The sequence below is a fragment of the Mangifera indica genome, chromosome 13 (assembly GCF_011075055.1).
Source record: "Mangifera indica cultivar Alphonso chromosome 13, CATAS_Mindica_2.1, whole genome shotgun sequence".
Lineage (NCBI taxonomy): Eukaryota > Viridiplantae > Streptophyta > Magnoliopsida > Sapindales > Anacardiaceae > Mangifera > Mangifera indica.
Window position 1 is genome coordinate 3,630,869 of NC_058149.1, and position 72,089 is coordinate 3,702,957.

At 31.2% G+C, this 72,089-nt stretch overlaps 2 protein-coding genes and 1 pseudogene across 3 annotated transcripts; 2 read left to right on the forward strand and 1 right to left on the reverse strand.

Moving 5' to 3' along the window:
• Window positions 1–1,224: 1,224 nt before the first annotated feature.
• Window positions 1,225–2,509, forward strand: LOC123194455 (probable xyloglucan endotransglucosylase/hydrolase protein 23). Its single transcript, XM_044607651.1, has 3 exons — window positions 1,225–1,644; window positions 1,723–1,916; window positions 2,028–2,509. The coding sequence occupies exons 1-3, from the start codon at window positions 1,378–1,380 to the stop codon at window positions 2,434–2,436; spliced, it is 870 nt and encodes a 289-aa protein (XP_044463586.1). The 5' UTR covers window positions 1,225–1,377; the 3' UTR covers window positions 2,437–2,509.
• A 12,391-nt stretch (window positions 2,510–14,900) lies between these two features.
• Window positions 14,901–47,986, reverse strand: LOC123194964 (annotated as a pseudogene).
• Window positions 47,532–52,393, forward strand: LOC123195154 (cysteine-rich receptor-like protein kinase 19). Of its 2 annotated transcripts, XM_044608782.1 has the most exons (8): window positions 47,532–49,079; window positions 49,152–49,845; window positions 50,233–50,388; window positions 50,493–50,671; window positions 51,152–51,362; window positions 51,452–51,689; window positions 51,770–51,920; window positions 52,009–52,393. In XM_044608782.1, exons 1-8 carry the CDS (start codon window positions 48,747–48,749, stop codon window positions 52,321–52,323), a joined length of 2,277 nt encoding a protein of 758 aa, XP_044464717.1. In that variant the 5' UTR covers window positions 47,532–48,746; the 3' UTR covers window positions 52,324–52,393. The 2 variants fall into 2 exon arrangements, with proteins under 2 accessions (XP_044464717.1, XP_044464716.1); XM_044608781.1 differs by having other exon boundaries at window positions 47,533–49,845.
• The last annotated feature ends 19,696 nt before the right edge of the window (window positions 52,394–72,089 follow it).

Genomic DNA, 72,089 nt, shown 5'->3' on the forward strand with positions numbered 1-72,089 from the left:
AAAATGGACAATTAATTTAATTTCCCAAAAAAATTGTTATTAACTAATAATATTTTAATAATAAGGAAAAAAAAATTAATTAGGGGTATTTAGACTTTCAAAACAATGATTCAAACTGGAGTTAATTCTTAATTGGACTAATTATTTTCTATTAAAAAAAAAAGCTTATCTAAAGTTTTAAGGAATTTTGAAAATTATTTTAGTTATTTGGTTGGATCTCAAAAATGTTTATATAATTTATAAGGGCTTTTTTACAACGTGTAAGAGAAGTTCAGGATATAAGATTTTTTCCTTAAAGTTTTGCAGCTTAATCAAGGTATCGAAATTCCAAAAAATATCCTCCTAGTGCTTCATAAATTTTATTAAATTATACGTCAACTCTATTTGCATAATTTCTACTAAAAGAAATTTGTACCGGAGGAACCATTATAAGGATCTAAATGTTAAATTCAAATTCTAGGGTATCGTGCATTTTCGTCAAACTTCAGTCACCAAAATTAACAACTCTTAAAATAACAACACCATCTATAACCAATTTGTAATATTTAATTAATAAAATTACCTATATATATACTTTAAATTACACAAATAGATGTAAAGATGCGGGGTTATAGTTTTAATTTAATGATAAAATAATACTCAATCATATAATAATATATAATTTGTGTATTAAAAAATCTATATACATAATATTACGTATATTTAATTTGATATCTAAATAATATATTATCATATGAGTAGATATAACATATTTGAATATCCAATTTAATACTCCAAACCGGTTAGAAGTTTTGTTGCTCTTAAAAGTACTAACCCATAGCGAAAAACCCATGCACTTTCATGAATAATATGGAGTGCCCAATATTTTTAGCTTCTAGAACATTGATTTTGAGTTTTCGGTCCCAAGTAAGCTGTGAACAATCTGTAAAGAGAGCCACACAACGATTGCTGTAGGTGGGAACGAACCAGAATCTCAATCTGTATGACATGAGCAGTCAGTCTAAACAAAACAATTGTTCTCCTTAAGTTTTGTCAGTCGTTTGGAAAATATATATGGCATTGACAAATGTGGCGGCAGGTCGCTCCTGCTTTCGTTTCCCTTGGTCAATTTATTACCGTGTTTGGTGAACTAAGATCATCATTAAATGGCCCATTTATTTTATTTGCAATTAATCAATTAATTTTTGTATTTTATGATGATCTCAATTCATAGCGACAGCCAGCTATTCACAGCTCATAATTTTTCTCTCCATCGACTTCAAGAGTCAAGACGGCCACCAGGATCCTTTCATACACGAACTTAATTAACTTTCCTGCCATATAAACCTTCTGAATTGCTCATCAATTCCAACAAAATACAAAGCTTCAGCTCAATCGATGGCTTCTTCTTCTAGCAAAATGCTAATTATTCTTATGGTTGTCGGCTCTTTCGTGCTTGCTTCTGCTAATTTCTACCAGAATTTCGATATAACATGGGGAGATGGTCGTGCCCAAATTCTCAACAATGGTGAACTTCTCACTCTCTCCCTGGACAAAGGCTCAGGTTCAGGTTTTCAATCCAAGAACGAGTATCTGTTCGGAAAAATCGATATGCAACTCAAGCTTGTCCCTGGAAATTCCGCAGGCACTGTTACTGCCTACTACGTAAGTTGCTTCTGTAAAAATATATTAAAGTGTTAATAATATCATCAAATCCTGACGCTAGACATTTTTGTGATGCAGTTAAAATCGGCAGGCTCAGCTTGGGATGAAATAGACTTTGAATTCCTTGGAAATTTAAGTGGTGATCCTTACACTCTTCACACAAACGTATTTAGCCAAGGCAAAGGTAACAGAGAGCAACAATTCCACCTCTGGTTTGATCCGATTGCTGATTTTCACACCTATTCAATTCTCTGGAATCCTCAAAATATAATGTAAGATTCAAGTCATTCATTTAATCTTGATTACTTTTCTTTTTTGGCAATGAAAATTTTCCTGGAAAATCTTATTGACATGGTCTCAACTTTGTTAATTTTCTTTTCCAGCTTCTATGTTGACGGCACGCCCATTAGAGAGTTCAAGAACACCGAGTCCCTTGGTGTTGCCTATCTCAAAAGCCAGCCGATGAGAATTTACTCGAGTCTTTGGAACGCTGATGACTGGGCGACGAGAGGCGGACTGATCAAGACGGACTGGTCACAGGCGCCATTCACAGCTTCTTACAGAAATTACAACGCCGTTGATGTTTGCGTCTGGTCTTCAAGTTCAGGGTCTTCCTCTTGCAACTCAAATTCGGATAATAGCGACTCTTGGCTCTCAGAGCAACTCGATAACACAAGCCAACAGAAACTTAATTGGGTCCAGAAGAATTACATGATTTATGATTATTGCAAGGACTCAAAACGATTCCCCCAAGGCTTTCCTCCTGAATGTGCAGTCAATAACGCATCCTAGATTGATGCGGAAAAACAATAATGACTGTAATTTGATATTGTTAATTGTTTATAACTTAGCGATTCAATTTTTCTTATGTTGCAGTCCTTTCATTTTGTGAAATTTTGGTGTAATATGTGAAACATTCTTTTCTGTAATAAATTAAATGCATGCTACATATGATAGCTCACAATAAGATCAAGGTTAGCTCGATCTTATTATTAATAAAATTAATTTATAGTTTTATGCTAATTAATATTATTCTAAATAGGGATTGGGAATCCTTGAACAACACTAGGTATGGCTAAATTACTCCTGCTATTACACATAAAGATTAAATTGCCCTTCAATATAAAATTACCAAACCACCCTTTATGACTATTGGGTTTGGGACCACCCATAACAGGTTGACCCAATCAAGTTACAAGGAAAACTGCCATAAGGTAGTTGGAGTCAGTTGGATGATAGTTGGATTGTTATTTAAATGTACAAAAATTGTCATCTCGAGAAGAAAACAAAATAATGAAATAGAAGTATTTTTTATGTTTTTCTCTTCTCCTTTCCCAAATAAAAAAGAAAAAAACCAATACATAGAGACCATATCTCCCAAGGATTGCAGTACTCAGGCAAATGAGATCGTGGAAATGACTCACGTCAGACCCTCAGAGCGTAGTCGAATCAACCACGAGTATAGAAAATGTAACTAAGTACACTTTTCAGTTTACAAAATTTTACAGAATATGATTTATGGCATGTTTGAAATTTCCAACATTGGTATTAAAGCATAGATTGTGCATATGCCATGTATTATGGGAAAATTAAATTTTGAATTATGTGATTTTTAACTGAAAATTGGTTCAAATTTGTTTTTTTGGGCACAAATTAAATTTAGCCAAATTGAATGAAATTGAGGCTTGAAAACATGATAATACGATTGGTTGATGTCCTTTACATGCTTTGAATTGAAAATCGCATAATAGTCCTAAATCAACAAATTCAAAACCAAAATTTGAGACCCATACAGTGTCGTTAAAGTCACCGTTCAGTTTACAAAATTTTACAGAATATGATTTATGTCATGTTTAAAATTTCCAACATTGGTATTAAAGTATAGGTTGTGCATATGTCATGTATTATGCGAAAATTAAATTTTGAATTATGTGATTTTTAACTGAAAATTGGTTCAATTTTTTTTTAGGCACAAATTAAATTTAGTCAAATTGAATGAAATTAAGGCTTGGAAACATGATAATACGATTGGTTGATGTCCCTTACATGCTTCAAATTGAAAATCACATCAAAAATAGCCCTGAATCAACAGATTTAGAACCAAAATTTGAGACCTATGCAATGCTGTTAAAATCACTATTTCATTGGATTCTAATGATGTTAGCACCAAAAGTTGATACAAAGAGAATTGTCGTCGAAGGAGCTTAAAGCTAATTGAACTAGCCAAGAATTAGGGTTCATAGCATGAATTCGGGTTACAATCAGATTGGAAAAACTCAATTGTCTGACTTGTTTGGTTAACAAGTTGTCTAAACCTGCTGGTTAATGAGTCAACTCATGGTCAGTTGGGTTAAACTCGAATCGATCAACACCCACCCTAGTCAATTAACCTATCAATGGTCAACAACTATCCACCAATGCATGAGAGAGTATAGAGGTGCGTGAAAGACCTCTCCTGGCACATGGCAGCACGTGTGGCTCATTTATGATGCGTGAATGTGCATGCATGTATTGTTTTGGCACATGGATGTGCATGTGATGTCGTCTTAATGTGTGGAGGTGTGTGAGACATCATCTCAATACTGAAGGCGTGTAAGGCCGTGTTTTGGCATGTGACAACTCATGAGATACTGTTTCCAATGGATTTGGTGTGTGAAACCCATTTTTCGGCGTGTGATAGTTGTTTGATGCTCGAATCTATGTGTGGAATATGTTATATGGGTCTTATAGCACGGAAAGACATGTAATGCCTTATTTTGGCTCCTAAAAACACATATCAATGTTTCAAAACACATGTTTTTGATCCATGCAAGGTTGTTGGCTCGGGACCATCATATTAAGTATAAGATGTGATCATCTGATAATCTAATGGTGTATGTTCAAACTATGTATATATAATTAGTTGTACTCTCTTAATTGGAAAATAGATGGTATATAATTTAATCATATTCATTCCTGACCATTAGCCCCTTATAATAAATGATCTTATTCGGGATAAGAATACAAAATTTTGTAGGACTATGTGGATACATTACAGCTTGCCAAAAAGCGACATATAGTAATGTATATAAGAAAATCCACCGCTTTGACGTTATTTCCAAAACTAACAAAATATGAGGTATTTGACTTATTACAAATTTCATAGAGACTTTATCATGGATAAAGTTACTCTAAAAATTGTACAGGTTGATGAAATGATCCTAGTCATAATAAGTGATGCATTTGTTGTATCACATATTATATATGTTAAAAATTGTACAGGTTGATGAAATGATCCTAGTCATAATAAGTGATGCATTTGTTGTATCACATATTATATATGTTAAATGTGAAAATTCAAAGATTGGTAGAATTTAGTAAAATTCTCGTTTAGAATTAATATTGACACAATTAGATTAAATTTTAAAACGTCAAGCAATTAAGTCATGGAAGATAATTAGGAACATAGTAAACTTTTGATTCTGTGCATTATATGAGACATTTTAAATTTTAATACGTAATTGATATGTATTTGGTTACATTTATTAAGTTATATATGATATGTCTCTATAATTTAATTAACCATAACATCCTAGAACATGATGATTGATTTGAATGAAGATGAAATTGAATAGGGATAATTATAATATATGACATTTAAAAATGCACAATATCCTAAATAACCAAAAGGCTTTGGAGGTTGTGAATCGGGTTATGATAGAGTTGCAGTTGACTAAGGGATAGAAACTTGAATGGTGCTTTACACAAACGTGAAGTAGACCCATATCACACATGTAAGAAGCAAGACTCACACCGTGTGATATCTTAACTAGTTCTATGAATAATGATATGGTATACGAGTACTAGTAATATTAAATTGTATAACCATAAGTATGGTTTTGATAAGAAAAGCTTGGAGGAATTATAGTCCCTAAATGAAGATAGCTGATCATTAAATTTGATATAATGTCAAATATAATCATAGAATTAAAGCCAATCAAGCACAACCTGACAAATAAACAATAAGTTTATGTAGCAAAATGATCTCTTCTTAATAGTAGGGGTGTACTCATGCATACGTTATAGAATCAAGTTCTAAAAGTTATTTATGGCTTCAAAAGTAAATGGCCTAAGTCCATGTAAAGGAAGAAAATCGTATAATGTTCAAAGAATAAGAACAAGGAATTAAAACGAAAGAGTGGCAAATGTACTGGAATAAGAGACAAAAAACAAGATGAATTATTGCAATAGAAACAACGAGAGTTATTTCACCTATGAATGAACAGAGTTGAAAATGATATTATCTCATTCTACATAAAGTGATGAAACTTTAGTTTTCAATGCAGTGATATTAACTGAGTATTATCTTATGTGGATTATAAACTAAAAAACCACCAATCAAATAACTCATAATAAAAAAGCTTTAGTGGATTTCTATCAATAAGACGAGTTGGATTTATGTAGACAACAACATAAGGGTTGAAGCAAAAAGGATAGACACGAACAAATAAGTTTTATAAAGTGGTCGAATCCTACACTTATATGAAATCCAATATGTTATAAATATTTGACAAATCTCTGTCAAAGTACTTGTTCTTCTTAAAATAAGATATAATTTAAATTTCTCTGATTACTCTATTACAATAATAAAAATGATTTATATGGATTTGGTTTGTTGTTGAATGGTTATATAGTGTTTGTCACCCTTTATCATGATAATGTTAGTTTTATCATTATTTGTATATATGAATGTGAATACAAATATATGAGCTTTCCTCAACTGGAAAACCATTTAACAAAACTATAAGAGTTTAACTTCTTTTGTAATTTATATACTTATGCGAATGTGTTTATATGAATGTAAAGTTTGAGTAGGTGTTTCATATTTCATTACTTTTGTTGATGACTATGCTCGATTTGGTCTTGTTTACTTGATCTCCATGAGTTAGAAGCAATAAATTGTTTTAGATACTATGTATAATTGAGGTTGAGAATAAATTGGATAAAATGGATAAGATTTTTAAGAACTAACTAAAGTCTTGAGTATTTTTTTGAAAAGTTTAAGGAATTGAAAAATGAAAAAGGAATAGTATGACAACTAATTATTTCAAGAACTACGTAATAAAATGGTGTAATAGAGAAGAGAAATTAAACTTTATTATAAATGATTAGGTTAATGATAGTGGATGCAAATATTGGACATCCCTTTTGTGACGATGTAACATTAACTATTGCCTATGTACTTAACTGAGTGTCTACTAAATTAGTTACTTCCACTCTCTATAAGTTATGGACATGTAGAATACTTGAGTTAATTAATTACAACCCTAGTGGTTGGCAGTGTTTATCTCTAACTTTCCCATGAGTTTGAAAAACTAGGACTTAGAAGAAAAGAATATATCTTTATAAAATACGTTGAACACTTCAAATGGTATCTGTTCATTAAGAAGAATTCCACTGGAAGATTAACTGAAATTATATCAAGAGATGCTACATTCATAGAGGATATTTTTTCTATAGAGATGATATTGAAAAAGGTTTTATCTATATGAGATAGGAGAAGAAAGAGAATAGGAACATCTTAACGGTTATTAGTTAAGTCTTAAGAGATAATACTTATACTTATTCCAGATAATGGGAGTAAATGCAAGTAAGTTCCAACCTATTTTAGATAGTGGGAGCAATGATTCTCAATCGTTTGCTTCATCTATCTCAACCTAGTGGGAGCATTGAGATTAAACTTCAATCTATTTTGGATAATGAGAGCAATGATCTTCAATTGCATAGGAGTAGACATCTAAAAGTACTTTAATGACTTTTTGAATTAAAAACAAGGTTTCATAACCATTCCTTAAGATGATGAAGAACCTAAAATCATAAAAGAAGTTGTCTCATCCCTTGATAAGTAAAAATGGTAAGATGCATTAGAAGAAGAGATGAAATACATAGAAACAAACCAAGTCTAGAGTTTGGTTGACTCACAACTAGGTCAGAAACCAATTGGGAACAAATAAGTTCCCCTAATCAATCATAAAGTGAATGACTCAATAAATAGATACAATTTCACCTTATGGCAAATAACTATACTCAATAAGAAGGTATAAAATGTGAAGAGAAATTTTCGTCAATTATAAAATTTACGTCATTCTATTGGATTATAGCTATAGTAACACATTTGAATTTAGAATTGCATCAGATGAATGTCAAGACAACTTTCCTTAGAAGAGAACTTGATAAAGAAATCTATGTGAAATGATGTATGGATTTCATAGTTATAGGTAAAAAACACAAAGTGTACAAGCTTCAAGAACATTACATGACCTAAAACTATCATCCAAACGGTGATACTTGAAATTTCATAAAACTATAATGTCTTATGACTTTAAGATGATTAATCAAGACCACTATATCTATGTGACAAAGTTTGATAACAAATTTGCAATTCTATCTCTATATATGTTGATGTGTAAATAGTTGGAAATGATTTGAAGCATGTGATGATCATCAAAGAATGGTTGTCCATGCTTGTGATGTAAAAGATATGGGTAAGTAGATTACATATTGGAAATTAAAATCTAAAGGGATTATTCAAAGAAACGTTTGACTGTGTTACAAGAGCATAATATTCAAAAAAAATAAAGAATGATTCAATATGGTAAGCTACACACCCATTGATACTCCTGTATCGAATGACAAATTATTAAGCCAAGAAATATATCTCAAAACTCAAGATGAAAATAAAGAAATATCAATGGTTACATATTCAAATATCATCAGATGTATTATGAATGTTATGGTACGTACATGTCCAAACATTTGTTTTTGTTGTTGAGTTGGTTAGCTTACATGAGTTAAATACTAAAAAGGCTATCAAAAGGATATTGACATATCTAAAAGGTGTTGTGGATTATTGTTTATGTGATTAAGGATCGAATTTCTATTTGATTGGCTATTGAGATGCTAACTGAGAATGTGATTTAGACCAATGCAAGTTAATTTTTGGGTATGTTTTCTTATTCTAAAAGAGCCCATATCTATGCATATCTTACTCTAAATGAGGAGGTGACTTAGACCAATACAAATCATTTCTAAAAGGAAAATGAGTGTATAATATAATTCTATGCATTGTATAGTCATTGATCCTCTGACTGAACTTGCTTCAAGAGACGCATATTTTGCACATGTTAAATCTCTTGATTGCGTAGACTATGATTGATAAGTTATTGAACTTATATATTGTACTAAAGACACAACATAGAAAACAATGAATTCAAGTTTATTTTGTTTTGAACTTGTATCTCGAAATTCTTGGGTTTTTACTGTATACACATTATTTTTTGCTCAACAAGATTACAATGTCACACAAGTTAGAGATTGACTCACTCACAAGAGTAATTGCCTTTGAATCTGAGAAAATGAGCAAAGATGAGACTTTATTCCTAAAAAGAATAACACCGAGAGAATGTGCCAATGGGAGACAAATTTTTCGAGAAAAGATTTATTGAAGTTAAAATGTCGCTTTGATAATCAATCAAGATGAGGTCGTAGATAGATACATTTGAAAATGACTGATTTGGTTTGCCCATGTCCAAATAACATATGAATGTCATATGTGAGTTCTTAATATGAATAAATACTTGTGAGTGTGAAGATGATTAAAAACTCAAGTTAGACATTGAATGTAGTTATTGAACTAAGATCTGTACAATATTTAAGTAATGAAATTTGTGAAAGTTACACACTGTAGCATATGATTCTACCATGTGCGCATAAGTAAGACGACCAATTGAAGTAGTGAGAGGATAAATCCTTACTCCCTCACATTGTGAGACTTTACAAGATTTAAATCATATTAGTACCCTTTGACTCTTTATTATTATTTAATATTTACTCTTAGTATTGTTATCTTAGCTTGACATTTATAGTTACACACAATTTGGTCTATAAAACGTGACTAGAAAAACAACTAAATTTAAATTGAAAATTTTGGTAGGAGAGGAAGACTTATATATATTACGTGTGTCCATTAGCCAGTTGATCATGTTACTCATATGGGAGAATAGACTTAATCATGGATATACAAGAAAATAACACAATGATAAATGAGGGATTAAAGGGAGCTAGTTTTATTGAGTAAGTTTAGGGTACTATGAGCCTAACATTTTATTATATTTTATTTGGGTTGAAACAATTATATTATTCCTAATAAATGCATAGTATTTAACTTCTAAGTGCAAGTTGTTTGTGAGGTCATACGACACATTTGCAAATATGAAACATATTGTTATATGAGATTTTTGTGTGCCTAAGTATTTGGTTTAAGTCTTCCGTCATGTGTGAGTTGGAGACATTGGGTCTAAGTCCACCCATAACGGATCGACCCAATCCGGTTACATGGAAAACTGTCATAAGGCAGTTCGGTGATAGTTGGACTGTTGTTTAAATGTCCAAAAACTGCCATCCCAAGGAGAAGAACACAAAACAATGAAACATAAGTATTTTTTATGTTTTTCTCTTCTCCTCTTCCAAAAAAAAAAATACTAATACATAGAGACTATATCTTCTAGGGATTGCAGTACTTGGGCAAATAGGATTGTGGAAATGACTTATGTTAGACTCTCAAAGCATAATCGAATCAACCACGTGAATTGAAAACATAACCGGGTATGCTTTTCAGTTACAAAATTTTACAGAATATGATTTATGGCATGTTTACATTTTCCAACAATGACAGTTTGCGACACACATTCTGGGGTGTCTTCTGGCTGATATGTTGGTTATGCGAGTTGGAGTTTGTTGCAATGTTTGTTTTTTTCTGGCTGAGTTACTGGTTTTTAGTTTTAAAATTTGGATTTGAATATTCTTATTATCTGATATGTTTTGGTTGATTTCCTGGGTGAGAGAGTAGAAGTATATTGTAGTATATAATATGTTCTGGCTTATTTGCGGAAGTAAATACTTGGTTGTTAATGAGTACTGTACAACAAGTCACAAGGTGCTCTGACATTCTGACATAGGAAGGTTACGTGAAGACAAAGAATGACAGAGAGTTTGTTTTACGTCGAGATATTAGATTAAAAAAAAAAAATTGATTAAAGTGGGAATATTAGAATGATATGAGTAATTTTTGTAAAGAAAGAGACGCAGGTCGGTGGCATATAATTTGTCTTGGTTGATTTTGTAAAGAAAAAAAAAGGTAGAAGATTGAATTGTGATTTACATGGTTAGTCGTGTCGGAAACCATTACAATTACTGCTACGGTTAACGTTTTCCATTGAGTCTCTTTCTTATGAAAAGAAACATATATTTTCATTTGGAATACGATGAAATAAAAAGTCTCTTGGATCCTCTTCTCCAAACCCTAAATCTAGTATCTCTCTCCTTTGGCTTACAATTTTCCTTCAATTTCCTTTGATTGATTTGTTCTTTCCTTCAATTTCCTTTGATTGATTTGTTCTTACTTCAATCCTTTCGTGGGTTGATCAATGATTTTATTTTTTTAAAAAATATTTTTAAATTTCTCTCTCTCTCTCTCTCTCTCTCTCTCTCTCTCTCTCTCTCTCTCTCTCTCTCTATATATATATATATATATATATATTGAGTATGGTGATTTCAATGATGATTTATAACCAGTCCAAATATATTTCCTAAACACTTTAATTATCAACTTAAAAATAAATAATTATTTTCTTAAGTTACAACAAGGCAAAACTAGGCGTATCCAGTCTAATTCAGCAACTCACCAAGACTTAGGCTAGAATTGAATGGAAGATAATATACGGTAAGGGAACTAAAATAGGGATATTGAAATTTTTATTATTTTTAAATCTCGACTATATAAATCTACATATATTTTATTAACTAAATATTTATATTACAAAATTTAATATAATAAAGTATTTTTGTTTTCAACTTAAAGAATATAAGACTTAGTTAGCTTTTGAATACTAAATATCAAATATTTTACGAAATTTTTTACTCATAAAAAGTATAATTATTTCATCAATAATATCTAAGAAAACAATAAATAATTTTCTGTTTGGGAAATAATTTATTATAAAAAATAAAAGATTATCTCAAAAATGATTGTTTATATTAGCTATAAATTATTACTTTTTATGATAAAAATTGATATGTATAAATAATTATTGTATTTAGTTAAAAAAATAAAAGAACACTAATATATTATTTTAGTATAATTATTCTAAAATATTTTCATATTATTTGTTATATTAATGTAAAGTAATAGTATTTTTTTTTTAAAATAAATATTAAGTAAGAATAAAATTATAATAAAATGAATATTATTTTGATAATTTTTTATTCCTAACATAGATGTGAGAATCAAATTACACTTATATCACTTATTATATTACTATTGTTATAAAATAATATCAATAATAAAAGATAAATTATTATTATAATCTTTTATAATTTTAACCAATATCTCTATGAATATTTAAATTAGTATTCATTAGTACAAATAACATTACTCTATTTTTGACAAACTGAAGGATAAACTTTAATTAATATATTTTTTTATCGTATCACAATCTTCATTCAACAAACTTTTCGATTAGTCATGTTAATTTCAATTGTTTTTATTCAAAATTTAAAACCCTAAAATTGGAATTTATTTATTTCTTAAACTATTAACATCTTTTATTTTTTTATTATTTCCTATCAAATGCTAATCATTTAAAAAAATCTTTATAAAAATTTTTAAATATATCATAGAAAAATAAGACACTTTAAAAATGATGTCTTCCAAGATTAATGTGATTTAAATTCTCTCCTTTGTCTTTTCATAGTTTAGACAGATTCCTCGCCTATGGTAAGTTTATAGGTTGGATTTGGGTAACTATTTCTCCTCTAGTTCATCATCTTAAATCCATCCATCCATGATGTTAGAAATTTCAAATATATTATTTCTTATGTTAGAATATATCCTAATTATATGATTTCCTAGACCAGTAGATATTCTAAATATATATTTTTTCTTTTTGCATTATTGTATATTAATTATATTTATTTGTATTTTTTTATATAAGATTTATGATAGGTATAAATTCATGTATTATTCAAAACAGTTTAATATACCAAAAATATAAGTTATTCATATTTTGATATGGTATCAAAATAAAACATCTTGCTGACATTTTAGTTAGGCTCACTCATGAAAGATAAAATAGATGAAAATGAAGATGTAAGCAAGCATCATACATGGTGAAAAAGAATGAATCAAGACATGCACGCTCAAAAGGGGAAAGATGGAAAAGTTACCTACTCCTTTGCCTCCCATGGTAAATAGGATGATGGAAAAGCTCCTCAAGTGCAAAAGTCTCCAAAGCAAGCCCACCATAAGCCTTCTTTCACCCTTGGCCAAGAGACAAGAGAAAGAAGAGTGAGCGTTTTCTTTTAAGTGAGAGAAAGTATTTTTGTAAAATGAATTAAGGTTTGTTCAAATGAACTAAAATCAACCCTTTTATAATGGTGGGCTAAAATGCAATTTGTTAATTCTCTTTTTGCCCAACAAATTCTCAATTTGTGGACTTGCCATGCATGTATATCAATTATATATTTTAGGCATCCTAGTTTTATCTCACCAACATTTTAACGTTTAAAATGTTATCTTTGGCCCTTATATAACATTTATATGAATATTATTATCCTTTGAAAGATGTTAGCCAACCCTAAATAATCAATCCTCACTCTTGAAAACTTGGTTTATTGGTGTGACTTTTTAGATTTATTGTGGCGTAGCCTTGACTCTCCTTTCGATGATCCAAAAGGCATCCGAAAACTCAATAACTATGGTGAACATCTAACAATATGCTATAACCCCTAAACCATGATGAAGAAATACTTCATCGAGTCTAATATCCCCAATTGTACATTCCATGTAGATAATATCCTTCCATTGTCAAATCTAAATTGATTTCAAACTCATGAATCATCAAAACCCTAATTTCAATTCTATACAAATCATCGATCCAAATATTTGGAACTCGTCATTATGAACATCCTTCATATGACTTACATTATACTTTGGACAAGATTTGATTTTCAATATTTATCAACGTTTGCTTTGAAACTTAGATTCGGATTGAATCAGTTGATATTCAAAACCCAAGACTTTCTAAGTCAATGGATTTCATCTTGAGCATCATTCTTCTCCATATACAAATAACGCATGAATAATATGGTTTGTCCTACAAGATATGATTAACCTCATATATATACATCATATGAATTACATGTATTTGTATCAGATTTGATCATGATTTCTCAGGTTAAATGATTACTTTTATACATTAGTACAATCTTACGATAAGTTATTGACAATGATTTGATAACTATGTGACTTATTGTTATTTGATCATGTTCGAAAAACGGTTCTCTAACTGTTAATCCATACTAATACCGTAATGACATAACCATTATCGTCACCCATACTAATGTCATCTCATGGCATTCAATGGAGGTGTTCGATATGTCTATTATGTGATATAATTACTGAAGTTATGTTACATTTATAAGGAACAATTCGATGACTCAGTTTTTATATTAAGTCATCTGAACAATTCACATGCATACTTTATATCATTGCAGATAAAGGAAACAACTTATTCATATGAACAAAAAAAGCTTTTTCTTTTATTAATAATTACATAAATGTACATATAAGATTAAAATGCCCCCAGAACCGATAACACGAATGGTTCCTAAGGCATACACTAACAACTCATGTCTTTGCCTTTATGTGTGTGGAAAATGGAAAGAAGAGTTTATCATACCCGCTCACGCCTTTAACTATGTATAAAGTGGAAATATGAGTTTATCAGTCTACTAAAACCTTCACCTATGTCAAAAGTAGAAAGATGAGTATATTAAACCCACTCGCGCTTTCACCTATATGGCAAGTGGAAAGATGAGTTTGCAAACTCAATTAAACAAATTATTGCTTGCTTTAATTCCCTATATTAGGAAATATTTTAAATATATGTTTTCCTTTTTTTTTTTTTTAATAAATGATAAATTCTCTATAAACTCGTTTACATAGAAATCTTAAAACTTTGAGTGTATACAAGAAAACAATTGTCAGATGTTTGTCACTATTGACCTGAATCCTTAAATCCTCAAAATTCAATCCCCCATGGGCAACCAATCTTCTTTTAAAATGTCTAAGAACATTGCTTCTATACTAGCATACTAATAAAAGGAAAATGAATCCAATAATAGACAACCTTGGCCAATTGCCCAGCAGAATTAGAGATTCAAAGTTTCCTAGAAGCTCTAAGATTGTATTCAAACTTCATAAAATTTGCCTTTAACAACATTGCCTTAGTATCCTAATCAAATGCATTGCCAATTTACAAAATCTGCTAGAAAGTTGCATTTCTTTGATTTGCATGTCTTGTGTATATAATCTTTTTGTTTGAATCAAATGTGAGCTTGTATTTGGATATCAGTAATCAAGGTTTCAAGTTCTTTCTCTAGCCTTGAAACACCTGTTTTGAAAGCGTTTGCCATCATTTACAAATCAATAGACACAAATGGTTGTGTATTCTGGATAAAAGCCTTAGTATGAGTAGAAATCATTAATAAGCTCCCTAACTTGAGGATCCAACTAAAAAAAAGTTAGAAGCTCACATTGTCTATAACTTTCCTCTTAAGCTTAGACCAATCAAAACTTGCAAGAGCACAAAGTCCCCTATATGTCATAACATCTTAAGAAGAAATCACCTTGTTGTAGCTATTTCCTAAATCAAGACCAACTTTTAAAAACTTATGAGTCGTAAACTTGTACTTCTTAGCCTCTAAGTGAGACAATCTTGTAGCATAATGTAGTTTTTCTATAGTAACAAGTTCAAAAGCCTTTGGTGTTTACTTTGCTTTGTTAACATAGTTTGTTACATGAGTAAATTGAGCCATCTCAATGCTTACCAAGATAGCACTCATACACAAATGAATAATATGCTTCGATTCAGTGCAATAATCATAAGTACAAACATAACTTTTAAAAGCATCACCAAGTGCACCATAAGCATAGTAAAAATCTCAAAAATCATTGTATCCTATTCTTATGCTCTCTTTGATTAAATTTGTCTTATAAGCATTAAGTTCATTCTCAAGCTTCTTTTTTCACTGTTCAGCTCTATAGTCCACTGAATCACACTAGGCCATATAACCAAATGGAAAGTCAATGCAACCCAATCTCTAAGGCAATACATAATTCTAAAAGGCCAAAAGTTTATTTCTCACCTAAAGTTTAATGCAAAGACAAATACAAATATATGAAATTTCAAAAACTCAAACACTCATCCACCACATAATTTTTGTTAAAACTTGTTGTTAACTATAAAGGTAAAATTATCATTTAACTAATAATATTAAAAAACTAAAAATCTATATTATTCTCCCTTTATAGTTAAAAAACTAACAATTCCCCTTACCAAAAAGTTTGAAAAGTTACATTTTTCCCTTAGGGTTTCATTTCTTCCTTTTCTTCTCTGGCAATGTTCTCTGATCAATCTCCTATTTGTCGACTCTTTCTTTCGCATCCCAGGTAATGACATGACCATCATTCTCCAACCACGAAGGTGATGAATCATCCAGATCTATCGGTCAACAAATATGTTTCTTCCTACCATCTTTGTTACATTCATGGAAAAATGATGTAAATTTTTAATATTTAGTGATAAAATGACAATTTTATCCTTGCATCTAACAAAAAAAATTCTAACATAAGTTAACCTATGAGTAGTTGTTTGGGTTTTTGAAACCTCATGAGTGAGTATTTGTCTTTGCATTGAATCTTGGGTGGGAAACAATTTTTTGGCCTTTTAAAAATAGAAGTAACAAAGGCTCATAATGGTGCTTCATTATATACTAGTGTTTGTTATCCTTTGTTTTTTGAGGACAAGCCTAGAATGTTTTGTTGTCGGGTTTGTGTTTTTGGGTGTTATGTATATATTTGCTTGCCAAAAAAAGAAAAATGGCTATTGTAATTAGTCAGTACTAGCTAAACTTTTAATGGTTTCATCTATCGGGCAATTCCACCAAGATTTTGATATCACGTGGGGATACAACAAAGTTGTTAAATAAAATATTTATTTTATTATTTTATGTGTATATTAATTTTATTTATTTACTAGTATTATGAATCCTTATATAATTCATTTTCTTATTCATATTTAGACTGTCTTGTAATATTATAAATTATACTTCATTTTATCAATAATATTTATTTAGTTTTACAACCCCAATTTGAAATTTTTCATGGTATCAAAGTAGTAAAAATCCTCCTGTATTTTTTCAACTCTAAAATTTATTTATTTTATTTTATTATTATTTTTTTTTTTAGCCTTGGAAAGTTGTAATCCCCCTTGTGCACTTTTCTAGGGTTTTGTTATTGCACTTTGGAAAATTCTCTTTACCCGTCTATATTTTTCTTACTTTCAATCACCACCCTTAGCTTTTGCAATCTTCTTCATAGTTGTTGCCCCCTTTTTGGTTACCTATCTATCAAAGCCAAGTCGTCATTAGCCTAGCATCTATCTCTAACAAAGTTTGCTCCTATCTGGTATGAATGCAATGTCTTTTTTCTCCTTGCCTTGAGTTACCATCGAGTGTGCCTTCTCTCAATTTTGTCAATTTCTTCACCGAGATCAAGCAAGTGTTGTGTGCCTTCATTTTTTGGTGCTGTGACAACATTTTTTGTCATCGTTGTTTGCTTGTTCTGGTCATTTTCTTCATGCATGATTCACTTTTGTTGCACATTTTTCCTCTGCTACCAAGCTTTATCCACTGATGTCTTCTCTATGGCTCACTCTAAGACAACTCTAGTCACCATCCCTCCCAACACTCTAACCCCCTCACCTAGGTTTCCTTACTGGTAGCCTCTTTTCCTACCATGTATCATGGTTTACCAATCACTACTGTTTCTTCATCTTTGTTCCTACTAACTTCTCTATCGATTGCTACTATTTTTGCTAATTTGACATTTACTTTCTTAATGTCCTTACTACCTACAACGATAAACATTAGGAGTTATCTTTCTTCTGTTATGGTTTTCAATACTTATCGCACATGAAAGTCAATATTTCTTGATGTGTTTGCTATTTATGATTTACAACATTTGATTGTTGTTAATGCATGACCTCTACCACCACTTTTTGATGGCATTTCTAATCCAACTTATTCTTACTGGTTATGCATTGATAAATTGGTTTGGACCTAGATTAAATCCACGATATTGCCCGCACTTGTTCAATCTTTATTGCTACCTTATTTTACTACTTTTAAAGTATGGTCCTTGCTTGATCTTCATCTGAATTCAATTTTTGGGATCCACCTTTGGTTTATTCGTGACAAGCTACACACTCTTAAAAAGAACTTTAGATCAGTCAATGGTAAATTATCTTATTAATGCCAAGTCCATCTTTGATTCTCTTACTACAATTGATTTTCCTATTCCAAATGTTGATTTTGTAGAGTACGTTATTGATGCTTTAGGTCTCAAGTACTAATCTTTCATTACTTCCTTGCATTTTTGCCTATCCACTACATTTGATAAACTCTATCATATTCTCGTTTGTGAAAAGAGTTTTTAGAAGAAACTCCTTAATATGTCTCTTCCAACTGTTGTTATAGTTGTTACTCGATCCTCCCCTTAGTCTTTGAATTTATCCAAGTTTTCTAGCAAACATAACTTTCGTAGTCATAATAAACGTGGTCACGGTAATCGTGGACAATATATTTCTCACCAACAATCTTTACCCTCATATCAACCTTCTTTGCTTCTTATTCCTACAGGTGTTCTTCCTCAATGTACTAATCATATTTGCAATAAACATAGGCACTCTGTTTGTGTTTGCCTATAATAGGAAAATTTTACCTATATAGTCGATTTCGTGACTACTCCTCTTGCAACTATGTTTGTGTGTGATCCTTCTAATTCAAATTAGGTTCTAGACTCTGGTGCTACACATCATATGACACCTAATGCTTCAATCCTTTCTTCTCCTTACCATCTCACAGGTATATCTTCTATGATTGTTGGAAATGTTCATTTATTGTCAATGTTTGTTTGTCTAAACCTTCTCACTCTCCAGTTATTCTATATGATGTTTTGTGTGTTCTATCATTACAAAAACATTTGTTGTCAATTCATAAGTTTACCTCTGACACTAATTTTTTTTGTCTTTTTGATTCATTTAATTTTGTGATTAAAGACATAGACAGGTCAAATCTTTCTTTTTAGTAACAACAATAATAGTTTATATCAATTGACTCCTCTTATCATTATCGTCCATTCATTTGTTTTGTGTCTCATCTGATGTGTAGCATTGTCATCTTAGTAATCCATTTTCCATAATGCTCATTATTTTTGCCTCTATGTCTGATCGAGTTCATCCTTTGTAGGATCTCCCATCTGTTTGTCCAGTTTATCCTCTTCATAAAAGTCATCACCTTCTTTTTACCAAATGTACTTACATTGTTTGCAGTCCTTTCAAGCTTCTTCACCTTGATGTCTGTGGTCCTGCTCCTGTCCCATCATTGTCATCATTTTGTTATTGTTTATCTATTATTGATGATTTTAGTTTGTATACATAACTATATCTTGTGTTTAGAAAATCTGATGTTATTGTTGTTTTTTACTAAATTTAAATTAATAGTGGAGATACTTCTTTCTTATTCTATTCAAATTATTTGTTTGGATGGTGGTGATGAATTTAATAACAAATTATTTTGTTCCTTCCTTGAGTCATGTGGTATTATGCATCAACTGTCTTATCCTTATACTTCTGCCTAAAATGGTATGTTAAAAGAAACATCAAGACATAATGGAAAAAGGATGTTGTCTTTTATTACAGGCTAACCTATCCTTGCTATTCGAGTGAAGGCTTTCTTTACTGTTATGTTTTTTATTAATAAGTTGCCCACACAATTGCTCAAGAATAAAAATCCCTTTGATGTTTTGCTTTGACATCCTCGAAACTATGGATCTTTACATACCTTTGGTTATGCTTGTTATCCTTTGCTTACCTCGACTGTCTAAATAAATTGGTGTCCCAGTACACTCTATGTTTATTTTTGGGATATGATGTTGCATATTATAGGTATCATTTTTTTCATTTTCCTATTAGTTGTGTCTAGATCTCTTGTCATGTACTATTTCATGAAACCATCTTTTATTTTTATGGTGTTGCTTCTCCCTCTTCAGAGCCTCCTTTAGGGTTTCGCTCATTATCAATTCTATCGATGACTATGTAACTCTCAGATGTGATCGACCTATCTCTCTCTAGTGCTCTTATAATGCCATCTGATTCTGTGCAGCCTGATAATAGCTCTCTGCCACTCTCTGTCTCTATTAGTTATCTTGTTTCACCTTCAATTACTTTAGTCACTATAGAGACCTCTTTATCTAATCGATCTGAGACATCACCAATTTGACCCAAGTTTTGGAGCATTAATGAGATTGTGGTCTCTTCCCTTTATGTGCTTTCTTGAGCTCTTGTTACTAAAGCTATTGATCTGACATTTCATGAGTTAACTACCTTCAAACAAGAAGTGTTCATAAAGTAACCTCCTGGGTTCATAGATCCAAGTTGGCCATCTCAAGTTTGTTGTCTTATTATGTTTTTCTTGGATGCAACCTTGTTTGTTGGATTGCTAAGAAACAAACTGTTATGTCTCGCTTTAGTACTGAGTCTGAGTACCATGCCTTTGCACATGTGATTGCTGATGTTTAATGGTTTTGTTATCTTTTAGGAGAGCTAGTTATTCCATGAAATTCATCTCCATTTTTGTTGTGTGGCAATCAATCCGCTGTGCACATGGTTACCAATCCAATATTTCATGCTTGCACTCAGCATATTGACATTGATTTACATTTCATTCGTAAGGTTGTTGCTTGTAGAGCTATTCGACATCCGACATGTTCCTACCACATCTCAACTTACTGATATATTTACGAATGGGCTGTCTCGTGAACGCTTTATCTCCTTGTGTCATCAATTGTAGCTCCATGAGCTACCACTATAATTGCAGGGAGTGTTAAATAAAATATTTATTTTATTATTTTATGTGTATGTTAGTTTTACTTATTCAATAGGATTAGGAATCTTCATACAATTCAGATTCTTGTTCATATTACTATTTAGATTCTTATTTATATTTAAACTGTCTTATAATATTATAAATTGTTCTTCATTTGAGCAATAATATTCATTTAGTTTTACAACCCCAATTTGAAATTCTTTAAAAGCTAAGTTCTTGAACTATAGCCATGTTCTTTCTCTGAATGTTCACAAAAAGTCTAGCTCAGGCTACCAATCCAAGAATAAATATCTTTTTGGAAAGATTGATATGCAGATCAAGTTTGTCTATGGAAATTATGCAGGCACAGTCACTACTTATTACATATATCTCCTGCGTGTTATCTTAATATATTCCTCTATTTCATCATTTCCACTGAAACGTATTTTCTAAAAGTACAAAAAAAAAAAAGTGAGAAATTGTATAAATATGAAAAATATTGTAAATACCATTTTTTTTTTAAACTACAGCAACATGTATTTCTTTTAAAAATATGTATTTAGCAACAATAGGGTGTGCACTTAAACAATTCGGTTTATCAACCGAAAATAAAACAAAATAGTGTATATTAAATCCTACGAGGCCAATTTTTCTAGTGTTTGTTGACAGTTAGAAAAGTTGGGGAGGAGAGAAACTTTGGATGCTAAAGAAGAGAGGGGACAAAATTAGAGTTAAGGTTCGAAATTGTGAAAAAAAGTGAAACATTAAATCAATTTTTAATCAATTAAAAAATAAGGAAAAGAAAAATGTTTCTATTCTTGAAACATGATTTGAATTTTTTTATATTTTCAAAATTCCCCTGAAATGTTTCATATAAGTTTTAGAGCATTTTGGAAATGCAAAATTGCATCATGGGGTCCGTTTTTGTGCTTCCTAGCTTACAATTCTTGGCCCGAGCTTCATCCGAACAAAAAATAATATCTCATGATCTAAGCTTTACTGAACAAATTACAAAATTGTGATTTCTTGTGTTTTAGTTTCTATGCAGAAGGAATTCCCATAAGAGAATTTGAGAACTTGGAGCCTTATGGCATTTCGTCCCACAAGCACAAGCCAATGAGAATTTACTTAACCATTTGGAAAGCCAATCACTACTAAAAAAAAAAAAAGAAAAGAGCTATAATAAGAGGAAAATTAGTCATTAAAAATCTATTTCCTGTTATCGCTCATTATTATAGCCTCCGTTGTTAAAAATATCAATGATAGGAAGTAAAGTCTCATGTTAATATAAATAAAAAAAGGTATAAGTCTTATTGTCAAAAATAGTAATTTCAATGATGTTAATCCCTGTCGTTATAACAATATTTATCTATCACAATACATAATATTAACAATGAATAATTTTATCGTTATAATAATAGTTATTCGTCACTAAACATAATATTAACGATAAATATCCCTTCGTTTTAATAATATTTACTGGTCACTAAACATAATAGCAATGAAAAAATTCTCATCATTATATCAATATTAATTATAAAATTTTGATTATCAAAATATTATTATTGACATTGATTATGTTTTAATCATAATTATCTCAAAGTCTTTATATGATCCACAATTATTAAAAATAAAAACTCCAACTTAAATGTTTCGTGTTCACTGAAACAATATTTGAAAATCATGACTCTTAAATCTTATAAAAGACATACTTTGAGTTCTTCAAGTGTTCAATCAGTAGAGAGAAATGAAATTCCTTGTATGATTGAAGTTCCTTTCTCCTTCTCGGAAATCAAATTGGGAGCATGCTACCATGTCCTCTTTGAATCTCAAGTGTAAGGCAAGATACCTAGATGGACTTCTTGCAATGTCCTTATGTTTGGCAGTCGTGGTGGGCATGAAGTTTTCCTGGATATCCTCAATCTCTGTTGAAAATCAAGAATTTATCAAGAAGTCATGAAGCCAAGAGCAAACTTCCCAGATACCCTATTAGCGTAGAGCTCCTACAGAGCAAATATTAGCCCTGTAGAGAAATTGGAACAAGAAATGAAATTAACCTGAAGATTGGAAGGCAATAGGTCAAAAGCCTAGTTGATTTCCGAATCAATAGGCTTAGCCTCCTTCACAACATCTGCATTAGTGATCTGATAAAATCAATACAAAAAGTTTAGAACAATGTTCATAAGATTGCTTATGAGAAACAATCACTTGCCAAAGCTTTAACAATAAAAAATCTCAATGACTAAATTATTCACGAGAAACAGAAGAAACCCTTTTTTGGTTGGTTTCACTGAAACGAAGGTTAAATAAGCAGCTTAGATACTTATAGCAACTCGTTGACTGAGACTGCCATTTGCACACACTATAATATAGCCATTACTTTCCTCAGGCTCCCTGTCTCAAGAACATAAATTGAAGGAATTAACCTGTTAAATTGTCTACATTCAAATTCGGTAATCAGCTAACATTAATGTTTCTCAATTACCCAATTTTGGAGTTCTTCTGTCAGCACAGGGTTTTCTAGAGCAACTACATTGAAAGAAAACCTAGAACAGGGCTTAAGCCTGTAAGCATCACCTTAATGATCAAATTTTAAATGTAGAACAAAGCATTAAGGGGGGTGGGTAGAGTTACGGTATGCAATGCAACCTAATCTAAAGAGAAAGAGGTACCTGATCAATCACATGCTCAATTTTTTCTTTTCATATTAATGGCTCTTGAATATTAAATGCTGCCATATGGTAAGAGCACATAATAGATCAATTACTTTTCTCATAAAAAACCTCAAATTACATGTGGTTTTAGCCACCAGAAGTCTTCATAATATATCAAGCGCAGAAAAAACAATTGTTACAAAAAGACTTAAAGAAGGCCTTAAACCTGTCTAATGTCAGTTTTGATATTGTCAGCCCATAGAAGCACCACTAGCGCTATTAGTATAGCGAGTGTGCACAAGGATATCACTTGTACAACAATATCCTTACAACCCCAGTCCTCATAGAATAAGTTCAGGTGACCAATAGAGCTAACTCTATTAGCAAAAATGCTAAAATGACCAATGGAGCTTCATAGTTATACTGATTGTTCTAGAATAATGATAAGAATAATAGAAGTCCATATGTTAAAGCTCAAAGCAAGACCAATTAAGACTCATGTGACAAGCTTATGTAAGTTTTCCCTGAAGTCTAATTTCAACTGATATAAGTGTACACCTGAAAGCACAAGCCTATATGATATGATTAACTGACTCAAATTTCTAAATATATGTGTTATGCTTCTTGACGCTAAACCTAAAAACAGATGACAATCAGCATTTTGGCACAATGTGCTTTAAATTTTATCATGTAACTAACATACCTTTCTCCCAAAAAGAAACTCCTCAAATATGTAAAGTTTAACATTATTGCTGAAATTTCTTTTCATTTTCAAGATCTGTAATATATTTTTAAACAATTTATTGTTTTTTTTTTCTTTTAAGAAATGTACACTAGTGATGTTAAAAAATAAAACATAAACTATGAATAATGAGGTTCTTGCTGCCCCTCCTCCAGTCTCAGTTAAACCATATCCCTAAGAGAAAAGAATAAAAAATCTACACTCAACAACCAGCAGCTATTGACAGTACCTTTGAAATATTTATTCCTTAAAACAGCTAGCTAATTGTAACTACAAAATCAAATTGGAAAGAGTATGCATCATAAGTTATTCTGCAGAACATTACAAAGCAAGTTTCTCATCAATGTTGTTCCAAGGGAGGATTCTTTCCAAGTGGGTGCAATAAATATTGCATGATTCTCTTTAAGATAGCTAAGTGCAATGAACTGAACATTTTTTTGTTCTTATGAGACACCTAATATCAACAAAGTCACAAATCACTTATGGCCTTCATGCTTAATATTGACAGAGCGCATATAAAAATAGAAAACTAAGCCAAAAAAGAAAAACAGAGGAGGCAAGGCAACTTAAGAAAACAAATAACACACTGAAAAGCAGTTATCGACACTGAAAAGCTCCAGCTGAGAGAAGCCAGCCCAACAGCCACAAACCATTCCCTTCCAAACAAAAACACACAGAGGAACTACCACAGGAGAAACAACAACACTCCAGAAAAAAAAAAAAAAAAACTTTGGTTTGTTAATGAGTTACAAAATCAAATAATTGATAGAATTTCAAAAACAAATACTAATGTATCATTATATGATAGAATGTTATATTGTTACTATAATGACAAGTCAATATTTATACTTATTGTTAGTACATATAATATTATATATTATACCATGTGGAGTTTGTGTGCAATAAAATGTTTGTATCATAAAAAAGTTTAGAGATTATGATATTAATAGGCACTGAATGGATATAGTTTGTTAATCTTAAGTGCAAATATTGTTTCCAAACTCATCTACGTTCAAAATGCCTCAATGTTGACTTATTCCTCCTTTTTTTTTTTTTTGTGATATTGGAAAAGAAAAGCTAGTGAGGAATTTTGTGAAACTAGTTGTAACCCTTGAAATGAAATTTTGATTTCAAAATATTTATAGATTTTCCGAAGCCTTTTGCAGTCAATTGTGATCGTTGAAGATTTGAAACAACAAACACAATTGGTTACGTTTTTGTTTGATCTTTGCATGAAGATCTCAAACTACTTAGCCTCTTCAAAGACCCTAAGATTTTGAGAGAAGATTGATGAAATTAGAATGAGTTTGATAATGTAGAGTAAGAATGTAATATAAGAATGGAGATGAGAATGTTTTGTGAAAAATGAAAGCAGTTGGGGGTATTTATGATTGTGAGTGTGAGGGGAAAGTGTAATATTTTTTGGCACTTTCCCCAACCAACAGTCAGTTTAACTGCAAGACAACAGTCACTCGATCATTAGAATAAAAAGTGTATAATTAAAAAAGCCAGAGATGATGATATTAATAGGCAACAAATGGATGAATAGTTTGTTAATCTTAAGTCTAAATAGTGTTTTCGAACTCATCTAAATGCAAAATGCCTTGATCTTGATTTATCTGTTTTTTGTGATATTGGAAAAGAAAAGCTAATGAGGATTTTCTCAAAGCTAGTTGTAACCCTTGAAATCACACTTTGATTTTAAATTATTTTTAGATCTTCTGAGATCTTTTGAAGTCAATTATAATTCTTGAAGACTTGAAACAATTATCGCAAACTATTACACTTTTGTTTGACCTTTGCCTGAAGATCTCAAATTACTTAACCTATACAAAGTCATTATTTTGAGAGAAGATAGATGAAATTAGAACAAGTTTGATAGTTGATGGTAGGAATGTAGTGTAAGAAAGGAAATGATATTTTTTTTGTAAAGAATGAGAGGAGATTGTGGTTTTTATAATTGTAAAGTATGGGGGGAAAGTGTAAATTGACCCTTGGGGAATAAATATATATTTAACATTCTGATTTAAATTTGTTTTAAATTCAAAGGGTTGCACATTACGTGCTTGTTTGTGTATAAAAAGCAATTGATCTTGATTGTAATTATATCGCTATTTTGTTTAAACAATCTAAACCCATATGGCTTTAATGTGAATCTTCATAAAGAATAAAATAAACATAAATCAAAAAGCAATGCTATGTATAAATATTTTTAAATACATAAATGAGTGTTTATATTATATGTCATTATATAATTGAGTATTATTTTTAAAATCATCTAATTACTTAATGATATATATCAAATATGTATCTATTTATATACTTAAAATAGGTACAAATAATTTAATTGTAAATCAAAACACTAAAAATATGAATATATACTAATAAAATAAACATACATATAACATTCTCCAATTCAGAGGTTCTGGGTCCAAACACTATCCATAACTCCACAATAGCATAACGCTACTGGCAGCACCATGTTCCAATATGCACCAACAATTTACCTATCTTGCACAGCTTTCAACCAAGAAAACTTGTCCTAAGTTGACCCATCGATGTTTGGATTCTTAGTTTAGAAACTAACAGGTGCACTTGACAATCAACCCATAGATCTCAAAACTCTTTGTAACTCCCATGATAGTAGGTACTAGAATATTGTTTGTAGAGGACAGTGCTCTTGTGGGATCTTATAATACCTTACAATCACAACCAAAGATGTCAATGGGCCGAGCTGGCTTCGACTTGACCCATCGGGGCTAATGGGTCGGGCCAGGCCCTAGGCCCATACAGTAATTGGCCTTCGAACTGGGCTAGCCAATGACGTGTGAAGGCCTAGCCCTATATATATAGGGTCGGGTTGGGCCGAGCCGAGCCTTAATCGGGTTGGCCCGACCCATTTAAACTATATTTTTAAAAAAATTGAATTAAAATTTTTAAACACAAATTATTTTTCAATTATTAAAACCGAGAATAGTATCCCGAATATTTTATATATAATACTTCACTTATGGCGGAAGAATATTATAGTAATATGATGAAAAATAGTATAAGTTTATAACATAGTATAAATAAATTAATTTACATACTGTATAAATTACAAAACATAAATAAAATATATATACTATATCATTTATCTACTCATTTTTATAAAATAAAAACAAAATTATAAACATAAAAATTATTATTTGCAAATTCAAATAGTTTTAGAAATAGAGTTGATGAGAGAAAATGAGATTGAGAATATAATGAAAAAAATTGAGACTGAGAGATTTGCAAATAAAATTGAAAATGAAAAAAAGTTGAATAGGGTTATATAAGAAAAATAAATAAATTTAAAAATTTAAAAAAAATTAAACAAATTGAAACAAGTTGAAGATGGGTTTCTACCAAGGCAGAAGCTTCTGCCAAAGCATCAGTTGCTTCTGCTACAAGCAACTAAATATTTCTTTAAAATTTTTTATAAAGTGTTGGGTCGTGCCAACCCATTGGCTTAATATTAAAATCCTAAGCTCGGCCTGACAAGCCCATCGGCCTAGCTAGACACGCTACAATGTCGTGTCAAGCCTCAGTTTCATTTTTTGGTCGAGCCTCCATTTGACCCGGTCCAATTGACGTATCTAATCACAACACCTAACTTGTCTTTAGTTGTAAATAAGTCAAGTCAATTTTTGAAGGTTCCCACACAATTGCAATGAGAAGTTTGTAAAAGAGTTCTAAGGTATATTAGGGGAACCTTGCAGTTTGGAATAATGTTTAAAGCAACTTTAATTTTTCAGTTCAAAGCTTATGTTGATGTTAATTGGGCTAATACTATATGAGATTAAAGATCCACTGGTGGCTGTTGTGTATTTGTTAGATAGAATTTGATTCAATGGACTTCAAGAAAGCATAAAGTAGTTGTTTTATTATTTACTAGATTTGAATACAGGGCATTGAGTCGGGTTTCTACTAAAATATCTTGGTTGAACAATCTATTTTCTGAAATACAACATCATTGTCTCAAACATACTATTAGTTGGTGTGATAACGAGGGAGATGCTTCCTTAGCGTCAAATTCTATTTTTCATGGTAAACATAACAGAAATTGATGTGCATTTCATAAAGGAACAAGTTAACATAAAACAATACTTTCTACGCAATATGCGCCTTTCAAATTTCAAGTTGCAGGTGTGCTCACTAAACCATTTTCACTTGCAAGATTTGAGATGTTAAGATCCAAATTAAATGTGATGTCTACTGTTCCTTTGAAAGTTAGTGAAAAAGAAGTTAACAAGGAATCAAATTAGTTTCAAGCTACTTATGTTGTATAGTTTGTGTTTGATGATGATCTGTTGCTGAGCAAGTTGTTCTTGACTTGCTCTGTGTAAATTGGTGATGATGTTTGAAAAGAAACTTGGAGGATTATTGATTTTCATAGATTGTGTGAGGATGATTTTATGACAGTGCAAATTGTTCTTGACTTGTTTTTTGCGAACTAGTGATGATGCTTGAAAAGAAGTTGTTCTTGACCTATTCTTTGCATACGAGTGACGATTCTTGAAAAGAAGCCAAGAGGACTAATGAGTTCATAATTTTTGAGTTTTCTATTTTTTGTTCTTCGTCGAGGCAAACTGGCGTATTAATCTTCTGGTGAATGATTCCTGAGAGTGTTGATGTATTAAATCTTTCTGGATACGCTGATGATTTTGGTTTTTGCCATATAGGAGTTGAACTAGCGATTTTGTTTTGTTTCTAATGTTATGCGTTGCTATGGTAATACTTCTAGTGATTAACTTTTGGAAGTGTTGCCTTGATTTTATGGTTCCAAGCAGGAGGATACTTTTGTTAATGTATTTTTACAGGTTTGTGTTTAATCATTCTTCTTTCAAGTTGAAAGAAATAGATTGAATTTATTTTTTTTTTCTTGAGGGAGGATAAGAAGAATGGAGACTGTTATGTGGACGCAAAACTCACAAAAGGTTGCACATGAAGTAGACCCTGTTAAAGGAGAAGATATATGTGAAGTTTTGGTGGAAGCAAGAAACGGTGCATTTGAGACTATGGCGTATTAAGGAAGAATCATCTGACGGTGGATATTAGCAGCCGATGTGTTTCCTTGTGAATAATCGAATGGTTATTTTTGTTCTCCCTTCGGTTGCCAACCTGGCTTTCTACTAGATATAAAAACTCTAATTTTTCTCACTGTTAAGTTGAATCGATTTTATTGAATTGAAATTAAAAAAAAAATTTCTCGTTTTTTCTTTTTTGATTGAATGTTAGGAAGTTATATCGATTTTATTGAATTGAAATAAAAAACAAATTTCTCGTTTTTTATTTCTTGATTAAATGTTAGGGTTACAATTTTGGGTAAAATTTGTCAATATTTACTCAGTAAATCCATAAACCTAAAAGACCAACATTAAAGTTGCATGAACCAAGATAAACAATCAAAAAGCTTGGGCATATTAATTAAAATAGGCAAAAAAATTGTCATCTAAACATTTTTATGCCGTTACTTTTATAAACAAATTTATTTTGTATTCCAATAATATTTTTTTCCTTTAGTATATCTTCCCTTTAGCCATGTTCTTTCTCAACTCAACCAACGATGGTACACTCTAGCACAACATCATCATATTGAATATAAAATAGTTTGATAACTTATATCACAATAAATCGAAACTTTCATTAAAAACTTGTTGTGGAAACTTTGATGAATAAAAGTTTAAAACTTTAAATGCTAATTTCTGAAGTTTGAATATTGATATTTGAGAAAGGTTTGATTTTGTTTACTTATGTAGTTACTTATTACATTAGTTGTATAGATAGTGAATATCTATTATATTAGTGAAAGTAAAACAAGGTTTGATGTCAGATCACAACAGAAAGCAAAAACGAGATTTTCTGGAAATCGAGTATGCCATGCATGCACTCGCACTCACACTCGCATTTCGCGCTTGTTTTCTAGAAAATCATGTTTATGCTTTCTATTCTAATCTGACATAAGAACTTGTTCTATGTTGACTAATAAAACAGATATTTACTGTCTACACAACTAATGCAATTGACAACTAAACAAATAAACAAAATCAAACCTCTCCCAGAAATCAATATTCAAAGTTTTAAACTTTTATATGTGGAAGTTTTCACAATAAGTTTTCAACGAAAGTTTTGACTTATTATGATATAAGTTATCAAACTATCTTATATTCAATATGATAATGTACTGTTGGAGTATAACATTGTCGACTAGGTCGAGAAAGAACAAGGTTGATGGGAAGGTATACTAAAGGAAAGGGTATTATTAGAATAAATGATGAATTTGCTTAGAAAAATAACTACATCAAAAGTTTGCCTATAAACGTTTAAGCAGAAATATTTTTTGCTTATTTAATTAATAGCCCAAAAGTTTGAAATGCTACAAATATTAATTTCTTTAAAGCTAACCAATCCCAGTCAAAGCAAGTTCTTCTAATTTATTGTTGTTAGTTGCAACACGAACTTTGTAAAAGGTTATCTGAATTTAAGAAGAAGAAATTTGAAAAATAAATTTCAAGAAGAGTAGTGGTGGTAGCAAAGGATTAGGTTAGGTAGGGTTTGCAAAGGCCAAAAGACTTACTCCCACCCAAGGTTTAGTGCAAACCCAAACTCATACCTAATAATTTTCAAAAACTTAAATGTCCATCTGTTTGTTAAAATTTGTTGTTACTATCAGGGGTAAAATTGTTAGTTAGCAAAATATTTTTAAAAAATCTAAAATTTATCACTTCCTCCTCCTAAGGTTTAAAAATCTAACAATTTCTACCCAACCCAAAATTTGAAAAATTAACATTTTCCTTTAGGGTTTTTCCAACCACCATTGTAGGCGACGTTTTCCTCTCTCTTGACTTCTCTCTCAATCTTGTTCCATTCTTGGACGAAGACGTGTTCTCCAAACAAAACTGCTCTATTTTCGATGTTCTTCAGATGAAGACATGATTTATCTTCAGCTCTCAAATGAATACGACTCATCATCCTTGTCTGAGATGAAGACGTTTCATGTCTTCGTCTAGAGAACACAAGGAATGAAGCAGTCTTCGTCTAGAGAATACGTGTTCATCCGAGAATGGGGGGGGGGGATTGAGAGTGAAACCGAGAGGGAGGGAGAACGTCGTCTTTGTCTCTGACCACCGACAATGGTGGCTAAAAAAACCCTAGGGGAAAATGTTAACTTTTCAAACTTTAGATTAGAGGGAATTTATTAGATTTTTAAACCTAAAAGGAGGGGAGAATGTGATAAATTTTAGGTTTTTTTAAATGTTTTTATTAACTAACAATTTTACCCTTGAAGTAACAGCAAATTTAATAGACAGATGAGTATTTAAGTTTTCAAAAGTTAACAAATATGAGTTTGGGTTACACTAAACTTTGGTTGGGAATATGTGTTTTGGTCTTTTGCAAATAATAGCTTTATTATAATGCATGTAAAGACCGTTTGTACCACTAAGTAGCTAAAATAAAAAGCTTGGACTGAGATACAAAATAATATATTCTTCATCTTATAATCTTCTTATGTTTTTTATTCATAATAAAAAATTCTCCATTAAGGGGCATTTGGTTGAGGGTATTGAAATATTAATCTAATAATCTATATTTTATTACTGACATTATTTTATTTGATTTGTAAGTAATAAACAATTTTAATAATCTTTTATTACTAATGTAATATGACAAATAATATAAGAGGTAATTTGACTATTACCTCCACCTTAAGTATTAAAATATTACCAAACTAATGCTAATTTTGTTACAACTCTATCCTTAATTATTAATATGACAAAAATATCTTTATTTTTAATTAATATGACAAATAACAGGAAGAATATTTTAGAATAATTATATTAAAAAACATTTAAGTAAAATAATCTTTTAATATTATTTTATTACATCCAATCAAATATAATAATTATTTATGTCTACCAAATTTGTCAAACATAGTAATAATAATACCTATTAATTAGGTAATTTATCTTTATAATAATCTTTCATATTTAGTCATAAAAGATTATTAGAACCATACGTACCCTAAGTATAAGGTTTTATGGCCTTAGGATAGTGGAATCGTTGATTAAAATTTTTAAAGATAACCAAACAAAACCATAAAACCCCATTTGAATCTCTTTCATAGGACATTGAATACACAAACATGATTTAATACATATATAGGGTGTTTAGATCATTATACTTTTGTTGAAGACTCATTCATTTTTCATAGTAATCGGAAAGATATCAAAGTCATTCTCAACCAAGAAAAAGACTACACTTTGATATCCTCACAAAGCATGAACCACAAGGGGATTAGAAGAATTTAAAGATGTCTAGAAGAGCAAGATGAAAGAGCAGGGTATTTTGGTGTATGAGCATGACTATGTGCATAAACAATGAAAACGCAAAAAAGTTGAAATCATGTAAAATCGTGCTTGTATATATAAGCATCATGTATGGTCATACATCTATGATATGCAGGCATACATCCCCTTGATCCTTATTCCTTCTAATTTGTGATTTATCCTATTCTTAGGCACAGATAAGAATAACAAATTATCCTTATCTAGCTAGCATGCACAAGCGTACATTAGACATATATGGTCATACATGGTCAAGAATAGTCAAATTTAGGTTTATGCTTATCCCATTGGATAAACACTCCAAAATTATTGCATTTTAGTCCTTACCTGCAATAAAACACACTTTGAGTCCAAAGGCCTTTCTAAGACTCAAAATCTTCTATTTTAGTTCTAGACTAGATTCAGTTTGGATAAGCCTATACCTTTAAAATTCAATCAATTCCTTTTATTTGTGATCTATGGACTTTTTGCTAGGTTAATAGTTAGATTCATATCGAGCTCTTGACTTGATATTTGTCTGGACATAGATCAAGATTAGCTTCTTACAAAACATCATGGCCACCCAATTAGTGATACGATTACACATACAATTCAATCTTTTCATCATATAATATTTTTTTTGAGGTTGAGGTATAGATTAAGTGTCTACCTCAAAAACCCTTTGATACACATGGACTAACTTATGTTAACGACTGGATGATAACATAGCGAGCACCAACTCAATTCCATTGTGGTCACATATCTAATTGGCCATTGTTATTCTTCAATAGGCTCATATGAGATATCATCTCCAGTGCTTGAGAGTGATAAATCTTTTGTTGATCAACTATAGTCTTTTGTATATATTTTGATATGGTCAATCACAAACTTTCCGATATTCCTCAAATCAGACTACCTTAGGCTAGGGTTAAACCATACCGATCTTTGTATAAGATGGTCTAATGACCTCAAGTATGAGAATACCACATATACCTCCTTCCACTAAAATAATATATTTCATAAATACTAGAACAAATATCCATATGAAATCCTCTCAGTGAGTATGTATGATGAATATGTCTATAACGTGCACCTATATGTTGCACCAAATTATCAATAAATAGCTTTAACACGTGAGAATTGTCACTATATTTTGATTGAATTGTTCAACATTATAATAATTCATCACAATTACTTGTGTCATTAGTTATAGTAATATCAGAATTATAGACATTTTAAGAATGACCGTCTAATGTGCATATAGAATTATTATGATCAGTTATCATGTAATAAATCTCTAATTATAATTTAACTATTCTTAGGACAATTATTTAAATTGTAAATATAATATGAGATAATAAAATATCATTTTATTAATTAAAACAGTAGTTATTACACGAAATCACAACTGTGAGGATTTACTCTAGGACATTATCCTAACATTAAGTGCATGTAGTTTTTTCTATTGGAATTTTCGCGCAAATACTTATGTTTTTGTATTGACTACTTGTTCATTTTTGCAGCTAGTTTTTCTTTGGGTTTCCTAAACATTTCTCTTACGGAAGAAAGTTTAGATTTCTTTGTTAATGCATTAAAATGGTCTAAATATTTACTTAGGATAGAAGTTTTGTAACCCGTAATTTTCTACATATAAAATGAAAATTATTGCAGCAAGCATAAAGTTGAGAGCCTTTCATAGTGACACTTGATTTTTCTAGGTTCACAAGTTTTGATAACGGAGTCAACACGACAAGGAGTCGAAGTCTAAATAAACTTGGAAAGATAGCAGGGCCAAAGTAATATAACTAGATTTTATGTGATAAAATCGATCTATTTTTTATACATAAAGACCTTGACCTTTTAATACTTGACGGTTTAAGGAATCATAATATGCATAATTCAACGCGTGACATCCGACCATAATTAAAATGTTTAGGTATGAATTAAAATGTTTTTTAATTATGGTTGGATGTCACGCGTTGAATTATGCATATTATGGTATTTCATTGTAGAAAAAATTTGGATAAAGTTGTAACTAAGTTCACACTTTTGACAGCAAACAAATATACTTTGTAAAACTAGAAAATGTAACAAATCTAGAAAAGTACAGTTCAACCCAAGAACTGCAGTTTAACCTAGTTAAAGCAGAAAACCCAGACACTGCTGTTTAACCCAAAAATTGCTGTTTAACCCAGAAACTACAGAAAATTGAAGTTGATTGCTAAAGAGAGTGAAGAAGAAACAGCCAAAGAAGCTACCTACATCCATTTGGGACAGTCACTAAGAAAAATTAATCCATGAATTAGAGTAGTTTACAGGAATCTCTTTGCTCTGGAGTGTGGCCGGGGGGAGCGGGGCGGGCCAGGGCGCAATCTCAAGGAGGGTTAATCTCTGTAACAATGTAACGTCGTTTTTTAATTTATAATTGAATTTTTTTTATTGATGTGACAGTTAGAAAGAAGACTTGCTTTGAGATTGAGACAGTCAAAAAAAAGAGCTAAAGAAGTTTGGTTTTATTCCGAATGCATATAATATAATACTACTAATATCCTCTGGAATTTGGACGGTCAAAAAAGAGCTGAACAAGTTTGGTTTTATTCCGAATGCATATAATACTACTAATATTAATTAAAATAGATGTAAAGCTTTGTATTTAGATTTTTTAAAACAAACTTTTAATAAATTTAGTTTTTCTAAATAAATTTAATATTTATTTTAATGATATTTTTTTGATAGTTTATTTTCTTCGGTTATTTTTTAATAATATTTTTTTTCAATAGCATATTATAGTATCATTAAATTGATTATAAATTTATTTACTTATGAATTAAAATATTTATAAATATGTTTAAAAATAAATTAATTTTTAGTTTGATTATTAATATATCTAAATTAAAACGAAAAGTAAAACAGATGTGAATGCAAAGAACACGAATATAAAAAGTGTGAATATAAGTGCAATGAGTATGATTGCATGGAATATACAAAGTGTGCAGAGTATAAAAATGTAAAAATACTTTTATATAAAAACATGAAGCGTGTCAAATACGTGGGCACTTCATGTTTTTATATAAATATTATAATAATATTTATATAAAATTATTATGTAAATATTATTATAATATAAAAATATTTATATGAAAATACTCTTTGCACTCTACACATTGGTATTTTTATTTGTTTTGTTTTTTGTTCTAATATGAATATATTAATAATCAAACTAAAAATCGATTTATTTCTGAACAAGTTCATAAATATTTTGATTCATAAATTACTAAATTTATAATTAATATGATGATGATAGAGTATGTTACCGAACAAAGTGCTACTAAAAAAAAACACAACTTAAAAAAGGAAATAACCGGAGAGGGGTATTATTAGAATAACTATTGAGTTTGCTTAAAAAATAAATTTATTAAAAATTTGTATAAAAAAGTTTAAGTACAAAATTTTATGTGTATTTTAATTAATATCTCCAAAACTAATTACATATTGTTATAAATATAATGAAAAAAAAAAAAAATATGAGCAGAATGAAATAAAAAGAGTGGAGAGGCAAATAGGAAAGGCGTGTATGTAATCTTTTTAAGTAAATGTAGTGTCCATTACACAAAATGGGTGGGGTTTTGCGGTGGTATTTTCCATGGCCCGAGCGATGTAAGTCACCCAAAGCAATAAATGTCTTGTCTCAGGGCCATAAACAGAAGCACAAAACAATAAATGCTCCAAAAACATTTATTGTTTTGGTGAAAAGTTATTGAATATATGACACTACTCCTTATATTTTTACTATTTATAAACAATTATATTAACTTCATTAAGAAAAAATTTAGTACGATACAAAACCAAAACAAAGATATAAGTGTATTTAACATCCTATAAAATGGGGTTAGATGTGCATAAACTATCTCACTAAAACCCTTATTAGAAAAATCCAATAAGAAAAAAACCTAATAAATGAAAAAAAAATACAGCTTGCATTTTGTCTAATTTGTGACACATTAAAAAATTTACTCTCTCTGATGAATGTTTCTCTCTTTGTAAAGGGATTAAGTTAAATTAATTTAGTTGTATGCTAAGTCATCGTATACCAATGTTTTATATTAATTTTTCAAATGTTTACATCGATAGTATCTTGGTGAATAAGATTGTTATTAGATCTTATTTACTTAACATTAATCTTTCAGTTTTGTTGAAGCTGATGAGTATAAAAGAATTTCGACGAGATATATTTGATTTTGTCTCCCTTAATATATCTTTTTTTCTAATTTGGGCAATATAGACTATATTGTCCTCATATAATATAGAAGGATTGTCTGTTGTGAAAGGAAGATTACACGTATTCCAAATGTGATGAATGACATATTATAACCATATACATTCTTGGCTCATTTAATGGAGAGTTAAAATTATTAAATGATTTAAAGATGTTGCAACCAAGGCTTGTTTGGTGGAGTAACATGGTATTGTTGTGTTATCATCAGTGAAAACATATCTCATCTCTAAGTAGGTCTTATAAGGGTGAGAAAGATAACCAACATCTGTATATCCAATTGAACTAGAATTTTCAGGGAATTTAACAGATTCAAATAATCTCAAATCTCTAATTCCACATAGGTAACAAAATATATGTTTGATTTCATTCTCGTGATAACATATTGGTGTAGAGCTAAATTGTGCTACTAAATTCACTACAAATGATATATTTGATCTAATGTATTGAGTCAAATATAATAGGGCACTAATGACATTAAGATATAGTATTTCAAAACCAAGTATTTTTTCATCTTTTTTTTATGATCAAAAAACCAAACAACTATTAGGTTGCCCAAAGGATAAGCTTTATCCATATTAAAGTGTTTAGCAATTTATTGATATATGTTGATTAATGAATAAACATTCTATCTAAATTGTGCTCGATTTATAAGTCGTGGCAATATTTTGTTTTCTCTAAATTCTTTATCTCAAATTCTTTTTTCAAGTATTCAATAGTTTTTGTGAGTTCTTAGGAGTCCTAATTAAGTTCATGTCATCAGCATATACCGTTAGAATGGCAAATCATGATTCTAACCTTTATATAAACACATATGGACATATAAAGTCATTCACATAACTCTCTTTTATCAAGTATTCACTGAAGCAATTATACCACGTTCTTTTGGATTGTTTCAATCTGTACAATGATTTTTGTAACTTGATTGAGTATATGTCTCTTGGATTCACACATTTTGGTTCGGGCAATTCAAATCCTTCAAGGAGTTTCATATAAATTTCAATATACAAGTTTTTATATAAATAAGTAGTAACTATATCTATTAGACATGTATCATCCTTTAGAGACTGTTAAATTGATCAAATATCTAAATATAGGTATATCCATCATACGTACAAAGTCTAAACCTAGTCATTGGAAAAAGCCTTGGTCTAGAAGTCTTGTTTTATATCTAGCAATTTTATTTTTCTCAATTATTTTTATCACAAATATTCATTTATATCCAACAGGTTAGATATATTTAGGTGTTTGGACTACAGACCCAAATACTTGACATTTTGTTAGATAAACTAATTTTATCTTAATTGTTTTTCCTATTTAGGTCAATCATGTCTTTGTTTGCATTCGTTTGTATTATGTGTTTCAAAATCATCACCATTCATAATTTCAATAGCTATTATGAATGAGAATACATCATCAATGTTAATTGTTTCGCAATTACATATCTTTCTTGTATAAGCATAATCTATAGATATTTTTGTATTCTTATTTTCCTATATTTTAGGAGGTTGTTTCACTTTTGGGGTTCTGGTTTCTTCAAAAACCATAATCTCTTGTAGAGAAATATTAATGAGTGTAAATTTTTCAATCGTTTTAGGATCGTTATAATTGATGTTTGTTTAATTCTTTGTCTTTCATTTTCGATGAACAATGATCTTCAATCCAACAAGTCTACCACGCTTTTAGTGTGAGTAGATTGATTAGTTACGACTCAAATGGACAGTTCAATAGTTACATTAATTCTTGCTAATATGTTGGCAATTGGTATGTGTGATTTTGCCATTTTTGTTGTATCCAAAAATGGATCAGACATTTGGTTGACAATAGTTTGTAATCACACTATCCTTTACACTTCAATTTCTTTTTGTGATGTACGAGAATCTAGATGAGACATAGTGTAATACCCTCAGGTATGTTCTAGGGGTATTTGTGTCTTTTGGTCATACTTTGAGACTTTCCAGTTTTATATATATATATATATATATATATATATGCATATCTTTGTTTTTCCTTGTAATTGCTTTGTATATAACACACACACATACATTTCAACATATACACTTAAAATTGGAAATGTCTCAAAATATGATCAAAAGACACAAATGCCCCTGGAACATACTTGAGGGTATTATAACTAAAGATTTAGCTTGAAACAAGGTAAAGGGTATTATCCTTGATATGTTTCATGTTTTATGCTTTTGGTTCCTTGGATCTATGTTATAAATGATGATTTTGAAGTTGAGAAATGTTGTTTTGTCATTTGGGGTATCTATGTGTGTGATTTTGTTCATGATAGAGAGTTGGACAATATTTACAGTTTTACCACTAGCTTCATCCCATGTTTTGACTATCTTATCTGATGAATCATGAGTGGTATTATAGCTTTTTGGAAAGCTCTTTAAATCCTCTTTCCAATGATATATAGTTTGTATGAATTAAAGGTCGTTTGGACTGTTAAATGGCATAAAAAAAATTGTCTTACCAAATAAACAGTGAAGACAGTTTTTTGCCACTGACTTCAGCCCCCGTTTTGCTGTCTTATCTGATGAATCATGAGTGCTATTATAGATTTTTGGAACTCTTTTTGAATCCTCTTTCCAATGATATATAGCTTGTATGAATTAGAGATCGTTTGGACTATTAAATATTGCAGGAACCAAAAGGACTGTTTTACCAAATAAACAGTAAAGACAGTTTTTTGTCACTGATATATATACATATCTTTGTTTTTCCTTGTAATTGCTTTGTATATAACACACACACATATACATTTCAACATATACATTTAAAACTGGAAATGTCTCAAAGTAGGACCAAAAGACATAAATGCCCTTGGAACGTACCTAAGGGTATTACACATGGTAGGTAAGTACCAAGTCAGCTAATACGTAACTTCATGAGGAATTTTGCTTTTCCCCTAAAGGGGGGAATGTTATCTCATCAAAGTGATAATCTACAAAATGTGTATTAAAAAAATCATTTGTCAATAATAGATAGTAAATCATATCCAACGTAAATTCTCAAACAATGTTAGGGTCTCATTTTTGTGTGTTGAAGAGATGCAATAGAGACATATGCAATACAACCAAATATCCTTAAATGAGAGATATCAGGTTAATGACTAAAAAACAATTGTAGAGAAGAATATTAATGATAAGAAAAAGATGTAAGTGAATTAATGTTATAGTATGTCCCTATATGGAAGTTGGTAATTGAATTCTTAGTTATAAAGTACGTGTAATTATCTAAACTTATTTGATAAATGACTCAAGTAATCCATTTTTAGTATAGACATGCAGGATTGGATACTCAACATCAATCCCTATGGACATGCAATAATCATCAAATGTTTTGGATGTAAATTCACCAATATTGCCTAGTCATATTGACTTGATCAGATAATCTAAGAAATTTGCCTTCAATTTTATAATTTGTGTTAACAGTTTAACAAAGGGAAGAATTGGTAATAAACAAACATAAGACCATTCTGCCAATGAATCAATTAAAATCATAAAACAATAAAATAACCCACTTGATGGATGAATGGATATACATATATCCTTTTGAATTTTATATAGGAATAATGGAGATTCAATTCCAATCTTGGAGGGAGATTGTCTTATTATTGATTTACCTTTTAAACAAGTGATACATAATTTCTCACTGGACAATAGAATTTCATGATTATTTAATGCACATCTATGCAAATTTTTCATAATCATATGCATCATTATAAATCCTAGGTGACCTAGATGGTTATGCCAAAACATAAATATCTTTGAATTTAAGAACTTTTGGTTTGATACAACATAAGTTTCAATTGCCTTTATGATTGTATAATACAATCCAAATGATCAAGCAACAATTTTCTAGTACACACCTTTAACCAGATCCATTATAAGTTATACAAAGGAATTCTATGTTATTTTCACTCATGGCTTCAATATACTAAAAATGGCATCTTATATCTTTAAAACTAAGTAAATTTCTTCTTATATACTTGAATATTAAACATCATTAATGTTTAAGTTAGTCTTATTTTCCAATAGAATTATGGCTCTTTCGAAGCCTTTAATTAAGCAACATATTAAAATTTTATAAGATTCGACATTTCCACAAGCTATATCTAAATAAAAATAACAAAATTAATGTTATGATGAGAAATGTATAATTTAAAAAAGCAAAAATTGTTGTGTTAGAATTCCAGGTTCATATTTATCTCAAATTCACAAAACTTTAGCTTTGTAATTAATATTTAGAACATGGAGTTTTAAATTATAGCATTTAAAATCTTAGTTTTGATTATATTTAAGACTCTGGGTCCATATTTTTCATAATTTTTCAAATTTCAAGTTAAAAGTGAGATACAATTATAATTTGTATTTACAAATGTGAAATAGTTATAAAAATAGCATAAATATTGATAACCACAATTTGCTTTTTGCAAATGGGAGAATAAATATAATATAAAAATTAAACAAAATAATAATAATCGAAACATTCATAGTTTGTATTTTGCAAATAGGATAATATCATATTTGAAATATTCATATTTGCATTATACAAATGGGATAATGATATAATTTAAATATTAGTGATATTGTAATATACCTAAGTTGATGATGCCGATAATATATTATAAATATGATAGAAAGAAATCTAAGTATAATGAAATAAGAAAAGTGGAAAGGCAAATAGAAAATGTGTATATAACCTTTTTAGGTGAATATGTTCTCCATTACACAAAATGTGTGGGATATTTATAGTGGGATTTTCCACAACCCAAGAGATAGAAGTCACCCAAAGCAATAAACATATTGTTTCAAGGTCATAAATGGCAACACGAAGCAATAAATGCTCACTTCCCATCATGCATCCCCAAGCATTTATTGTTTCCACATGGTGGAAAACCATTAAATATATAACACATCCACCAATTTTAAAGACATAATAAATCATAAAGAATAAAAGAGTTGAAAAAAAAATATTTGTGGTTGTTATTAATGCTTTGATGAAGACAAGTAGGATGGCTATAGTGGCTTGATCTTGGCTTACAATTGGGTAGGATGGGAGGCCAATAATGATGGGAAGAGATAAAGGTGATGGAAGAGATATAGAGGTCAACAAAATAAAGATGGTGGTTTGTGATGGAGTATAGGTTAAGATGGGTAATTGGTTTAGGTCATGACACTTACAAAGGAAAAAGGAGAGGACATAATGATAAGGGGCACATCAATTGAGTATGAATGTTCATGTGAAAGGGGCATATTGACTAGGTATGAATGTTCACGTGCAAGAGGCATATCAACTAGGCATGAATGGTCATGAAACTTGTGAGATGAATTAGGTGGGTGTGAATGTTCACATGCATTTTGTTTAGTTACAAAACATGCACTTGAATGAATCAACCATTAGTTGTTGGCTTTGATTGTTGTGTTGGGTTAGGGGTGTAATCAAGCCAAGTAGTGTTTGGCTTGAGTTCAACTTGTTTAACTTATGGTAAAACTTAAGCTCGAGCTCAAGTTCAAAATTATCGAGTTCAAGAGATCTACACTTGAGCATAAGCTTGAGACATGATTGATTAACTCGAGCTCAACTCACAAATTTATTTCAACCTCCCATTTTTTCAAAATACTACTTTAAACCACATAACTTATTTATTTATTAATTACCTCTTATTTTTTAAAGTTAAGAAACAAAATCTCAAGAGGGTAAATTGATATTTAAAACTTTTGGAGGTTTACTGATATTTTACTTTAGCTAGGTTGTGAGCTCGTGAGCTCATTGAGCCGATTATACATTAACTCAAGCTTGGCTCAAGCTAGAGCTTGACTCAAAATTAATTGAGCCAACGCCAACCTAAGTTGATTATGAACAACTTGACTTACACCTATATGTTGGATGGTTGTAAAAAAAAAAAGGGAGAAAAGGAAAAAAAGGAAAGGAAGAAAGAAAGAAAAGGAAAATGATTTTTGTTTTTCAAATTTTAGGAATTTAAATTGATGATTTACCCTTTTTACTCTAGATTTTCTATTAACGGAGTTTGATTTTAAGTGGGGAAGTGTAATTTATGTCACCAAATGGTGGAGAATGTTTTCGGAATAAACCTTAGGTGGGAAAATATAATTTACTTTTTATAATTTACCCACGAAAACAGGAATGATTAGAATAATTGCCATAAAAATATTGGCCTATTGAATTGTTAGGCCACAAGTGTTAAAAAAACTCTTCCATTCCAAAAGCTAACTCAAGGGCAAGACTTTTTCTCACACTGTTATATCTATACCCAACTTAAACACTTAAAAATCAATTGTTGTATAATAGTGACCTGAACTTTGAAAGAGGTTATCCAAATTTAGGATGTACAAATTTAAGATGTGGACTTTTATAATGAGATCTATATTGGTATGAACCACATGACTAGCAAAAAAAAACTCCTTATTAGACTTAATTAACTACAGTGATCAACAAGCAGTCAATAAGAGAAACATGTAGTTAAACAAGGACGATATGCATGAAGAACATGTGTAACCTACTGTGGACATACAACCTACAAGTACACATGCCAAATATCTGCTAGCTAGAGTTTTCATATAAAACCATATTAAATGGTATGTCATAGAGAGGGGTGTGAGTGTGTCATAAAATAAAGACAATGAAACAATTTTTACACCATTTTGTGATATTTTTTCTTCATATTAAAACTTTTCTCCATTTTCTGTTGATAATTGTATTAGAATTTGTTAAAGATCAAGATTGATTGTGTGAATATTCCCATCATGTTGAGAATTGAGATTTATTATATGAATATTCTTAATATATATTTTTGCTTATTATCTGATGATTTTTTTTATTATAACAAGATGGTTTAGGAAATTATCGATTTTAAATCAAATCTATGTTTATGTTTGTACTTATAATTAGATGTAAATTTATTCATAACCAATATATAAAAACATAAAAAAGCATTTGTTATTCAAAATCAAAGTTGGTATTAGAGCTTGGTAATACCTTAAAGTTGTTGAAGAGCATCTACCAAGAATTAGTGTTGAGTTCAAATCCAAAGTCATGGAAATTAGTAGTCACAACTACAAGGAACAAAGGTATATGGTTATCAGTATGTCTGTACCTGTATCTAATAATACAAGGATAATTGATTTTTGTGCTATAGATTATATGATAGTTGATTCTAAACATATCTCACATCTTAACCATCTTTTCAAAGAAATTGTTTCCACTATCAATGGAAACAATACCCCAATTATTGGGAAATAATTCTTAAACCTTCACCAATACTTTAAATTTAAAATCCATTTTAATTTTGTTATCTTTAGATTATAACCTTATGTCAGTTTCTCAATAAATAGAAGTCTTATCTCGTGTCATTATTTTTTGGCCTAATTTTTGTGTGATTAAGGACATTTATACATGATAAACAATTAGGCATGGTGTTAAGCAAGGGAAGTTGTACTACTTGGATTTGAATTCAAATGATTCAAAAAAAGTTCATCAAACTTTAATTGTAGCTCATACTAAAGAGAAGAAAATGAAGTTTGAGATATGGTTGTTGTATCGTTGTCTGGGACATGCTTCATTCGAATATATGAAGAAATTATTTATGAGTATGTATTCCAAATACAATCTTTCTCTTTTTCATTGTAATATATGTAAACATGCAAAAAGTTATAGTACTTCTCTTTCTTTAAGTTTGAATGAAAATTTGTGCTAATTTATGGCTATTTACTCTAATGTTTGAGGTCCCTCAAAAGTTCCAACCTTAAGAGGATTCATATGGTTTGTTACTTTTATTGATGATTATATTAAGATAACATAACTATGTTTAATGAAAACAAAAGGAGAAGTGAATTTGTTGTTTCAAAGGTTTCATTAAATGGTTATGAATTAGTACAATACAAAGATATAGGTTATCCACAATGATAATGACGAAGAATATCAAAGTTCTAATTTTCAACAATAACTTGAAAAACATGAGATAATTTAGTACACCGTTTGTTCTAACACACCTTTACAAAATAGAGTGGTTAAGCAAAAAAAAATTAACATTTGTTAGAAGTTGTTTGAGCTTCATTAATTGAAACTCATATATCTTTATCATATTGGGGATAAGCATTTACTTTCACAACATACTTAGTTAATCATGTATGTACCAACTCTCTTGATTTTGCACACCATTCTAGACCCTCATCGGTACATTGGTTGCCTTATATGTTCCAAATTTACCTCCTCATGTTTTTGGTTATGTAGCATTTGTTCACTTTCACAAGCATCAAGAAAATAAGTTAGCTTCTAGAGCATTACAATGTGTTTTTCTTGGGTATGCTATGCTACAAAAGGGTTATTGGTGTTATCATTGTTGAATTCATCGAAGGTTATCATGATGGATGTAATATTTCATGAAGATTTGGTTTATTTTTTGTCTGAGCCTAAACTTCATAAGGAACATCATAGAGAAATTCAAACTCAAGAATATGAAAGACGTCACATCTTTAAGGAAGATACAAGTACCTTGAACAAGCAAGATATGTGTATCTTGGATGAGGATGGTATAACTTCAAATAATCAAAGAGGTTAATAATCATTCTACAAACATAGATGCACCACCAACAAGTGTTAAGTTGTTGCAGTCAAAATCACTCATAGATACACCAAACCAATCACTAATGGAGGGTGTTTACCTAAGTCATCCAGAAGACAGCTATCACAATGCCATAATAGAGATATTCTTAAACCTATATTTGAAGTTGGCCTCTCTAGGAAAGTTAAATATCTTATAAGTAATTTTGTGTCATATCACCAATTGTTATAATCAAATAAGTCATTTGTAAATCAATTATCTATTATAGATATTCCTAACATTGTGCATGAAACCTTTGTTGATCATAGGTTAAAAAAGACAACAAATGAGTAGATGAGATCCTCACAAAAAAATGAAACATGGGAATTGGTTGATTGCCCACTTGAGAAGAAACCAATAGGGGGTGGATTTACACTATAAAGTACAAAGTAACTAAGATGAGTGAATGCTTCAAAGCAAGGTTGGTGGCAAAAGAGTACATCTAAACTTATATGATAGATTACACAGAAATATTTGCCATGTTGCAAACCTTAACATAGTTCAAGTATTGTTATCATTGGCTACAAACTTGAATTAACCATTACAACAATTCGATGTAAAGAATGTTTTTCTACTTGGAGAATTATCTGGGGAAGTTTACACGGATCTCTCACCAAGATGCATGGATGGTACTAGAAAATCATAGTTAAATGATATGTAGATTAAAGAAGTAATTCTTCAGGTTGAAATATTCTCATAAATTTTGGTTTGGAAGGTTCACAAGGTCAATGGTAAACTTTGGTTATCATCAAAATAACTTAGATCAAACTCTATTCCTAAATAAACAAAATGGTAAGATCACTACACTCATTGTATATGTGTATGATATGGTCGTCACAAAAGATGATCCAGAAGAAAGAGAGACTCTACAAAGACACTTATCTAGAGAATTTGAAATGGAGTTAGGTTCTTTGAGGTATTATCTTGGCATTGAAATTTCTTAATCAAATAAAGGAATTTATTTATCCCAAAGAAAGTCCACTGTATATCTCTTAAAAAAAAAAAAAGGGATGTTAGGACGTTAACTGGTTGATATGCCAACAGAAGAAGGTTTGAAGTTGAGCATTTAACCTAGTCAAGTTCCTACTAAGAAAAACAAATACCAAAGACTTATAGAAATTGATGTATCCGTCACACACAAGACCATATTTAGTGTATTCATTTAGTGTTGTTAATTAATATATGCATGTTCTTAAGGAGCAACAGATGAATGCAGTCGTGAACATTTTGAGATATCTGATGTCTACTTTTGGAAAAGAAATTTTATTCACAAATAATACAAAATTTCAAAGCATAAAGGTATATACATGTGTTGGCTAGGTAGGACTAGTTAATAATAGATGATCCACTTCAAGTTACTTTTCCTTAGTGGGTGGTAATTTGGTTATATGGAGAAGTAAGAAACAATATGTTGTTGCCCGATCCAATACTGATGTTAAGTTTAGGGGTATGTCTGTTAGACTTTGTGAAATGTTATGACAACAACTCCTATTGCAAGATTTTGGTTATTCGTCTAGACATCTGATTCAGTTGTATTATAATAATAAAATTGCATGTGACATTGCACATTAGTACAACATGATTATATTAAACATGTTGAAGTGAACAAATTCTTCATAAATGAGAAATTAGATTTAAAATGTTCTTGTAACTACATAAGATTAGTTTGAAGATCAATTGATTGATATTCTTACCAAAACAATTTCAAATTGATTACTCTTAAGATTTTTAGACAAGCTAGATATAAGTGATATCTATACATCAACTTAATCGAGAGGGTTGAAAATTAATATTGATTGTGTAAATATTCTTGATAAGTTAAAGATTGAGATTGATTGTATGAATATTCTTGATATTTAATATTTTTTATTATCCCACGATATTTTTTTTTATTGTAACGATATGTAATAGAAAATCAAATCTATTATTGTATTTTATACTCATACATTAGATATAAATTCATTCATAATCAATATACAAAAACATTAAAAACCAATTATTATTCAAAATCAAAGTGGTTCTTTGGACGATTGGTAGTCTATTTGGGGTTTCCAAAACATTAATTTATAAATAAAGGCTAGAGGACTTATTCCCACACATGGTTTGATTTTCTCTCAAACTTTTATCTACTTTTTGAAAACTCAAATGCCTACCCATTAACTATTAACTTCAGTAGTTTCTGATTGCAAGAAGGGCATTTAAGTAAAAATGCCCTTTTAGTTTACTCAGTAGTTTGTGGTTTTGATTTTTTACTTGTACCCGTCCAGCTTTGTGTTTTTGCTAAACTTTTTCCAGTGTTTAAAGGACTTGGAATCGATTTGATTCAACTAGGCTCAGAATTTTTTCATACATCTTAGATCTAAAAGTATTAGAGGTTACTGATTTCCAGATGGAATGGTTTTCTGTTAGTTGAAATTATTGGTTTTCATCCAGCATCTGCCCGTGCCTCTGCCGAATTCCGGACGCCAATCGCCGATGACCATTTTCCGTCCAACATCTGCAACCTAAATCCATCATTCTCTTCACCAGAAAACTTGCTCCTCTCGTGGATTTCGTTGCAGATCCTCCACGTCTTCACTGTGCGCCACTACTCTTGCACGTTGTGCTATCGCCGGTGGTCCGTCGTGCCATCTTCACCGTCATCTGCCATCGCTGAAACTCCGTCATCACCGGTTTGTTCATCTCGTCATCTCCACCTTTCTCTTTTGAGCATTTCTTGTTGCTGCACTTGGTGATTTTTGTGGGTTGAGTTTGTTATGTGAGTTGATCGGAAGCAGTGTAATTGTTTTTGTTTTGTGGAGGTTTTGGAGTATTGTGTATTTTGTATTTGAATTTTGGCTGAAAGCTGTTGCCGGTGTGTTCTGTGAAGTTGGTTGAACGAATGCACAGCAGGCGTTTGAAGAAAGTCCTGTGCTAGCTACCAATGGTTTGAACTTTGAAGAGTAAACGAAAGGTAAAAGGGCATTTTTACTTAAATACCCTTCTTATTGAAAAAGAGAGTGTCAAAGTTTATCGTTCGATGGGTAGGATTTTGAGTTTTAAAAAATTAGCGGGGGAAAGTTTGCAAGAGCATCTATCCTTGGGTGGGAATAAGCTCCTTAGCCATAATTAAATTACAAGATTGCTTAGAACGCCATAAGTTTGGTTCCCGCGGGCACGAAGTCAAGGTCGGTGGCCGAGTCAAGTTATATTATTTATTGCTTAACCCCATAGCCCCACCAAATTGCATGTTCTTGCCCTCGATTTCCGTGCTTTATTTTTTTTTAATATTAACCCAACATCCCCACCAAATTGCATTTTCTTGCCCTCCATTTCCGGCAGCAAATTTTCCACAGCCTTCTTCTCCACTTGATCATTAGCGTACACATGTAACATAGAAGAGGTAATAGGTAATATACCCAAACTTGGGCTTCCAGCAGCATTTCAAATGGTGCCCAAGATTATGTTTATTGTTTGTGTCTGTACTTTCCTCTCTATACGATATTTGCCCCCTTCAATAGCGCAAACAAATTGGATCAGGATTGGCTATTACCGTCCATCAAATGAGTTCCCCATCTCCGACGTAAATTTTGGTCTCTTCACTCATATTATTTGTGCGTATGTTGGTGTAAATTCCACGTCCTATCAACTCTCTTTGTCACCAGCTGATGAAGATAATTTTTCCACCTTCATTCGGACTGTTAAACGAAAGAACTCATCAGTCACCACACTGCTATCTATCGGTGGTGAAAATGGAAATTATGCAACCTTTTCTTCAATGGTGAGCGATTCTTCTCACAGAAAAGCCTTTATCAATTCCTCAATAAAAATAGCAAGATTTTACGGTTTTCAGGGCCTCGACTTTGGTTGGCAGTATCCAAACACAAGCACTGATATGTTCAACGTCGGAGTTCTTTTTCAAGAGTGGAGAGCTGAGATTGATTTAGAGGCAAAAAGCTCAAACTATTCGAAATTGATCTTAACAGCAAAAGTTAAATATACAACATTATCTGCAGGTCAAAGTTACCCCGTGCAGGTGATACAACAGAATTTGAATTGGGTCCATGTTGTGTCTAGTAATTACACTCAACCTCTCTCGAGCAACTTCACGGGTGCTCATGCAGCTTTGCTTGACCCCAGCAGTTATACTAATACGGATTATGGTATAAGTGATTGGATTAATCTGGGAGGATTATCAGCCAATAAATTGGTTCTGGCTTTGCCTTTATACGGCTTTGCATGGACGCTTGAGAACCCTATGAACAATTCCATGGGAGCAGCAGCAAAGGGACCAGCTATTACAGAAACTGGATTTTTGACTTATAAAGAAATAAAAAATTACACCAAGAGATCTGGTCCGGATCATCATCTTGTGTACAACTCATCTTATGTTGTTAATTATTGGACAGATGGAACAACCTGGATTGGATTTGATGATGTTGATGCTGTTAGATCTAAGGTTGTTTATGCCCAAGAGAAGAAGCTTCTTGGGTACTATGTGTGGGAGGTTTCCTACGATGACAATTGGGTACTTTCTAAAGCTGCAGGTAAGTACAATTAAAACTTCACTCTTTTTATTCTCTTTGATTTAGTTAATGTTAAGGCTGTGACATTTTTGTTGTCACAATAGCAAACATATTTTAACCTTTTTGTTTTAGTTAAAATGTAAAGCAGATGAAATTAATATTTAGCAGAAATTAACATAATTCTATAGTGAAATGTAACTTGTGGTAGAGTTTAAAATTAACGCAAAATCAGCACATGATTATGTAGTTGATTAGCACTAGTGGTTGCAACAGTTAGTTCCTTCCTTCTGTAACTTTATATATATACGTTTGAGGAATGAAAAACTATATTTTGGCTTCCTCTTGCTTGATTTTTTTCTTAAAAACATGTATAAGCTTACCGTTAATAACATACTAAGCACTTTCCAGCGGAGGTGCATATAAATAATTCTTCGGGCCAAGAAGATTACAAAAAGGGGGAAAACAAGAGAAGTTTGTTAGCAATCCTTTTGCCGACTACCGCAGCTGTTATTCTTCTAGTAGGAATATTTGCAATATTTTTCTGCAGAAAACTCATATTAAAAGGTTAGCTTTTCACTTCCATTTGTTTGATAATAAAATTATTATGCTTATTACAAGTTTTTATTTTTCTGTTTCTTTTATAATTTTTGGTTTATATTGGTTGACAGGGACAGTGGACTCCGCTGAACAACCCAAAGATAGAGAAAATACAGGAGTTGCAGGTGGAGATTTTAATAGCAATATTCCAGATCTGGTAGAATATACTTTGGCTGATATTGAGGCAGCTACCAACGGATTCTCAATAAAAAGAAAGCTTGGACAGGGTGGCTATGGCCCTGTTTACAAGGTACAATTAATAGCTTAAGTATTATGATTGTTATCATATTAAGAATCACAAGATTTAATATTTTAGTTCTTTCATATTGGGAAAAAAGGTTAGACATAACTAGTAAGGGAAACCTTAGCCTTGAGTCAGCTTTTTGGTTAGAAGAGATCTCGTAACACTTTTTAAGCCGAAGACCTTAACAAATGTTATCAAGAGCCCAGTGTTTTAGAACAGTTCAAACCAAATCCATTGGAAAATATTGGTCCATATGCTCCAACTTTGATAAAATCTCATCGTGAAGGTTTTATTGAGAGGAGGTTTTATCATGTTCCGGTCTACATGCTCCAACCTCCCATCCTCCGAAAGCCCACTTGAGGGAGGTTTCATCTAATATGCAATAGAGGAAGATTGTTGAGCTGGCTTTTTGGATTGCAGGGCATAGTTTAAATTTTACTTTTAACAAATATAAAAAGCTAGAGTTATGCTTTTTTATTTTGCCAGGGTATACTACCAAATGGACAGGAAATAGCTGTGAAGAAACTTGCGCAATCCTCATCTCAAGGATATGAAGAATTCAAGAATGAGGTTACGCTTACAGCGAGACTTCAACATGTAAATCTTGTTCGAGTTTTGGGTTTTTGCATTGACAAAGAAGAAAAGATACTTGTCTATGAATACATGCAGAACAAAAGCTTGGACTATTACCTTTTTGGTCAGAATTTTATTTGCAATTTTATGAGTTTGTTTTAGTCATTTCGTTGCGTCAAAAATTGACTGCTCATGTTTACATTAATCATACAGACCCTATTCGATTATATATTTTGGATTGGGAAAAACGTGCTCAGATTATTGAAGGGATTACTCAAGGGCTTGTATATCTCCAAGAATATTCCAGATTGACTGTTATTCATCGAGATATAAAACTTAGCAATGTCTTATTGGATGGAGATATGAAGGCAAAAATATCCGATTTTGGTATGGCTAGAATATTTACGAAAGATGATCCTGAAGTAAACACAAAACGTATTGCCGGAACTATGTAAGTTCCTATACTCTTAATGCTATATTATTTTCTCAATATTTTTCTTGTTTTAATTGTCTTTTAATACTCCAATGCAGTGGTTATGTTCCTCCTGAATATATTAGAAGAGGCATATACTCAACAAAATCTGATGTTTATAGTTTTGGGGTTCTACTTTTGCAAGTCATAAGTGGCAAAAAAATTTCTCTTTTATATGGTCCGAATGAAAGTTTGACCCTTGCAGACTATGTAAGTTCATTTCTTTGAGAGTTATTGATTTCAGGTGAAAATCTACTAAATCTTTAGCACTAAAAAGAGATTACTTGAAACTTTTCAGGCATATGAGCTGTGGATTAATGGTAAAGCTATGGAATTTATGGATAAATCACTGGATGATACATCTTCGTCATGTAAATTAATTAGATGCTTGCATATTGCTCTCTTATGTGTCCAGGAAAACCCAATTGATAGACCATCCATGTTAGAAATTTTCACTATGCTCAAAACTGAAACCATAGATATGATGATTCCCAAGAAACCTGCTTTCTCAAAAAGAGATGAACAAAATAAGCCTATAGTGCAATTTGAAGGTTGCTCAGCGAGCACTTCATCAAAGAATGATGTAACAATTACAAATTTGGCAGCACGATGAATTACATAATGTAGCTATTGAGTTTGATTATTATGTGCAGCTCTTGTTAAATGAAATATATGATTTTGAACCATTATTTATTATTTTTTATATTAAATATAATCAATTGTAATTCGTTTATTCAATTATCATAGGATTAAGATTCTATTTCAGTTGGCACAATTATATTTTTGGTAACCTTTCCTTCCGGGGACTCACTTAGGCATTGTTTCTCTACATTTTTTTATGCCTTTTCCTTCTATGACTGTTTATAGCGCTTCTACTCTCCTTTTGATCAACATTGCATGAGACATCTGTAACTCTTACTCATTTTTTTACTGTTGTCCATTCTTATTTGTTGATGGTTCTCCTTTCTTTGCTAGCTACATCCTACCATCAATTCATGTCTTCATCGATGACGAGTATTCTCCTTTCACCAATCAAGATAGATAGTTACAACAAAAACTGTGACACCTACCTTTAGAACTACTGCCCTTCAAAGGAAGATCTCGCCAAATTAGGTTATAAGAGCATGCATTCACTTAAATAATCTTATTCATTAAACATTCAACAATCATATAGAAATTATAAAAATACCTTCTTAGTTAAAAACTATACAGAAGTGAACAAAGGATGTCAATATACTAAAAACACAACCAATAAAACTATAAAACCTTATTGTGTAGCAATATAATAAACATAATGACTCAAGTCCAAGTACATAAGTTGGCGCGACATAAAATATGAATAACTGAAATGCCCCTCTAATGCTCTATGCTTGTTGACTATCACTCATCTCATAGTCGCTAAGATCATTTATACTAGCACACATTAAAAGTAGAGGAGCAAGTAGAATATTGCTCAATAAATAAAGGACTTTACTAACTTATATAAAATCCTCAAAATACCCTTAGCTTGACCAACCATTACTCAATCATTAAGAGTTTTTCGCTAAACTCCCCCTATGATGACATGGGTCCCATTGCTCATAACTATAAACTTGGAAACCTTTAGACTTTATAACATAACTCTCAAGACTAATTGGGTTCCACTTAGTCACTAAAGAATAATTTCATATCCCAAACTGGTGTAACAACATTATCACTTAGGTGAAAGCACTGTATAGTTGTAACTGGAGTTGTATACTAAACCAATTAGAATGGATCAATACAAGGATTTGACATATTAAGCATGTGAGCATTCATTATGTATTCTATCGCCTACACCATTATAGACTATCAAACTGTAATTGGGCTCTACTATGAGCAAGGTACCTTATCACGAATGTGCCCTACTGCAAGTAGTGTAAGAAGTATAAACTCACGATGCTCTATTGTAATGATTCTAAGATATGTCTAGTATGTATGCATCTCGAGCCACATAATCATCATAAACTCATCTTAGCTTTCTCTATACTCAAAATCATGCACTCATACTATCTCTCTACTTGGGCACATTTGGCACTTATGTGTACCTAGAACGTCTATACTATCTTTTGGTACAAACCATTAAACACTTGACAAATTCCCTTAACTTTTACGGTTTAACATTATGCATGGGCATACATTATTGGGCATATGGGTGTGCATCTATCTCTCAATGTACAACTAGTCCTTCACGAACATATATCTTTCACATACTATATATAAGCATGCATGTTCACATGCATGGACACATCTTTTCTTTTCTCTACGCACGGTTCTTTTCCTCGTTCATAACTCACCATGACTTTCATACTAACATGCACGGTTGGGTGCATGAGTGTGCATCATACTCCATACTTAACCTTTTCAACCTATGAACTTCCAAGAGGTAATATCATAATTCTACCTTATGTACAGTCATTCATCATGGTTTGGACACACTATCCGTCATGATTTTTGATAGCGCCATTAATTGTTATTATTTCGATTTATAATTCCCTTATGTTGTGTGGAAATTTAATTCAATCTAATGGAATTACTTATCTTTTTGCATTTAGGAAGCTTTAAGAATTTTTAGAGTAAGTTGGACCGAATAGAAAAAAAAATTGGAGCAGACCGAAAAACCTGGAAATTTCGTGATGCTGACTAGGCGTGGGCACGTGAAAGACAAAAACAGAATGCGGAAATAAAATCTAGACATCCAGATTAGCTGCAAAAGTCCACTAAATATCAAGATTGGCTTCCTAGAAAAGGGATAATTACCAGCTGGAAAAGAGGACCAACTGAGATAGATAAGGAAGGATATTTTTGGAGGAAGGATTTACATTAAAGATACATATCTTTTCCTTTCTTTTTGCAGAGATATGTATCACTTTGCTTGGTTGGATTAGGAGATTAGGATTGACTTTCAATTTCCAGATTTTTAGTAGAGAGATAATATATATACTTTTATTTTTATTTGAGAATGAGGAATTATTGTAATTAGAGAATTAGAGAGCAAAATATAGTCTACAGTGGCTGAATAATTTCTCTTGGTTGAAGAGATCTGAAACCATGGAACTATAATGATTGTGAGATTTATTTTTGTTCTTAATGCATCTTTTTAATTATTTGAGTATTGATTATCTTTCTGAATTATTTTTCATGATTGTGTTGATTGATTTCTAAGGTGCGCAATTAGTTTATCAATTAATATAATCTACAGCTAGTTTAGGTGTTGAATCCGTAATTGTTCAATCCATCTAATCGAAGTGGCAATTAGGTTTATTGTTTACTGCGTCAGAAACTATAAATCCTAGGAAAATAATCAACTAGATTAAATGCAACGTCGTACGTTTGTGTTGTCTTGCTTCGTTGGTCCTTCTAATTAGTAATGCTATTGTTTAATTAAATTCAAGATCGTATCCGAATTATTAATCAATAAGGGTTAATTGAAATACATGTTTTTGGTTAACTAATCGTAAGGAAGGACAGGTTAATTTAATACCACAACGAATATTTGAATAATTAATTTGATATTTTTGGTTTCGATGATCAATCGTAGTTCCAATGGTAGATGTGACCGAAGACTAAGGGTTGTTAAATTGATTTATTCCTTTTAGATTATTTTACTAAATTTTTATTTATTGTTTTTCATTATAATTTGCATTCACTTCAAAACCCCCATTTTATTTATTTATTTCGATTTATTCGTGACGACGTACTAATCAAAGCTCTTCGAGGGAGCGATCCCTACTTTCCTTTACTATATTTTTGTTATAGGAATTTAGGATTTAAATTTGGGTGTCAACGACAACACGTACCAAATTTTGGCGCCGTTGCTGAGGAGTTTTTTAATTTGTATGTTCGTTACACGATCTTTGAAACAAGCTAGTTTACAGTTTGATCCAGAAATTGAAAAGACTGCAAAAGAGCTGAGAAAAGAAGCAAAAAAGAGACTGCACGCACACAGATCTGCTTGTGAAACAGAGGAAAATATGGCTAAAAATCAGACTTTAAGAGAGCTTGCTGCTCCAGATTTGAATCAACAACCACACTGCATTAGTTTTCCAAATTTAGATGTTAATACTACCTTCGAATTAAAATCTGGACTAATCCATCTTTTTTTTGTGGCTCTACAGGTGAAGATCCTCATAAACATTTGAAAGAATTTCATGTGGTGTGCACCGAAATGAAACCAATGGAGTAACCGAAGAACAAATCAAGATGAGGGCTTTTCCATTTTCTTTGAAAGATGATGCGCAAGATTGGTTGTATTATCTACCTGCTGGAAGTATCACCACTTGGCATGAGATGAAAAGACTATTTCTGCAGAAATTTTTTCCAGCATTAAAAGCAGCCAGCATAATGAAAGAAATTTGTGGCATTAGGCAACAGAGTGGAGAGTCTTTATACGAATACTGGGAGTGCTTTAAAAAACTCTGTGCGAGTTGCCCACATCACCAAATTAGTGACCAGCTACTTATTCAATATTTCTATGAAGGACTCCTATCAAATGAGAGAAATATGATTGATACAGCAAGTGGTAGAGCATTGGCTGACAAAACACCTAAAGCAGCCCGAAATTTAATTGCAAATATGACATCGAATTCACAACAATTTGGGAATAGATTAGACCATTTGTCTCGACGTGTTAATGAGGTAAATGTATCTTCTCTTGAAAGACGACTTGATGATCTAACTACTCTTGTACGTCAAATGGCTGTAAGAAAAATGGAGGCAGCAAAGGTTTGCGGAATTTATTCATTAGGAGGACATCCAACTGATATGTGCCCAACACTTCAAGATGACTGCTCTGAACATGCTAGTGCAGTAGGTGGATTTTTAGGACAGCAGCAGCGAAATCATAATTATAATCCTTATTCAAATACCTACAACTCAGGTTGGAGAGATCATCCTAATCTTTGTTATGGGAATGCATATGGGAATCAACCTTCAAATAATTTTCAGCCATACCAGCAGCATTATATTCCTAGACAGCAGCAACCAACTCAAAATTCTGATTCAGGTACATCTCTTGAAGATATTGTTAAAACTTTGGCTACTAACACTGTGAAATTTCAGCACGAAACCAGAATGAGCATTCAAAATATAGAAAATCAAATGAGTCAGATGGCTACTGCAATAGTAGGCTAGAAGCACAAAATTCAAGCAAACTGTCGTCACAAATTGTGATGAACCCAAAGGAGAATGTTAGTGCCATAATGCTAAGTGGAAAGGAGCTGGAGATGCCGATTAAAGCATAACCTGTACCAGCACAACAAGCAAAAAACAGAGAGGAAGTGACAATAGAAAATAATCCTTCCGAAAAGGTAGCGATAGGTAAATATCCTTCTTTCAGCGAATACAAACCTGTTCCTCCATTTTCTAAAGCTTTAAAACTGAAGTACGAACGCAATGCAGATTTATATGACACCTTTCGAAAGTGTGAAGTCAATATTCCACTGTTTGATGCAATAAAACAAGTGCCTCGCTATGCTAAATTTTTGAAAGAGTTGTGTACATTGAAAAGGAAGCAAAAACTCAAAAGGTATGAAAAGATAAGGGTAGGAGAAAATGTTTCAGCTATAATTCGAAAAAATCTTCCTGAAAAATGCAAAGATCCAGGTATGTTTTGTATCCCTTGCACAATAGGAGGCACAAAAATTGAAAAGGCCATGTTAGATTTAGGAGCATCTATTAATGTAATGTCATATTCCATTTATTCTGCTCTTAATCTTGGACCTTTAGAAAAAACTAGTGCAATTATTCAGTTGGCTGATAAATCAAATGTATATCCTAAAGGGTTAATTGAAGATGTTCTTGTTCAAGTTAATGATAAATTAATTTTTTCAGTTGATTTTTATGTTCTGGACATGGAAAATAATAATCAATCTGCACCTATTTTGCTAGGAAGATCTTTTCTGAAAACAGCTAAAATGAAAATTGATGTTCACAAAGGCACACTGACCATAGAGTTTGATGGTGAAACTGTCCAATTTAATATTTATGATGCTATGAAATATCCTGATGTGGATTTTTCTGTGTATTCAATTGATTTAATTGATTCTCCAGCGCAGGATATACTTGATGGTGATGATGAGTTAAAGGTGGCTAACAATAAAAATATTTTGAAAGAAAGAGATGAATTTAAATTAATTTCAGATGTGCAGAATGCAGTGACAGAGATGAATGAGTGCAGAGAGCTGAAAAATACAGTACAGATTCAGAGCTTAACGACATCAAAAGTATTTAAAGTTAATGGCCGTAGACTCAAACTGTTTTACAAAGGAATGCCAGTTGAAAACATCAGAGAAGTGGAGCTGAAAGATCTCGGATAAATAGATGAAGGCATTACTTCGAGCCGACGACCGTAAACAAAGGCGCTACTTGGGAGACAACCCAAGCTTTCAATCATATTTTGATCAATGCTTCAATTTTAATTTTCTAGACATTTGCTTTAATTTCGGTTTATGTGTTCCAATTTTAGTTTTAAATTTCATTTTTAGGATTTTTAGATATTTAATTAGCAATTATTTTATGATTTTCGCTTAGATTTATTTTAATGTTACTGTTCAATCGTCTTCTTCCTCCTGTAGGTCCTAATTAGCCTTTTGTAAATGTTTACGGGGGAGGAATCTGTAGTTTGGTATTTTGGAACTGGGTCATGTGCTTCTGTCAAAAGTTCAACTTCAACTTTGATATTTTCTTAAATTCAAGGGGGCCATATAATTTAGTGTGATTATAAGGCTGGGTTTATTTGCTTCCAGAGACCATATTCGCCAAACCTATGCTTCACAATTTCTCTCCACCTAAAATAAAAACCTAGCAGCCTTTCCTTCATTCTACAACACCATGGTTAGAACCAGTTCACAGCATCAAAGAACAGCAAAATCCATCCATTAGAGGCCTCCTATACTAGAGCTGTTATCAAAATTTGAAGAATCCTTCATCAACTGCAACTCTCCAGAATTCGCAATACTGTTCCTTTTCCCTAAATCCAGAGAAGTTTTCTTTCCTTTTTCTTTTAAATTTCAATTTTCATTAGTATATATTTTGTTTAAACATTGAGGACAATGTTTGGTTTAAGTGTGGGGGAGGGTGTCTTTGTGTTTGATTTTTCTGCTGTTTACTGTTCTATCTTTCAGTTTTCTGTCTTTCAGTTCTATATTTTTTTCTCTGCTCTGTTCTTATGTTTTGTCTTTCTGTTCTGCTTTTAGTTTATTCTGTCTACCTGTTTTATTTTTCTGTCAGTTTTTTTTGTTCTGTCTTCTTTGTGTTATGCTTATTCTAGTATGCCTTGTTTTGCTTTACGTATGTTGCTGCTCTTTGCTGGATAAAGTTTGATTTGTGTGTACATCCTACATCGCTTAAGGATGCTAAGAGGATATTGGTTAAACAGTCTATGAACTCTTTAAACTATCAAGACAAGTTTTGGGTTGTAAAGCTCAAAAACAAAATCTTGATAGACTGTATGTTTGAAATGAATAACATCTTAGTAGTGGGTTAGACTATTGGACTAAAAATGATATAGATAGTATTAGAGTCATTTCACATATCCTTTTTAGTGATGGTGAGGCAGACTTGTAAAACCCATCTTTAGATACATATCTTTAATAGGGATATACCAAAAGAAACATGCACATTTGGACTATTTGAAAACTTTAATACATAATCATAAATAGAAAGTGTGTAAAAAGGTGATGCAATAAAAACACTTTAAAAGTCAAACTCATAAAATATTATTTATCTGAAAATCTCTATTATAACATAACTACATCAATGTATCTGAAAATACTAATAATAATAACAAACATGTGACTGCTAATACTGAGGTGACATAAGCCCTTCTCTCCTCGTGCAATTGCTCGCTGGACTATTAGATCCTCACCTGCCCCGTTACTCACTTTTACTTGCAAAACATACAAAGGAAACGTATGAGTAAAACTCAGTAAATGGAACGTTTCAACATTCATGGCTATTAAACTATCTGCCAGTAAAACTTATGCTTTGTTTATAAGCTAACTATTGTCACATTATAAACCTCGGTGTGCTAACATAGGTTATCCATAAAAACTATGGTGACCTAAGCTAAAATCAATATATTTGATGCCCTAGTGAAAACTATTATGGTGCCTCATGCATATGTCAAATGACTTATTGGGCTACCTAATTAGGAAACCCTGATCACATTGAAAAATCTCTGATAACAGCTCTTTCGCTTACCACATAAACTGATTGAAACTATTGACAAACCATTCAGAGATAGCCCTTACCTCGGTTACATATGTGGTACATCCCGCTGATCATCTGAGGAATATCTAAAAGCCACATCCTTACTATATAAACCTAAATTGAATTAAGTGGCTATACGTCTGGTGTCGAGTGCATAATGCATCTCATGAGTATCCAACCTTATTTTCTCACAAATATCATCACTTATGCATATAACTAGTGACTATCCAGTTATATAACACTAGCTTTAAGGTTGCTAACTTTTCAACTCAAATTCAACTCGATCTGAGTTTATGTCATTGTCCACATAGTTGGGCACCTCATCTGCAACTGTCTTGAATTCTTTATTCTCTATTAGCTCATTATTCTCCTTATACAACTCTCACCCCTTTTATGCATATAGTTTAACAGTATAATTATTTTTTGACTTTGTCTAAAGGTACACAGTCATGTGTTTCTTAACCTACCCTCACATGGCTCTTGAACCACATATACGGGCTTATGACACTTAATAACACATGGTCATGTATAAAGCATATGCACATAAGAAGTTAACTTGGACATACCTCTGTGTACTTGGATCCACGTGTCCTCTGACACACGTTGTCTAGTTTTGGAAAGTCGTACATAGGTGTGTGTCCCATACCACATGACTGTGCATTTCTCCCTTTAGGATGAGTATGAGATTTTTGAATTTTTAAAACTTTTTGGAATGACACACGGGTATGTATGGAATCACACATGGCCATATGTCACGATCTGGAAATCGCATCCTAAGGTTCTTATGCTTTTTCAACTGCAAATTCAACAAGATCAATTCTTTTAACAAATACACAGAAGTCTTTATTGACCCTAAATATGATATTCATATGATTGAACAAATCAAAATACATATACATGGCTTTAAAGCCTTCATCAAGACAAAACATATAACATTTACATAATCAAGAGATTAGACATGTATACCATTCTTCATATTCACATATAACAACAATTTTATTAACTAGATCATCACTATTCTATTAGAAAATCCTTGGATCATGCATATAACATAACTATTCCATAAAATCGCATGATTAAACAAAGGAAGCTACTCTACTTACTTGGATTCTGATAGAAATGTCTCTCTAACACAACTATGGTGATTCCAATGATCAGTAGCAACTCCTCCTACAACTAGAGATTCCTTTCTCACACTTTCTCACTTTTTGAGTAGCTAGGGTTACAAAAGAATGTGTGAGAATTAGGGTTGACCATGTTTTATTTTTATCTCCAAGACATGATACACGAGCGTGTATGGATCATACAAGGTCGTGTGTCTAGTTGTATAACTAAGGCAATTTCCTATTTTGCTGTGATTACAATCTGATCTACTTATTGACTTTTTATTAACCATACATGATCGTGTATATCTTTATACATGGGTTTGTACTATCGAAATTTAAAGAAATCATAGAATTTAAAATTAAAAGAAGACTAAAATACCCTTAAGCTTACCTAAGGGTGTTACAGAACCTCAGTGAGGATATTAAGTCTCTTAAATTTTTTGACACCCTAGATGAATCCCACATCAGTAAAACACAAAAGATATGTTGGGCATGTGTATGCATCCTATCTCACTTAAGGATATAAAGATTAAACTGGTTAAATAGCCTATGAGCTTCTTAAGTTATGAAGTCGTGTTTTGGATTGTAAAGCTTAAAAACAAAACCATGATGTACTATATGTCCAAAGTGAACAATATATTGACAGTAAGCAAAACTATTAGGCCAGGATGCTACAAATGGTATTAGAGTTGCTTCATGTGTCCTTTTGAGCGATAGTAGGACAAACTTTAACAAGGTTGTTGGGTTCCATAAGAAGGTGATTTTGACACCCCTAGGCGAATCCCACATCAGTAAAACACAAGAGAGATGTTAGACATGTTTATGCATCCTACATCACTTAGGGATAAGATGATTAAATCGGTTCAATAACCTATAAGCTCTTTAAGTTGTCAAAACACGTTTTAGGTTATGAAACCTAAAAGCCAAACCATAATGGATAGTGTGTCCAAAGTGGATAATATCTTAATAGTTGGTCAAACTATTAGACTATCGATGTTATAAATGGTATCAAAGTCACTTCATGTATCTTCTTAAACAATGGTAAGACAAACCTTAATGAATACATTAAGTTCTGTAAAGGGGATGTATGTGACACCTTTACTTAGATGTTACATTGACAAAACATAGGAGAAATATTCTGTTTATGTGTTCATCTCCTATATCATTTCGGAATGCTAAGATGATACTAGTTAAATAATCTATGAGTTTTTTAAACTATCATGATGTGTTTTAGGTTACAAAGCGTGAAAGCAAAACTATGATGAAGTGTGTATCCAATATGGATAATATCTTAATAGTAGGCTAGACTATTGAACCAAGGATGTTACAAAAGATATTAGAGTCATTTCATGTCCTTTTAAGTGATGGTAGGGCAAACCTCAGTGAGGATGTTGAGTCCTATAAAAAGGGTGATTATTACACCTCTAGACGAATCCCATATCAACAAAGCATAAGAGAGATGTTAGACATGTGTTTACATCCTACATCGCTTAGAGATGAGAATATTAAAGTGGTTAAATACCCTATGAGTTTTTTAAGCTTTCAAGACACGTTTTAGGTTGTAAAGCCCCAAAGCAAAAGCAAGATGAATAGTGTGTCCAAAATAGACAATATCTTGATAGTAGATCAGACTATTGGACTATAGATGTTACACTAGTCAACTAGTAGTTCATCTACAATACCTAACCTTTGCCTAATTATCGAAAAAACTATTGTAACTTTTTGGGTTAGCAAGAATAAGCATGCATATCCTAGTGCACGATCGTACTTGACTTATATTGAAACCTTTTTAAGCATATAACAATCGTGCATATCTTTGGTATAATCATGCATGAAGTTTGGAACATGAAATATAGGTTATATTTCACACTTTAAATGGTCTCTTCACAAAATCCATCAATTTCAAGCCTACTATAACATTTTTCTACTTTCTACATCATATGGAATAAATCTATAACATACTGACCTTATCAATAGAACAACAAAGTATACAAATAACTTTACTTAACATGTATTCATTATGCTTTTTCATTCTTTATGCAAACATATCATAAAGCATCTATTCCAAATTTCCCAAACATCACCAAAAAAATACATAAATATTTCTAAAATCTAACATTCACATATATATAAAAACTACATGTATAGAAGCAACCTGATTCACATATTCTTAAATCAAAACATTGTTGTAACATCTCTTTCTAGGCACATGCTCTTACACTAATATGCACCCAAAGATACGTGTCTAAATAAAAACTTTTGCATACGGAAATAATCTTTAAATAAGTCTTATTAAATAAAACCTCACAATCCCAAAAGTATATTAATTTTTGCATGAAATCCAAGTATATAAACCTAAAAAAGTCAAATCATAACTTGAATGTGCATAATAAAAAAATGAATAGTTTGAAATACATAAAATATCAAATAATGATAAAAATGGTGAAATTACGCTTGCCTTTATGCACCACCACGAATTAACCCACTAGCTCTCCCACAGTTGCCCTGCTTCTCTATAACTCTACCTGCAAAACCACACATACCAAATGAATGAGTAATACACACTTGGTAAGTACAAAATCCATAAAACACAATATATAGTCCCAATTATACATAGTCATGTGTCACATGACATATGGGCGTGTAGCGTAGAATTTTCAAAATTTGGAAATGAAATTCTTTGTATTTTCCAATCCATTTAACGCCATGAACAACATCAAAATCATTCATATATTATGACTATTCTCTTACTAAACAACTCTAACAACATATACCTAAAAACAATAACTCAATATATCAAAATCACATGATAAGCATTTTTAGTTATCTTACTAAAACTGTACTGTATTAGCTTAGAAATTCAATCCTTTTCTTTTTGTCAAATCATGCAATCCCTTAAGTATATATACATATTAATCCTCTCACATCCTTACCAATTAATTCAACATAATACAAGCACTAAAACTACATTAATTATTATGTCATATATTGGTTACTTTTATATCAATAAGCCCTTTAAACAACCATTAATCCATCACCAAAATCATAGTCAAATTAGCATAATAATCACAACAACTGAAAATCCAACCATTAAGCAAGTCTATAAAATCATTCAATAGACATATATACCTACTCAAATCCACGAAATCATTGGTTGATATGAATCTTATACATTAGTATCATGTAATCATACGAATTCCATTTCATCGATTCAATCATAATATATCCATACACTCAAGATAATCAAATCATCATCATAAATTTTGAGAGAATGAAATTCGTGTACTTATCGTCCTTTTAAAGATGCTAATCGAACCTTTATGTAGCATTGAATAAATCCCTTGCAACCTTCCCTTGCATCTACAGCCTTTAAAGCCTTTAAAAGTTCACACAATTCTCTATTCTCCAAAAGAAAATCATGAAATAATGATGAGCCAAACATGTCCAGGTTCTTTTTATTTTCACTTCAAACAATGATACACGAATGTGTATTTAAGGCATACTGACATGTATGTCGTTATGCAATTAAAACAACGTTCCATCTTTGTTCATCTTTTGGGTCATCTCTGACCCTAAAGCCTATGTCAAGGCATCTTTCTTGCCTATTTCTTCTCAATGAAGAGGTGATTTGCATTTTCTCCCATAAAGTGCCTTATATGGAGCCATCCAAATGGTTGCATGGTAACTATTATTATAAGCAAACTTTATCAGTGGCAACACATCAATCCGACTCACTCTCTGATCTAGGCAACATGCCCTCAACATATCCTCAATCCCCCAATTCACTATCTTAGCATTCTGTTAGTCTGAAGATGATAAACAGTGCTAAATGTCAATATGATACCTATAACTCTCTGTAAACTTTACTAAAATGCCAAAACAAACCTCGTGTCCCTACAGAAACTATCATCTTAGGTGCCTCCATAGAGCCTCGCAATCTCTTTAACATAAACCTAACCCAACTAATCAGTATTCTTGTTGTCCTTAACAAAGATTAAATATGTAGACTTGGTCAAACTGTCCACAATTACACATAAAACATTATATCCACCTCAGACCCTCAACAAACCAACCATAAAATCTATCAAAATATGCTCTCATTTTCACTTAGGAATACTCAAAGGCTAAAATAATCTTGACGGTCTCTTATGTTTAGCCTTGACTTGCTAACACATAAGACATTTGGCAGTAAAATTTGTTACGTCTTTTTTCATACTAGCCTACTAGAACAATTTCCTCAAATCCTGGTATAGTTTTACATTCCTATGAGAGGCAATGTAAAATTAACTATGAGCCTCAACAAGAATTTTATCTCTCAATCCAACCATACTAGGAACACAAACTTAACCTCTGCATCTCAACATATGCTTAGCAACACTGAAGTTTGACTCAGTACTCTCAACAACTCTCTACCTCATCTAAAGGCATCAATCATCTAACAGTTGAGCCTTATGGATCTTATCTAACAAGGTCGACTGAATTCTCAATCTATCCAATAACTTAGAAACCAATTCTATCTAATCTCTTTCTAACTCTTACTATAACTCTTGAAAAGTTGTAATATGAGACAATATCACCTTTCTACTTAAGGCTTCACCTACCATATTAGCCTTGCTCATGTGGTACCTGATGTCAGAATTGTAGTCCTTTACCAACTTTAACCACATTCTTTGTCTCATATTTAACTTTTTCTAGGTGAAGAAATACTTTAGACTCTTGTGATCTATACAGATATTACATGTAACCCTATGCAAGTAATATCGCCAAATTTCAATGCAAAGACAACTGTAACCAATTTCAGATCATAGGTAAGAGATCGAATCTCTTAATCCTTGAGCTTTCAAGAAGCATAAGCAATCACCTTCTTTTTTTGCATTAATACAACTCCCAAACCTTAGTGAAAAGCATCTATATACAAATCATAATCTTTTCCCTCCGTCAATAATGCCAAAATAGGTGCCAAAGTCAATCTCCTATTTAGTTCCTAAAAACTCAACTCATGATGTCAGACTATCTAAAATGAACATTTTTTTGAGTTAACTCAGTTAACGATTAGGAAAACTTAGCAAAGCCCTCCACAAACTATTTATAATAGCTTGCTAATACCATAAAACTTTATACCTCTTTAGTTGTCTTAGACCTTTGCCATTTTAACATATCCTCAAACTCTCAAGTCTATCGAGATACTATTAACAGATACAACATATTCCAGAAAAAGCCACATGATCCCATTAGAACTCACATTTTGAGAATTTGGCATATAACTGCCTATCTTTCAGTCTCTAAACACAAACCTCAAGTACTACTTGTACTCATCTCGAGTCTTGAAATATACCAGTGCATCATCAATGAATGCAATGAAAAATTGATCAAGGCAATCATGAAATACCCTATTCATTAGATCTATAAAGACTATTGGAGTGTTTAGAACCTAAAAGGCATCACCATAAACTCATAGTGCCCATATCTTGTCATGAAAGTAGTTTTTAGAATATCTCTCTTGGCAATCTAAACTTGATAATGCCTATATCTCAAGTCAATCTTACCAAACCCTAAGACACCTTTCAATTAGTCAAACAAATTATTAATCCTCAATAACGGATACTTATTCTTGATTATCAATTTATTAAACTCTCTATAATGAATGCATATGCGCATTAACCGATCCTAGTATCCTTCTCCAGACATATACCCCTACACAAAATATGCACCCGAATAGACATGTCTAAATAAAGCTTTTGCATGTAGAAATAATCTTTAAATAAGCTTTATTAAATAAAACCCCATAATCCTAGAAATGTATTAATTATTACATAAAATCCAAATATATAAACATGAAAAAGTCAAAAAGCCACTGTTTCACCTGTTGTTGCCTTACTGTTCCATAACTCTACCTACAAAACCATACAAACAAAATGTGTGAATGACACATAAATAGAATACGTGAATGATAAACACTTAGTAAGTAAGAAATTTATAAAACATAATATATAGTCCCATATTTGTACACAATAGGATTTACATGCCCTTTATTATTTTGTTTGTGGTCTTATGAATGTTTTTTAGTATCCTAGATGTCCATCGAGATTATCTTTACACCCAACACCCTTTTCTTAGTGGTGGTATCGCCCTAGATAACTAATTCCAAATGATATATGTTGACATCTTGTATGTCTGATGAAAGTAGGTGACATCCCCAATGTCATCTATAGAGTGTACCCGACACACATGCCAACCGAGCTTAGGCTAAACATACCATCTCAATAAAGTAGTGAAACCCTAGGCTTGCCATCACACATGCATCCCAGATGCTATGACGCCTATCGTCGGTGTATAATTATCCAAGGGTATTAAGATCATATATATATATATACATACATACATACATATATATTAACCCTATTGCTTTTATTACCACACTACATATAGTTTGATGGTTCATACTAGTATAATACACCCTTTTCAATTTTTGACTCAAAACTATTCCAATTGGGGTACATGCCATTGTCCAAATAGTCGGGCACACCCATAACAATTTTTATCACCAACAACCTTCGTTAAGGCTTTTATTATAATTATCCCTTTTAGGGGTAATTTAGTCATTTTTAAACTCACATACTCATATTCGAACCCTATATTTATTTATTTTTTTGCTAACTTCTCATGTCTCTATTATCCAATTTCCTTAAAAGTACACAAGTGTGTATCTTTTACACACGAGGCTTTATTACAACTCTACCAACATATGCCAAAAAACAACTCAATACGTCAAAATTGCATGGTAAGCATTCTTAGTTATCTTACTAAAACTACACTGGAGTAGCTTAGAAATTTAGTCCCTTTCTCTTCGTCAGATCATGCAATACCTTAAGTATATATGCATATTAATCCTTTTACATCCTTATAGATTAATTCAACATAATATAAGCACTAAAACTACATTCATTATTATGTCTTATTCTAGTTACTTTTATATGAACATACCTCTAAACAACCATTAATCCATCATCAAAATCATAGTCAAATTAGCATAATAACCATAACAACTCAAAATCTAGCCACTAATCAAGACTATAAAATCATTCAATACATATACATACCTACTCGAATCCATGAAATCATTAACTGTATGAATCTCACACATTAACATCATGTAATCATACAAATTCCACTTCATAAGTTCAATTACAATATATCCATACACTCAAGAAAATCAAATCATTTGAAAGAATAGATGAAGACAAGAAGAAAAGAATCAAAGCATTTATTAGTAAAAAAAGAAAGGATGAAGCATTTTACCTAGTCATTTGCCTCTTACATGGATATAGGATGATGGATTAAGTTTTCACTTGAAAAACCTCCAAAGAATTACATCTCCAAGCCTTTTCTAGCCTTGAATGAATATGGAACAGAAAATGGAGAGTTTTACAATTTGTAGTAAGATAATTTTTAGTTTAAAATGGACTAACCATATATAGTGGCGGTTAGTTGTAGTTTTTAAAATTCTACTTTTGGCCTATCAAAATCTTAATTTAAAGATTTTACATACATATACATACATGCATACATATATACATACATACACACATATATACATACATATATACATACATACACACACATATACATACATACATACATACATATATATATATATATATACATATATATATATATACATATACATATATATATATATATATTATACACTTTAGCCATATTATATTACCTCACTAACACTTTAATTTTTAAGATGTTATCTTTGCATCCATATAACATTTTAAATGATTTTTATTATCTTTCGTAGAGTGCCAGCCAATCCCAAATAATTAATTTTCTCCTTCTTCTTGGTTTATTGGTGTGACCTTTTAGAATTGCCATAATGTAGTCATGAGTTTTTTTTGAATTATTTGAAAGTACATCTGAAAACTCAACAACTATGGTAAATATCTTGTAATGTGCTAGAACCCTTAGACCATGATGAAGAAATACTTTATCAAATTTAATATCCCCAACTGCACATTTTGTGTAGGTAATATCTTCTATTCTCCAATTTAGATCGATTTCAGACTCATGGATCACCAAAACCCTAATTTTGATTCTATGGCAATTGTTAATTGATATATTTAGAACATTTCATCACGAACAAGCTTAATATGACTTACATTATATGATTTTGATTTCCAATATTCATCAACGTTTGCTTCGAAACTCAAATCTAGGTCGAATAAACGGATATTTAGAACTTAATATTTTATGAGTCAACAAATCCCATCTTGATAACCATTTGTCTCCATATACAAATAACACATGATCAATATGGTTTCTCATACGGAATGTGGTTAACCTTGTATTCGTACAACACATAAATCTTATGTATCCATATCAAATTTGACCATGACGTCTCAGGTCAAAGAATTACATCATAAACTAGTATAATTATACGATAAGTCAATTACTATAATTTAATACTCATGTAACTTATCGTTATTGGTTATGTTTGAAAAATAGTTCTCTAACTGTTAATCTATTTTAATACCCTAATAACATGACTATCATCATCACCCGCACTAATGTCATCTTATGACATTCAACGGAGGTATTCTGTATGCCTACTACATGATATAATTGCATAACTTATATCATGTCCGTAGGGAACATTTTGATGATTAAGTTTATATTTTAAATGAGTCATCCAGACAGTACATACACATACTTTATATTGTCACAAATAAAGAAACAACTTATATATATGAATAAAAGGACTACTTCTTTAATTAATAAGTTATTATAAGTATTGTAACACTCATCTCTAGATACATACCCTTGATGGAAATATACCAAAAGAGACATGCATAAGTTAACTATTTGAAAACTTTAATGTATAATCATAATTATAAAGCATGCAAAAAGGTGAGAGATGAAAATAAATACTTCATTAATAAAGTTCATAGAATAATAATAAGTATATGAAAAATCTCTCTATAAAATAAATGCATGGAGTATAAATAACAGTTATGTCTAGAATATCAATATAATAGTCTGATTGTTTGGAAAATAAACTGGAATAACTTAATAGCCCTTCCTTATATAATTGCTAGCTAGACCATTGGATCCCTCGCCCTCCCTAGTACTCACCTCTACCTGCAAAATATACAAAAGGAAAAATATGAGTAAAACTTAGTAAGTGGCAACCTTTCAACACCTAAAACTAATATGAATAAACTGATGCTAAAATTTGTGTTCCATTTGTAAGTTGAATGTAGTTACACTATGACACTTCAATGCCCTAACCTGGATCATCCACTAGAACTGAGAAGACCTAAGCTAGAATCAAAATGTTTGATGCACTGGTGAAGGCTATTGTTGTTTTCTCCTCCTTTTTTTTTAACCTAGCCTCTTAAGAGTTATATTTATAAGCCAAAAGAATGTAGAAGGGTTTCCCAACCAACTCCTAAAATTAGGGTAAATAAATTCCTAACTAAGGCACACATATTTCTAGCCTTCCAGACTTATATTCTAATCCTTCTTGAAGTTGGACCAAGTATTTATATGAGACATACAAAAATAATCCAATTCAACTAAGGATTAGGGCTCTTAGATTGTAACAATAACTTCTAATCTAGTTTTGGATAGGAAAACAATCTTTCTGGACTCTAACCCCGTCAAAAGAATTGCAACTTAGGATGTGTAGATGAATTTGGCTTTTGACTCACCTCAATTAGACATTTGAAGCCTTAGATATGACCTTTTAAAGATTCAGTATTTGGACAAAAATCCTACTTTGATTAGGATTTTCATATCTGCGTTTTAAGCAATGTTTGGTAACCCAAACGAACGCAAATTTCAGCCCATAATACTATTCTAGAAAGCTCAAGATGTCCTCTACAAAAACCCTAGAGGCTTCCTCATTATTCTAAAACTCTAAGTTAGTTAAACACCTGTAAGAAGCACAAAACATTAAAATCACTAAATGCTAGAATTTTCTAATTAGAAGCTCTATTCATTCTAACTTGTCCAACCATGTCTTAACCATAAAAATAAACTTAAACTAACACAATAGGGCATAAACTACTCTCAAAATATCAATTGCAAGGGAAATATATATACAAAAATATGCACTTATCAAAGAACAAGCTAAATTTAATTTCGTGACATAAATTTCACATTCCTCATATAATAGAAATCTTGGGATATTAAAATTTATGTTATAGAATTTAATTATCGCATGATAGGGGGCATAGATTTAATAATTTTAATTAGTGAGGTTAAGATTTAACTTAATTTTAATTAAGTCCAATTAACCATGATATATATACATCTAATATATGCATAATTTAAAACACGATAGGATGCTTAGAGGGTTTTCAAAATTACAACCTAATGGCAAATTATTTACCCAGGTCTACATCTTCATTTGGATCACCATTTAGATCATTTTTAGGTCTTCTCCAACCGCTTCGATTACATTCAAAACTAAGGCTCATAGACTCAAAAAATAAATAAATAAATAAATGAGATGGGTTATTTAATACAAATACTTTTATTAAAAGAATATTACAACTCAATTACTTAAGTTTTGAAAAATGACAAATTGCACCCATGATCATCCCCAAATCATACATCCTTTGTTTAAACTAACATTTAATATAATTGATGAACTCATTCATAATCAATTAAACATTAATCTATTATATATGATTCAATCAAACATCTCCAATGACATAATGTAGCATGCATATTTATACACAAACACACACACAAAAAGTATTCATAACATTTAATTTCAATTAAAATCCATAAATAAAAGACAAGGGCACATGCCACATTTTATATGGCACCACTTATATAATATGAATATATTCAATTTTCTTGTCAATTTTGATCACATCTAACGGTTAATCATATTAAATGCAAATTGACACATATGCAAGATTTACCATTTAATCAAATTAAACTAAATAATGCATTAACCATTCATGATTGATATACATCCTTTACCATTCAAACATATCATGCATCTTTTTTCACTATGCATCATAAT

What these genes read in the sequence shown, in the direction of transcription:
- LOC123194455 (XM_044607651.1), top strand. Translation starts at nt 1,378, where the DNA reads ATGGCTTCTTCTTCTAGCAAAATGCTAATTATTCTTATGGTTGTCGGC. An exon ending in GCACTGTTACTGCCTACTAC is followed by an intron (nt 1,645 to 1,722) that starts GTAAGTTGCTTC and finishes TTTGTGATGCAG; the next exon opens with TTAAAATCGGCAGGCTCAGC. An exon ending in TGGAATCCTCAAAATATAAT is followed by an intron (nt 1,917 to 2,027) that starts GTAAGATTCAAG and finishes TTTCTTTTCCAG; the next exon opens with CTTCTATGTTGACGGCACGC.
- LOC123195154 (XM_044608781.1), top strand. Translation starts at nt 48,747, where the DNA reads ATGGTGCCCAAGATTATGTTTATTGTTTGTGTCTGTACTTTCCTCTCT. An exon ending in GCTATGGCCCTGTTTACAAG is followed by an intron (nt 50,672 to 51,151) that starts GTACAATTAATA and finishes TTATTTTGCCAG; the next exon opens with GGTATACTACCAAATGGACA. An exon ending in AAACGTATTGCCGGAACTAT is followed by an intron (nt 51,690 to 51,769) that starts GTAAGTTCCTAT and finishes ACTCCAATGCAG; the next exon opens with TGGTTATGTTCCTCCTGAAT.